Here is a 69,245-nt window from a genome sequence, read left to right on the forward strand (position 1 = left end):
TTTCATGTTTTGACGCGAGAGATTTTATTTTTTTACGACAATTACTAAAAACTAACACTTCCAACGAAAAAAGAAAACACAAAAATAAAATAGTTGATCGTGAGGTGGCGCGAAAGACCATGTTTCCGATGTAAAAGCGACCTCGTATTGCGACACTTTCACAAACCACTTGCCCATTTCTTTCGCTTCGCTTCAAAGGAATCTGTACCGCCATGCGCTTACATTTTAATTGTAAAATTCACTCGCGATTGCCGATTGCAGCAAAACAACAAGAGACTTGTTGCATGCATTTCATTGCATTGCAATTTGCAACTCTAAGAATTATTGTGTTGTCAGGGCCGTCGCTGCAGGGGGGCGTGTCTTCTCCCCTGACAACGACCTGTGCACACACATTTCAGGCACTGAAGAAGAACTGGTTTTAATTTTAGTATCATTACTAGGTGGCTAGTAAAAATATTACTTTTCATGATCTTTCCACTTGTGTGTTGATCCGAAATAAAATTTATCGGCGATTAATTATCGGCGATAATCAAATATTGCCCTTGGCGATAACGATAAACGATAACTGAAAAAATAATTAAGCGATAACGATAAGCGATAAAAATTTATCGCCGATAATTATCGCCGATAAATTATCGCCGATAATGCCCATCACTGCCTATAGGCCTACCATATTTTCATCGCCTAAAAAGAGAACACGTTTCGCCAGCAAGTAGAATTTTACGCTTGAAGAATCGTTTAGGCCTACATCATTTTAGATCATTACTAGGGCGACTTTTTTGTAACCTAAAAAATTAAAAAAGTGACTTTATTTTTGCGAAAAAGTAACCAAAAAGTATCTTTATTCAACGAAAACAAGAAAGCGAAAAAAAAGCATCAATCCAACATAAAAAACATTTAAAATAGCTTCAATTTGTGCTCAAATTATAGTTGCACATTCAAATTACACATACGAGTATGTAATGTTTTACATTTTCTGGCAGAGTTTCTGTCAATCAAACACTTTAGCTGTTGCAGGCAAGTGGTTAAATATAGTTAACACAATTTGTTTCATCAAAAAAATTACTATACAAGTTTTCGGGAATACACGCGATACGAACAAGATGGGCTCGTGCAAACCTAAAATCCGTACCATAGTAGAAGATATATTAAAAGTCTTGGCATTAGGCCTACCGCGTACATAGAATGTAAATTCATCTCTACAGTAGCAATAAAAGATAAATAAACAAGGGAATTAGGCAAAAAAGTATGCAAAATAAAGTGACCTAACAAATGAAAAGTAACCTAAAAACACAAAAAGTGACTTTTGGTGACGTTATAACTTCTTAAATATTGACCCCACAACCATAAAATTTTGGTTCTACATTTCTTTTGTTGATTGGTACAACTAAAAAAAAAGTAACTTTAGTAACAAAAAATCGCCCTAATCATTAGCCTACAGTATAATAGGCCTACGCAGCAAAAGTTACCGAAAAAAAAACAAGAAAACAGATTGGCTGAACGTTTAACCTATTTTTCTCATCTTTTGTGCTTCCTTAAGATTAAGAAAACAAACGATTTTATGCACGATCTCCAGGTAGCCAAGCTTTAGCTTTTTTCAACAAGGAATGGTCATTGGTCAGCCTTAACGAAATTGTTAAATTACTTGCAAGAAATATGATTAAAACAGTAGGCTGCACATAACCGTAAAAATGCTGAAAACGGCGTGAACTAAAAAGCTATTCCTTTCCTTGCAACGCTGTAGGCCTATCCATGCCACGATTTCTTTTGCTGTAGGTTAGGTGTTATACACATTCGTTTCGATCTGTTTCAAGTAACAAACGAACAAAACTGAGTTGGTAATCAACAATGTCTACAAGCGTTGTATCAATAGCTCAATTGGTTAGCGCGTCACTTCTGGAACGAAGAAACTTCAAGATCAAGCGGCGCTGGTTCGACTCTCGGGGTGTGCGCTTGAGCAACGCACGTTAAGGACTGCTCTCCATTCAGCGGCATCTAATGGATGGAATAGTTCCCCGGCAACAAGACTTCAACAATCGGAAACTTCACTCTGTCAATCTCGGTGACCGGGCCTGCGTCAGTGATTCAAAGCCTCTACAAGTATGCGAAACTGCCAGGATTAAGCTCTTCAAGAAGCTTTCCCAGTCCGAGGATAAAGATTCAATCAATCAATCAATCAATATAAAACGTAGGCTATGTAGATAAAAGAGTATTTTTTGTGAAAGTGTGAGCATGGCCTTGAAAATGTCGTTTAATATCTTCCAGTGAACCAGGCAATGAGCGTTCAACAACAGTTCCATAAAATGCACCAATTTCTTGTAGAATTTATAAATCAGCATGTTACATTGGTAGCCTATACAAAATGTTTAGAAAACAAATAGCCTACCACTCCTGTAAGCCGTCGCTGAGACGTCATCAAGCAATATAATCTCGTTGAAAATATAAGCAAGAAAACCCAAACTGTAAAACAAGAGGACATTTGAGCATTTTTTAGTGTCCTCGGAGGACAGTTCATTTTTCTTGAAAAAAGAGGACAAATCCTCTTAAAAGAGGACGTATGGTAGCCTTATTACTACCAGCATAGCCGAGTGGTAAAAGACCCGGAAGGGCACTCAAAAGAGTACCGTTCAACATCGCTCAAGAGCATGCGGCGGTGTCTTTGGCAAGACACTAAGACATGCCTGAAGGTGGACCCGAAGATTGGCTTCGTTGCCTTCCTGATCACTTAATCTAGATCTTCAACTATCGGGCGTACGCCAGAATACGACAAAAACTATCTTTTTTATTGCGTTTTAACTGTGTTATTTTGTTTATAGACTTCTTATTGTGTATTGCGGGCCTCGGGTTAATTTACAAGTGCTCATTTGGCCCTCAGAGTAATTTGAGATCCTTGTTATAAATAAACTTAATAGTTCAGCACAGGTTCCAGCAGTTATCTCGAGCGTTACTGACTGACATCCCAGGAATTTTACATCTACAAAACTAGGAACCAAACAGCACCAAATGTTTTGTACAGCCAAACTTACAGCAAATCTCCACATTTCACAGTTTCTTTTAAACTGTAGCCTGTGTTGTAACGTCAAATGTGATTGAAAGAATATACTGTACTGTAATTTTGAGGTCAAGCTTTGTTTTTATTTTTCTCTTCTTTTGATGAAAATAATGCTCACTGCTCAGTGCTATGAAGTTTATGGTTGAAAAGAGACATTACAATGATATTACCATTGTATTTCGTACAGTTGAAAGGGCAAGGTAAATTAAGTCATACAGTAGCCTATGCTGTTACGCAACTTATTTTTGTAATTATTTTCCGAAAAGTAACCGATTACCATTCTCATTATTTCAGGTAGTAGAGGAAAAATAAAACGTAAAAATTAAAAATACTGAATTGTATCAAAAACTATCATCAAAACAAACAAAAAAATCTCTACAATATTCTGTGGTTTATGCTGCAAAAAAGACAATATGTTTCGCAATGGCCTATCCTAACTGCAAATTTCTCAAGAATGCGATAACTTGGCCAAGGCACGAGCCAACGTAAAAACCTCAACAAAGCAAAATTGCACGACGAAAAATAAATACTAAAATAAACTTATTAAAAATAACTTTACAGTAAATTGAAATATTTTTTGATATAATTCAATATTATCGGCAGTAGAAAAAGTAATCAAAAGTATATTCATTCACACATCAATATAAGCTATTTGATTCTTGCAGATCCATCGATAGGAGTTTAACATGATAAAACCCAATAAAATCACGATTAGTTTTTCTTCAGTAAAAGTAGACTACCTTCTTGATTGTACGTACTGTATATTTTAAAGGTTAACGATAAATACTATAATAGAATAAAAAAAATTACATATCTTTTCTTATCTAATCGCTTGTAGCAGTTTTATGTAAATTTAGTTTTTCTTTTTGATGAGTTTTTAGATCTTTTTTTTCTTTGTCGGCCAACAGGGCGCACTGGAATAATTTCACTCACAGGGTCTATGACTTTTTTTGGCTTCACACGTTCCCAGGAATTAGCTAAATTTTGCATAGAACTGATGCCAGAAGCTCTGGATGCTCTGCACATCCGCAACTGATCCTCCATCAAATTGATGTCGCAATGAGACGGGTGGTAAACGTGAATCAAAGACGGGTCAGGAGCTCGGTGAACATAAATTCTGCTCTTTGTTGGAGGATCACTTTGAGTTTCTTCAGTTTTGTGCGGTTTGCGACCACTTTGTAGCCCAGTAGAAAATTTATTAACAAGATCAACGTCTTCCATGCCCCAACCTTGGATAGAAGTATCAAATCCTCCGGCTTCAACAAAGTCTTTGTTGTAAGTGCACAGCAAACCGTATCCAAAACTTCTCCAATAGCCCATTGAGCTTTTAATTTCAAAATGGTTTTCTCTTCCTTGAAACGTCTTTACAAAAGACGCGTTTTTCAGTTCCGGGATGTTGATTCCCAAGTCAGGAAATTGCTCCCGGGAAGACCACACACTCTTGAAGTTGGGATGAAATTGACTAAAAAGTATGGGGTAGTATACTTTTGATCCCAAAACGCTATTATCTCGACATTTTCTAGTGAAATGTTCATCAAAGACTACATCAATATCACAAAAAAACAATAGAGAATCGCTTGAGAAGTAAGATGCTCCAATTTCTAATCCTAGACCACGAGAAAAAGTCCCAGTTATGGAAACGACGCGTAAATCATAACTGGAATAGCGCTTAGCATAATCGTTTAACAGTGACGTAGTTTTCGACGATTCTTCCTCAAGCGCGGCATCATCAGACTTGAAAAGGATGATAAGGAGACTTATGCGATCACCTCTTGACAAACAAACTTTTTCAAGATTTTTCATAAAAGATTGAAAAGTTTCAAACCGTCCTTTGAGGGGAATGATGATATGAACGATTGACACGCCAGTCTGAGTTGTTTTGCTTGTAAATTGACTAAAATTGAAAAGAATTGACTTTTTAACCTTGTTCTCGACAATGTCAGCATTTGACGACGACAAATTATACGGACCGGTGTCACGTGCTTTCAATGTGGCACGAGAATCAGATTTTCCTTTCGAGTAGTTTCTGAAGACATTAAAAACAGTTGCTGACTCGTTAAAAATATAATTTAAAAGTGAAGATACGAAGCCTGGCTTAGCGCTGCTTAAACGAGTTTGAATTTTGTTTACATCCAGTGGAGACGGTTCATGCAGTAAAGTCTTAGCAAACGTTTGCTGAAGATAAGCATGTCTCCGCACAGGCACATTGACCCTTTTTCCTTTGAAGCGTTTGTACAACAGCAGCAAATCCAGGACGTACTCTGCACCGAACAAAGGGTTGATGCGCTGGTAGCCGTAAGTTACTTGATTGAATTCAATCGTCCTTCCACGTGCTTTGGCATCAGCATTCATTGTCTGCATGACCTGTGGAGTTAAAATCAAACAGATTTCAAAGCATGCTTGAAAAGTAGCCTAAGTGAATAGAAAGAAATAATTTAAAAAATATGATGGGTCCGGAAAAGTTGATTTTATTGGGATCTTTATCTTCAGAATTCTTCTAAACCTAAATTGTGACATCATATTTTACAGGCCACCACCGACGCAGGTCCGGTTACCGAGGTTTAACACTATGAAGTTTATTGACATATTTTGGGCTGTAGATTATTTCATTCACTAAGTGCCACTAAACGGAGACTTGTTGTTTGTTGCAGACGTTGAATCAATGTAAAAATGGTGGATTTCATGGGCTGATGAAGCTCACACCACAACGTTGAACCATTGTAGAGTGATACCTTAACTCAGTACTTTTCAACCGGGTATACTATATACCCAAGTGTATACCAGATCAAAACTAGGGTATACAGCTGGAGAAGGGTATATGAAGGGTATACAGCTTAGATCTGTGATAGTGGAAGTCACAACAGAGACAGCAATTGGCATATTTGTAAACTTTTAACCGGACCTACTGGTGTGCGGTTATTACTCGCCAACCTGCTTTGTGCTTTTGAAACAGATGCGCTCATTTTGGATGCGTGTGGTTCGCATTTGACATTGGGATTGTTGCGTCATTAATGCGCAAGTACGGGCGTGTGTCCGCCTATTGTCAGACATTTTTCTTTTTAAATTAAAAAAGAGGGGGGTTTGCGACACTTTTTAACCTTGAATGGGCGTAAAGTCCACAAGGGATCCAGGTAAAGCAAATACTTAAAGCATCCAAATATAGTGAAGATTTGAGTGAGTGATTTCACTAAACCGGTACTTAAAATTGTTTCAAATATTTTTTTCACCATTTTTCTTTTTACTTGGAAATATTGCTACGTATTTTCCTGAAGATAACGACCAATTTCTGGAAGCAAACTCGTGGATTATCCAACCATTTAATAAAGAACCAACTGAGGATGAGGAATTATTGGAACTACGGGGTGATTTAAATCAAAAATACTCATTCCGAGAAGTGGATTACACAGAATGTTGGGTTTCTCTTCTTGAATTTCCCGAATACAAAAATCTCGCGCAAAAAGCCATTGATTCGTACTATTAATCCAATTATATATTGTATCCAGTAAAACATCCCATGTGGGGGCACCTTGACTTAGATAACCGCATGGTTTTTTCGGTGCCTCCATGGTGTAGTTTCCATATAAAAAAAAGCGATTTGTTATATCTCTTGATGTGTACATTGAAAATGAATGTGGAGCTATGCCGAAATAAACTTGATTGATTGATGTCTTAGTGCAGATTCCTACCACTTATTTGTGTGAAGAAGGAATTTGCAGTCTTGTTGAGATCAAGTCAAACAAACGAAACTCGATACTTGACATTGATTCTTTATTAATGCGGGGAGGAATAAAAAAAGAGCTCACACCATGTTATGTCCAACTAGCCGAAACAATGCAACAACAAACTAGCCATTAAATCAACTTCAATTTTGACGTTTTTGCACTTTTGCATGCGTAGTTTTTTGTGCCCATTTCAAGGCTACTAATCACTTTAACAAACAATTAATTAATTACAGACATATACAACCAAGCAACCACACAGCATTTAACATAATCCATTAAAATTGAACATAAACTATAAGCTACAAACGTTTTCGGCCATACACACGTTAGCCCTTATCAAGTAACAAAAAAATAACTGCTTATCATATCTACACTGAAAATGAGTAACTGATCTAAACACTGAATTGAAAAAACGAAATGCAAAATGAAACGACATGTGATGTGCCTTTGTCCTATGCTATGCCGTTTCATTTTGCATTTCGTTTTTTCAATTTAGTGTTTAGATCAGTTATTCATTTTCAGTGTAGATATGATAAGTAGTTATTTTTTTGTTACTTGATAAGGGCTAACGTGTGTATGGCCGAAAACGTTTGTAGCTTATAGTTTATGTTCAATTTTAATGGATTATGTTAAATGCCGTGTGGTTGCTTGGTTGTATATGTCTGTGGTTGAAGAAAGTGACCTCTTTACCAAAATTGAATTAATTAATTATTAGTATTTTTTTACTTCCTGTGCACAATTAATAACATTGCTATTTGTGAGGTATACGAAGTTATTAAAAATTGAAAAAAGGTGTACCACGGACAAAAAGGTTGAAGAGCACTGCCTTAACTAAGAAATGAGACCGTGGCTCATTTATTAAGCTATGAGGCAGACTAAATGAAAGGTAAATTACATTAAGATATCAAAATAATACCCACATACAAAACAGCACTTTTTATTGCTATTTGCTTGTCTAAGGATATGGACCGTCGAGCTTGATTTGGTGGAAGAGCGTACCACAATTTTTCAGTCATAAAATCCCACGTTCTCACATCTTCCCGTTTACGTGGAGCCAAGCGATTCAAAGTAAGAGGAACCCCAAGCATGTAATCCTCTACGTCCGACTTTTTTCCCAGATACCGATCCGCAATCAACACATCCCTAGATTGCTTTTTGATCTGAGTAATCAAACTTAGCATCTTTTGAGTCCTCATAAATTTATGCAACTTCCTTTGAAACTGAGGATTCTTGTTCGGATGAAGAGTGAAGGCTGTATAAAGTTTGGGATTGCTGATGTTGATGTAAGGGTCAATGTAGCCTTTTCGCAAAGTGTAATGCTCGTAAAATAGCTCTTGCATCTGAAAAACAAAATAGGTTTTATGTTTTACATATAAAGCTGTGCATTGCAATTCACAACATTGTGTAAATGCGAACGTTGAATAAGTAAAACAAAGAATTTAATTGCAATTTTTTTCTAGACATTTTCGAGAAAAATTATTATGCGCACTGGAATGGAATTTGATTAAGTCAAAATGAAACTGATTTGGTTACATAAGGGTCGCTTCGAAATGAAATTATGACAAGAATTTTGCAGATATTTATTTTGAGCACGCGTTATAGTAACTTAACAACTAATCTAATCGTGATTGCCAGTCAAAAGTATAGAATAAAGTATCAGGAGCAGCTGTGTAGTATGAAAACACCTGATAATTATGCACCGCGTATGCCCACTGGTGGCAAAGTAAAGTCTGAAACAGTGTAAAATACAATGTGCTTTGTTTGCATTTAACAGCAGCTAAGTCGTCGTCGTCGCATGAGCCTCTGGGGCGGAGGGTCTAAGTGACCTTTAACTAACGTTGCTTTAACACCTTAAAGGCATAAAACTATAGACAATGGAATAACACACTTTTACCAATCAACAAGTCAGAAGATTTTATTACTTTTACATTATCACAGCATTACTATATTACTAATTGCAGTTTCATTATCGAAACGCAGGACCACTTTCATTTATTAGTAAATGTCTTGAAGAAGAGAGTAGTTATACAACTTAAGTATTGTGATAGAGCTAATAACGTACATAAAAGAGGCTTAGTGATCCTATTTTTGATACAATGCCGTGTTTTTATTACAACACATCAGCAAATAAGGGTCCAAGCAATGGGGTTGTTCGAAACAAAAATAATTCAAAATCTTTTTCAAAATGAATGTTATTTTATTTTGTTGTTAACTTCCTTTGCCATAGTTTCTTCTTTGTGTGACATAGATTTTTCAGTGAATTAAAACAAATCTTTTCAAGCATCCTCTGTTGTCTGGGCTTAATATAAATCTTCAACCACCAGGCATGTGCCCAGATGTGATAAAAAACTAATGTTCAAAGATTGTCTTTATCAAGATTTTGTGAAATTTGATTTCACCCTTTATCCATTATGGTTCTTACATGTGAGCGATGTTTCAAACAATAGCCGACTGTACGACTCTATTTTAGATGCTGATAACTCCATTAAGAGACCAAGTAAACGTATAAACAGGGTTGGAAGTAACGACTAGTTGTCACTATTCGATAGCGTTATTCGTTGCTTTCTGAATATTGAATGCCCATTCCCATTATTATTCTATTAAATGCCTCATACCCATTACTTTTAAAAATAAATATCGAATGCGCGTTAGTCACTGCTTTTTTATGCAAGTAACGAAATCATTATTCGTTTTTCACTAATCGATATTTAAGAGAACTGCTGAGTCATTTTTTGTTGTTCACTTACTTCGTCAAAACGAATTTACGAGATTTAGTTTTCGGATTACTATCCGACCTATAGTCCCCTTCCGGTTTTCGAACTTTAAAGGAAAGGAAAATTTTGCGGCAACACAGTTCAGAAAAACCATGCCAGTGAGAGTCGTTAACAATGTTGCCAACCTTGCGGTTTTTCGCAAGTTTGGGCTTATTTTTTTCGAGTTTGCGTTTTTTTTTTAAGTTTGTGGGTTGCTTGTTTTTGGACTTGTTTTTTGGCCAGTCAAACTTTTTTTAACTTATTTTTAGTGCTTGCTATTCATTGCTTTTTTTAAGTATCGATAGTGGAAAGTCATTGTTTTTTTTGGGGACTATCGAATAGTGAAATAGTCATTGCTTTTTGACTAACGACTTCGAACCCTGCGTAATCAATCTCTTTGTGGGCATTCAACTTTTACCGAGAGTGCTTGATTCTTTTAGTTCAGACAATTCAGAACAAAACATCCAAACAGTCAGTTACTCTTTCGTTGGAGGTTGGTCATGGTGTTTTCACAATTAATTGCTTTAATCCACAACGCAAAAATTGTCTGGACACCAACATGTCGTACTTTTTTTTATTTAGGGCTGTTCAGGAAAATAATACAAGACAACATTTTTTTGTTTATTTGTTAGATTCAGTATTTGTATATGTCTTTGGGGTCGCTGATGCCAAATTTGGTGTTAGTTTTTGTCTAGTGTCAATGGTTTGGAAGATATTTGCGAAAACGTTTTCACTGATATTTGAAAATTGATCAAAATATTGTGCATTAATTGAGAAAATAATTTTTCCTTAAAGTGCGGTTCGATATCACACAACTTGCTTCAATCATTTAATATTCCTTTTCATCACTAGCCAGATGATGGTGAAAAGCCATAAACTTGCAACGTGGAAATTTTCAACACCTGTTAGGTTAAAATTGTGGCTGTTTACATCTGGCCACATTTTTTGGTGTTGGGCTATGGGCTAAGTCTTGTTATTTATACCATAGTCAGCCCTTAAAGATATAAAGACGTTCGTGACTAGTGGAGTTTGCAGTGTGCATTTAATAGGGTTGGCATGTTTTTAGATAGTTTAATTTGGTAAGAAAAAGTAGAAAAGCAAATGAAGCCCCCTATCCCCCTCCAGTGATCCCAGCTATATGGTATGAGCTATTAAATTGCACATTTTGTTTAAATGCAAGATCGCAAATCTGTGTAAGTATTGCTGGACTTGACAGTTGACACAATACAAGAATCACAATTGGGACGTATGTGGAGATTTCTAAATGATTGCTTTCTTGTTGGGTTTGCAAAGCGGCTGTACCAAACATTCTGATTTTCTTTAATTGTAGAATAAAAGAGCAAATGAGCAGCACTACTTGATAAAAGTAAGCAAAGAACTCACCCCAGGCTTCCACAATGTCAAAAACCATACCTCTCATTGAATGGAGTGAAGAATTCCTTCTCCCTTCACATAAAAAACTTGGGCTTGCTAAACAGTTGTAAAAGAATTAGGTCCAGCAAGTTTGTGCCTTTGCTCAATATGCATTCGCTCAATGCTTTCAAACCTTTCTGAAGCTAAAGTATAAGGGTGGCATATTTGTTGGGTCCCAAACAAGGAAAATGTTGGCATCAAAAGAACTGAATGACTGCTTTGGAAAAAAGTGCATGGCAGGCTTTTCGAATGACATCGAAAGAATTTCTTGGTACCGGTAACTATAGAAGAGAAGACCGCATTATGGTTTTGTCAAAATTGATTGAAAGCTACCAAAAACTTGATTGCCACATGCCCTTGTTGCAGTATTTGCATTTACATTTAGAGTTTTTCCGTAACTTGGGTGACCTAAGCGAGGAGCATGGTGAACGGTTTGATCAAAACATTTTAGTTTGGAAAAACGTTATCAAGAGAGATGGGACAAAGTCATGATGGAAAATTACATTTGGAGTTTGGTATGGGAGGTTGACACAACATACAAACGAATCACTGAGTCCAATGTAAGCTACATTTTAATTAGATGTCCGTACTGTTTGTCTTACTGTGTTTTTATTGTGTTTCATTAAATGTGATAAGCAATTTTTACGCCATGCAAGAGCTATTTCTAATAAGTTACATATTAACTAGAAATCATGATTTCATAAAATTATAATTTGTGACAGAACCATTGACATTACAAACATTTTAATGCCATTTTTGAAATCAGCGACCCAAAAAACATAAGAACACTCAAACATCATGATAAACAAAATATTTCCCAAAAATTATTGTCTATCTACTATACTTGTCTGCTACTTGGCCGAGTAGTAAGAACGTCTGCGCAAAGTTAGAAAGGACATGGGTTCGACACCGCTCCAGAGCACGCGGCTGTGACTCGGCAAAGGCACTGACAAGCCAAACTAAGGGGAGCAGCTGACTCGAAGACTAATTTAGTTCTTCGCTGCTTCCTGTCGTGTGTTGCATCGCATCTGTGATTGCAGTGTACTGCATGTGGTCGCAATGGGCGCAAAACAAAACACGATTATTATTATTAACTGCCGTTGTCGTCCAGCCAGCTTTATCGAACAAAGTCATACATTTATCATCTGTGTGTACAAATACAAAGCAAACCCAAAATCCTAAATGACTTTGAAAGACAAAAGAGTTTCTTTATACAAAGCCTTTGAATTTCAAAACTTACGGAGCCTGACGAAGTTTTTGTTGTCTTCAAATGAAGCGTTTGTTCAATGCGGTGATTTCCTATGCATACAAAACTATTGTAAAGCATTCCTTGACTAAAGCGCAACCGCATCAAAATCAGCGAAAAAGCAATGAACGATTTCAGTGAAGCATAGAAAAATAAAACCAAACAACCAGACGGCATTTAAAATAATAGGTAAAGGTGAGTCCCATACTTGAATCCGAGCATAGGGGGATAAGAAGATAATGTTCTCATTGTACAACAACCAGCACAATGTTCTCATTATACTACGCCCTCCGCACTAACAAGAGTAGAGTAGCCAGTTCCTTTCTCTCGGCCGCCTTTACTTCAGCAACTACACCCACCCAATTTATTACACCCTGGGTAGTTCCTTTCTCTGCGGTGTTTGTTAACAACCAGCATAAGCCGGGAGTACAACCAGGATTGCATGATTGGAAAGCGAACGACTTACCCGCTGCACCATCCCAATGAACATAATACAATAACGTAAGAAAAACTAAAAATTACGAATGTTTCCGTACATTGATGAGGGCTAACATGAGTATGGCCGAAAACGTACGTTCGTCATTTTTAGCTTTTTTTTCACGTTATTGTATTATGTTAAATGCAGTGGTTGTTAGGTTTTATTTGTCTGTGGTTCAAGAAAAATTACTTCTTTTCCAAAATTCAGTAAAGCAGCCGCGGAGAAATGCCATCCGACAGAGTAGATTCGTTGGCGTCCAACCCTCGTAATAAGGAGAACAAGAGATGTTCAATCGCAAAGATAGGTAGAGAAAACCGCGTTCACAAGGGAATAGTGAAATGTCATGTAATGCTTGAAATTCCTAGCGTAATAAACGTAGGCTAAAGTTGTGACCTTGTACCGTGGTTTTCAAAGGTTATTCATTTGGACTTACGCTTACAAGTTTTTGGATACTTCGTTTCCACTAAACGAAGTTCGATTTCAACAACGTTAGAGTAGAGCTTATGATAATGTATTCGGTGTAAGCCTATTGTGCTCATGCTTTCCGCATTACTTCGATGATATGGTAACAGCAATCTATCGCTAGAAACGTTATTTTTTGTCATGAAATCGTTCAATGAATTACGTAGCCAAGATTTGCAAACACATGTAATGAAAATGGAGGAGTCGAGAGTTAGTCAAGCAAAAAAATATTGAACTTGAATGTAACCAAATTTGGAAGAAAACCTGGCAGTTGATTGTAATGACGCTCTCAACGTCCTAGGAAGGCGCCCAAATTGCTCAGCAAACGAACAACAACGCAAATAACAAACTTTCTCCTTTTCTTTACATTCTGTTGGAAGTTTAGCGTTGGTCCTTAAAGGGGCATACAAGTCCATTTTCAAATGCAAATTGAGAGTTGAAATACACAAAGGGGATATTCAAAAACACGTTGCACTTGTTTTTATGAAAAAATACTCCTTTGTTCTCACGCAATCTTAAAACAAAGTTTTGGTTTTGCAATGCGAACACACACCGCATCAACTGTTGTCGAAATAAAAAAAATTCTCGGGTGACGTCATGAGAGTACTGCTGGGCAAATATTTTGCTTGTTTGAGGTGTGGCATGCGTTTGCAGCAGTGGATAAGATTATTCCAAGTTACAATTGAAGTTCATATTTAGTTTATTGTAGCCTTGGTGCTAGCTTACATCATTTTACAGGCTACACTAAACTTTTTATTGGACGTTTAACCTAAACATTTTGGGCTAGACCTTGCAGTGTTTGCATAGTTTTGATGGTATTTAACAGCAAGAGGTTCAGACAGTCAAGGGTTGCAGAGATTTGCATTTATTTTTTACTTCATGATTAGCCAGTGCTGTATGCACGATAGGAAACAGCAGGAAACAAACAAATGCCATTGTTTTCCCTCAGTGCCACAGTACCGTAGCCTATACTGTATAGTTTTGATGGTATTTAACAGCAAGAGGTTCAGACAGTCAAGGGTTGCAGAGATTTGCATTTATTTTTACTTCATGATTAGTCAGTGCTGCATCCTGTGCTGTGTGTATGACAGGCCTACCTACCAGTCTCAGTATTTACTCATGTATTTCAATTTGTGATTGTGTATTGGCTAGACAAGTAGGCCTATATCTCAATATGCATTCTTCCCCAGTGCTGTGTGAGTAAACTAAGCTAAACCTGTTACAATTTGGTACTCATCATGCCAAATTGGTGTGTTGTACCGTATATGACTGTTCATCTGGCAGTTCTTCTACTGATAAAATTTCTTTGTTCCATTTTTCAAAAAATCGTACCTTAAAAAAGAAATGGAACAAGTCTGTAAACACCACAAGAGTGTGGCCAGGATCAACAGAGTCCAGCACAATATGTCGACTCCATTTCAAGGAAACAGATTTTCAAAATCTTTTTCAATTTGACATGGGTCATGCCACACGTCTTAATTTAAACCTTAATGCATGCCCTTCAATTTTTCCAAACAAAAACATTTCAACAACTTTGCAACCGTTGGATTCAAAGTTCAGTGGAGAGACAACTCCACAACAACATTCCACTTTATCCATGTGACCGGCTGCTAGGAAGCGTCAAGTTCTTGAGGTAATTTTAAGCTAACAATTATATTACTACATGTTTGTTATAAAGTACCGTACATAAGTAGCGAAGTAGCATCCTTGAGAAATTGTTTTCCATATGTACAGTTTACAATATGTATGCTGCCTGCTGATATAGTGATTCCCAGCTACATGCAGCTTTAAAACGTCCCATGTATAATTCACCAAGTGCATTAACAAAAAAAGTCCTTCATACATTGTTGATTTCTTTTTCAGTTACTGGCTAGGGATGCACCCAAATTCGTAACCTGAAAAGATCCAGAGAAAAAATTAAAAAAAGCCGAAGTTGCTGATCGGAGTTTCCGCAAACAAACAAACAAAAACTCTTAGGATTAGAGATGTACCGATATATCGGTATCGGCATCGGTATCGGTGATATCGGCCATTTTTTGAGTATCGGTATCGGCATCGGTATCGGCAAAATTTGGCCGATACTGTGGCCGATACTAAACATGTAATAAAAAGGCGTTTGCTGCGAATTTTCTGCAGAAGCAAAGATATAGATTTTTTAAAGTAGTAACTAACGTCACATTGATGTAGAAAAATAAAAACCTGTTCAAATTTTTGATACCTCACACTCCCATGACTTCATGCGCACACCTTTTGGCATTGTTTGCTTACAGTGATTCTTTCACTCAAACAAAACGTTTTGTTTCAGAAGTTTTGCGTTGTTCGATTCTTAAGTTGTGAAGGAGACTCAATTTCTCCAATATTTATCATTTGTGTTTCTTTTTTACTCTCAACAGAGGATAAAACCAGGCCAGGACTGCCCAGGTGGCGGAAATGTGTATAATTTTGCATCGTTTTTGCGTTGCTGGACGTTTGGGGGACCCGTGTAACTTGGTTCTTTTTGGTGGGCTGGTTCTGTCGGTTTGTGATTTGGTTTCCGCATTTAGTTATGGTGGACTCGCCAAGCTTGGGCAATGTCGTGGCGGAGTGGGTGGGAGCGGTGAGACTGCGAGTCCTCGCTGGGCTGGTCAATAAGTGGTCTTGTTGCACCTGGGATGGCGGCCTCGTTGTGGGGGGAGCGTTTTTCTCGGCTGTCGGCGCGGTGCTGGGCACTCACTGGTTTGGCGGGCTGTTGCAATTCGCTGGCCATAGCGGTGTGGCTTCCACGCTAGCCATTTAGACCATCCAATCAACTATATGTTTCTCGGCAGCCGTTTTGCAGTAAGAATTGATATCGACAAGAACTGAAATGGCTAGTGTGGAAGCTGCACCGTTGTGGTTGGCGGGTCGCAGCTGCTCGCTGTGCTGGTGGGTGCTCGGCCTTGTGCTGGTGGCCGGGAGGGGCGCTCCTTTCTTCGCGGTGGGGTTGTCGTCTTGGGCGCGGCAGGATTGTTTTGATTGGTTTGGTGAGGATTCGTGGTCCCATTGCTTTCGTGTTGGGCCTGCTAGTTCTGCCGTGGAATTGTTTGGGCTTGGTGGGTATGTTGCAGCGAGGGGTGGAAGTTGGGTCGCGGACTGGTGGAGCCGGCTTGCTGGGGGCAGCCGGGTTGCATAGTTTTTTTGGACGTTTAGCAGCGTGGGGGCGATGCGGGATTGTGCATTTTTGCTGCCTGGGTGGTCTTGGCCTGGCAAAAGCTTTTCAACCAAACGACAAGCGCCCTTAGGTTGCATATTACTTGTCGAATAGTTTTTGTACGACTACACAAATCACTTGGTTTACATTTTACATCTTATTATCAATTATGATAGCCTATTTGGAGAGTTTGCGCAAACACTTTATTTAATTTTTCAGAAACCCCAATTATGATGTAATGTTTCTTCCCTTATACCCTAGTCCTCAATTATGGTGGCCTTTCATTACTAAAACCTACTATTATGACACAAAAATGCGGTTGAGATTGGATTCTTGAATCTTTAATAAATTATACCAATTGAAAGCTTTTTTTAATAGTTTTATGCAAATAAGGTAAAACTTAGCATTTGATATAATACCTTGCAAATACCAAAATTGCATCTTTTTGTAACACCAAAGTATCGGCCAAAATATCGGTATCAGTATCGGTATCGGCCTAAAAAAGTGATATCGGTATCGGGATCGGTATCGGCCACAATATTGGTATCGGTACATCTCTACTTAGGATCATTACTGGAAATTTTAAAATGTTTGCAGAAACCCCGATCAACCCTAACCCAACCCTAACCCTTTTAAAATGTTTGCGGAAACTGCGATCAGCGATTTCGGCAAACTCTTAGGATCATTACCGAAAATTTTAAAATGTCTGCGGAAAAACGGAAACTGCGATCAGCGACTTCGGCTTTGTTCTATTTTTTCTCTCGATCTTTTCAGTTTGTTTGTTTGCGGAAACTCCGATCAGCGACTTCGGCTTTTTTAATTTTTTCTCTCAATCTTTTCAGGGTACAAATGGTTCAGGGTACGAATTAGGTTGCACCCACTGGCCAGCACTAGTGTTGACAATGAAGAAGCTGAACACACTGAATTGCAGGAAGATGCAATGGTAATGTTTAATATATAAATGTGGTATTTGTTACTGTTGTTGTAATGTGCTATTGTGCGTTCTTCTGTTTATAGTTGTCCCGGTATTCTAATGTGTCATGCCAAACAGAAATGGTTACTTGTGATGCAGCAACACAATACGTGTTAGATTTTCGGGTTTGTTCATCAAAAGGATGCCAAGCTGCCTTGAAGCCAAGGAGTGCGGCGAAAGGTAAGACACTTTAACTCTATAATATGACATATTATGAAATAACAGTAGTGTACATTTTAAAAGCTTTGGAAAGAGAAGTGATGTCAAATAATACTGTAAAAGTTGCTTTGCTTGATTTGAAATATGTTTATTGCAGCAACTCAGGCGAATGCCCTGGTATCAACACAATCTGTAGGTGTGACCTGCAACTTGCAAGAAAGAAAACGAAGTCCACCAGATTACCTTACTTCCACTCCCAAAAAAGCAAGAATGGCTTTGCAAGACATATCTTTTGAAGATAATGAAATGCACGATCCAAATTTCTCAATAAATACATTTTCGGAGGTGTCTACCAATGCGGAATGGCCCGTTTCGGCGAGTCCGTTTCGGCGAGTCCGATTCGGCGAGTTCCCTATTCGGCGAGAGCCTTTTTGGGCGAGTTTTTGAAATTTTTAAAATAAAATTATCGGGCACCGTAGCCTAATTATAATTGCCGTTTTTACATCATTTTAACGTCGCTAAACCTGCAGAAAAAAATAAAAGTAAAATGTTTGAACTATTAAATTAAAGTTCGTCATGTCAGTTCAGTTGTTTTTATTTCTGACCATCATATCAAAAACAATGCGCGTCAACATAGCAAAGGTAGAAGTGACAAAACGCGAACATTAAAACGTGCTTGAATTCGTCCTGTCAGTAGAGTTGTTTTTATTTCTGATCATGATATCAAAAATAATACACGTCATCATAGCAAAGGTGTAGAAAAAGGTAGAAGCGACACAACGTGAAGGGAAAATAAAAAAAAAGAAAATGTAACAAACAAAATAAATAAATCATGTAGGCTAATGATTGATTAGTTTGGATCAACAAATGTGTGGCCTACAGCTTGGATTGAAAGGAAATTATCGGGTACCGTAGCCTAGTTATCCCAACCAGCAAAAATTTGTTCCAAGAACCCAGTTCGCCTAACAGTTCAATTTTACATTGTACTAACATTAGGCTAACTGGGTTCTTGGAACAAATCGAAGGGCTTCTGTGAATGTTTCTCAGTTTCAAAGTATCCTAATCAGCAAAAGCTCCCTTTTCTACACGATTTCAACGTTTAGCAACGTAAAAACGATAAGCCACACATTTGGTTAGCCTTTTCATTCTGTTATAACAATGTAAAAATGAACTGTTAGGCTAACTGGGTTCTTGGAACAAATGTTTGCTGGTCGGGATGACTAGGCCAGGGTACCCAGTAATTTCCTTTCAATCCAAGCTGTAGGCCACACATTTGTTGATCCAAACTAATCATTTTAACTATTCAAAAGTAGTATCATATAGACATAAACATGATTTATTTATTTTGTTTGTAACATTTTATTTTTTTTATTTTTCCTTCATATCTTAAATTTTTCTGAAGGTGTTGCGACCGTGCCAAATTTCTTTCAACTCAATAACTTACTTCGGTCACAAGCACGCTATAACGTTCGCGTTTTGTCGCTTCTACCTGTGCTATGTTGACGTGTATTGTTTTGATATGATGGCCAGAAATAAAAACAACTGAACTGACATGACGAATTTTAATTTAGTAGTTCAAACATTTTACTTTTATTTCTTTCTGCACGATTTCAAGGTTTAGCGACGTTAAAACGATATAAAAACGGCAATTATAATTAGGCTACGGTGCCCGATAATTTTATTTAAAAAATTTCAAAAACTCGCCGAATAGGGCACTCGCCGAAAAAGGCTCTCGCCGAATAGGGAACTCGCCGAATAGTAGCAGACCCCTACCAATGAACGTAGTGATTAGTGAAAAGCTGGGGTAAGTTTGTAAACAATGATACTGTTATCTGTTATAGATATTTTATGAATGCTTACTGATACACACACATACTGTAAGCGGAAGGGCTCAATCTGTTCTTTAAAATAATGTCATTGATAAGAAGTTTTTGTGCAGTGAGCTAATTGCTTGCTGTCACCAATACGGTACCCGGTCATTTGGTCGACAGTCATTTGGTCGACAGACATTTGGTCGACAGGACGTTCGGTCGACAAGACATTTGGTTGACAGAAAGATTAATTTTAGGGTTAGAGTTAGGGTTAACTAACCCTAACTGTAACCCTAACCCTAACCCAAATGTCCTGTCGACCAAATGTCTGTCGACCAAACGTCCTGTCGACCAAATGTCTGTCGACCAAATGACTGTCGACCAAACGACCGGCCATGCACCAATACATTGGTGTTGCTCTAAAATAATCTAAAACAGTTCACTTGCACTGTTTAGATCTTCCAGTTCCTCATCAAACACTTCTCCAATTGACGAGAAGAAGTACATTGTATTTGCTACACAGTTGATAGAATTGTTCAAGATTTGTCCAGTCTGCCAAACTGCTACAAATGCAACTGTTGCTGGTTGTGGGACATGCATAACCATAGCAGAAGTTTGCTCTATGCCTGAGTGCAACTATTCCAGAGTCTGGTCAAGTCAGCCAATGATGGGACAGATCCCAGCAGGAAATTTATTACTTGTGGGTTCCATCTTTGCTAACGGCTTATTGTACGTCAAGACACTGATGATGCTTGCCACCTGAATGCTCAGAGTATTTCGACTACTACCTTCTATAACCTGTCTAAAAAACATGTCCAACCAACTATTTATCGCATGTGGCGAGAAGAGCAGAATACTGTACTTCAACAATTGGAAGGTGATGGTGGTGACCTCATGTTAGCGGGAGATGGAAGGGTAGATTCTCCTGGACATTGTGGGAAGTACGGCACCTACACGATCATGGACACAAGATTAAATAAAATAGTGGATTTGCAACTTCTTCAGGTATGGACTTCAGCCAGTACATTTTATACTTTAGCTAGCAAATCCAGCTTCTATTTACATGACTATTGAAAAACCAGTGTGTCTTGTAACAAATTTAGGTTTATTTTACGTATGTTTGTACGTTATGCCCAGACAACAAAATCTCTCATTTTTACATTGATTCAACGTCTGCAGACGTTGAATCAATGTGAAAATGAGAGATTTTCTTGCAGTGTTCAGTTAAAGAGACTTTTTGTTACCGTACTTTAAGTTCTGATCCTGTGAGATTGACTTACTTTGTTCGTTTTATATTATTGGCTTGTGTTTTGCATATGTAGCCTACTTCGTTTCTTAGTTCATTTAAACCTAATAAATGATCGTTTCAGTGTGAACATACTTTTCTCAAAACTGCTCGTAAACAGGCCAACTTCGCCCAGAAAGCAGCAACGTAATGATGATTTATTGATGCTAAGCTATTTCTGAAAGATTTCAACGGTTCGAGAAAAAGTTTTCTCTGCCTATAAAACGTTGTATCGTAGTTTTATAAAATATTTCTGGAATCTTCCTTGGTTTCGTATTATCTGAATTTCTGAAAGATAGCAGAACCTATAGGAAATTCACTGAAACGATACAAGTTGTATTTGGCTGTACAATGTACATGCTTTCCATTGCCAAGTCAAGAAAATTTTGCGGCCATAGCCAATAGCCATCTTCCATCGAATCGGCACATACAACACTCGCGGCCATAGCGTTTGCCGCTAAGAGTAGATAAAAACAGATTGTGCAAAACTGATATGTTTAATGTTGTTGCAGAGCAATGTATGTGGTTGCTGCAATGCGATGGAAAAGGCTGGGCTAGTTAAATGTATGGATTTCGTTAAGAGATGTGGCTTTGATGTGCGGGTGAAACTTTTCATTGCTGACCGCCATCCACAAATCATTGCATATATGCGGGATCACAAGCCAGAAGTTGAACATGTGTTTGATGTCTGGCATGTTGCGAAAGGTACAGTTAAAATTCACGATGAATGTGACTGCTACTTTATGCGGGTCTGCTACTATTCGGTGAGTCCGATTCGGTGAGTTCCTAACCTCTAACCCTAACCCCTAATCCTAAAACGGCAATGATAATAAGGTTACGGTACCCGATAATTTAAAAAAAAAATTGAAAAAATCCCCCGTTAAGGGATCGGACTCACCGAATCGGACTCACCGAAACGGGCCATTCCGCCTTTATGCAATACTGGTAGCTGACTGATGGTTTTTATTTTATTGGGATTTTGGAGATATAAGAGTAAATATAACCAAAAGTTGTTTTTACAGATGCTATAAGCACATTGCAATGACAGACAAAATTATAAAGATATGGGGAAGGCCTTCATCCTGCAGTGGAACAACAATGGCTGATAATGGTGATGATGATGATAAGCACATTTCCCACAGACAGTTTGTTCGGTGGATCTGGGGTTATCTTGGAAGATCAATCCGTGTGCCTCTGACTTCATGCGTCGTTTCGGCCATTAGATCGAAGTTTTCAAGTGACAAAAACGAATACGTTGGGTTTAAGTGCCCTGATTTGAAATAAAGTCACAATACAAAGTCTGCTTTGAGAAAAGCTTTTCCGTGTGCACAGAGAGAGAGTGAATTTTGTACATGTACAGTAAGCTATACTAGAGGTCTTGAGAGAACCTTCCTAGTTCTTTACAAACTAATATGGTACTTGTCGAAAGGTAGTTGCTTTCAGTGTTCATTTTATCAACTTCTGAGCCGCTTACAATCGACATAAATACTTCATTGTATTTGTTGGAAACGTCACTACAAACAACCGCTTACAGTGCATCTTACCGCGTTGATCTTACGCGAACACAAATCAGCTTGTACTCTTATGACGTCACACGTGATTATCGCACGGTTCAGTGCGCGCCGCCAACAACTATAGAGCAAACAAAAACGGCCCTACAAAGGAAACGCAATCAAATTTTGGGAAAATTTTAACGACAACCCTTTATAAATGTTAAAAATTTCATGGAAACAAAAGATCACTAACGATGAAGTACTCTCCAAATTCAATTCAAGCAAAATGCTCTTACAAACAGTCAAAAGAAGAAAATTGAAGTATTTCGGACACACAATAAGGCAAAATTCATTACAAAGATCATTAATAGAAGGGAAGATAAACGGTAAAAGAAGTAAAGGCAGACCAAGAATGATTTGGACAACAAACATCACAAAATGGACAAAATTAACTTATGAATGTGCAGTACGCACAGCTCATGGTCGAGAACAATGGCGCATTGTATCCAACCCTCCATACGAGGAAGGAACAAAATGATGATGATGAGAACACATACAAACAAAAAAATCGCAAAGTACAATTTGGACTTGCATGGCCCATGGCCACCTGGAGATGTGGCCTGATTTGTCACATTTTGCAGATTTTGATTACAGCTACTGCTAGTGTTTGACTGTTATTTTTTGAGATGTTGTTACTTCTTGCGGTTTCCTAATGACATAAAAAAATTTTGTTGCCTTGGGGAAGCAGTAGCAAATGAGAAAAAGTAAGTTGAAAAACGCAAAATCAGACTGTTATTGAAAATTAACAGTCTGACTAAAATCTTCGAAATCAAATTTTCTTTGTTTTTCAACATGTGAAGATGTTAAAACTTATTGTGTCATCTGGGGAAAAGAATAAAGAAAGCGTAAAAATCTAATTTTTAGAACAATTTATTTAAACGTTCGCCCAAAGTTAGAAAAACCAGGAAATTTCTGCAAAATGTGACAAATCAGGCCGTATCTTTAGGTGGCCATGCATGGCCCTTTAAGATTCTCAAATTGGACAATTTTGTCTAACATCCATTTTAATTTTGTTGTTTTTTTGTGTGAACTGAATAGGAAATAATTCATAGAAACGCACTTTGAAACAACCACTTTGTTATTGAGTTTAAACGAAATTTGATAGTTACTGGTTGTCACAATTGGCGTTTCATCAGTTTACTTTTCGATTAGTCTACTTCCGCTTAGACGGATATATCTAAATCCGAAGATTTACAACAACTTCAAACGTTGCTTGAAGCAACCACAAAGGTTAGAATTCTTTTTTGTGTCACAAAAACGTTTTGAAATGAGAAAAACAAGCAGTTTTTGTATTGCGTCACGCCGATTTGAAGATACAAGACACGCACTGAAATGTTCACACGTATTCGTTTTCAGGTGGCAATTGAAAGAATTTAGAAATTCTCCCCGCTATTATGTTGTTAGTTGGGTATTTGTCTTTGTTAGATATTTTATTTCACATCCGAGTCTAAAGATACAACAACCAAAATACGTTCAGTCTGCTGCAGCAGTACGTACGTTGAGCTATTTTTGCATTGATCTGATTCAATCGTTTGAACAATAATAAATATGGATAAATTGGTCTGCCATGGTTGACGTTTCAAAAGAAGACGCTTCTTGTTCACACAAAACTCACCAATGCAACTTTCTCCCAACAACCTGTTCAGCGTGCAAGCACTTGCACTGCAAGTACATTTGCAATTTCCTCGAACAAACTCACAAGTCTCTCAGGCTCTCACTAAAATAGAGCTATTAGCAACAAACTCCGTTTGGAGAAACCTACATTCTTTTGAAAAGACAATTTTTTTTCAATAATGTTCACTTTTAGTACGTAAAAAAACTTTCTTCAGTGATAGCCATTTTGTGCAGTGATAAACTGCAAAATTCGCAGTGATAAAATAAGTGTTTATAACCGAATAATAAATAGCGCATACAAAACACAAAGCAGATTTCTTTTTTGTCGTCAGTTTCGTTTTTTCTTTGGTGAATATAATATTTTAGCTGTTGTGCTTGGTCGCATTTAAAGTGCAACTGCACGATGACTTTGACAGCAATTTATCTGAAAGAGCATGTTTCAATCTATAAATATCAATCTCGACCTTATATTTATGCTTATAAATAAGGTCATATTTATCTCAATAAAAATTATCAAAACCCTGGTTTTTCTCGCTCTTGTATTTTTGGCCACGTTCCAGCAATGGCGGATTGTATTACGCAACACATCGGATTGTGACGTCACTTCTAGACAGACCTCGAAGGCTCGAAGCAACTATCGGTTTTGCAAGTCCTTTCGTTGTCTTCGTCCTAGAGGAAGGAGGTTTTTTTTGCTGCTTCGATCTTGTTGCACGTGCTTTTTATGTGAAGGCAAGTAGTATAGGCTCTTTGCAAGATCGAGCTTGAAAAAATAAGCCAGGTCTGTTGTCTTGTCCATCGAGATTGTTGGTTAAGGGACCGACCAAAGCTGAGGTACGGTACGTCGTAACCAATGTTATGTGACATTCTTGTAAGTTTCAAGTCTTTCGTTCAAATGTATCTCTTGAAAAAATGAACTTTTACAACAAAACATTTCTCTAGCAACTTCGTTTCTTAGATTATTGTAGTTCTGAGCATGCCCGGATTTAGGGGGGGGCAGAGGGTGCAGGTGCCCCGGGCCCCCTACGTGGAAAAAATGTGATTTTGTGATTATTATTTTTTCTTTCAGCCTTTGAAGTTTCTGCAAAATGTTGTGCAGTGCAGTACTGGATTAAAACTACTGTAGACGTAGAAGCGGCTTTTCGCGCCGTAGGCGCAAAAAATGTTTTTGCACGGGGGCCCCCATCTAAAAGTGCCCCGGGCCCCCATCAGCTAAATCCGACCCTGGTTCTGAGCCAAACATTTAAAACGTTGTGTTGGGTGCGGAGGAATGTGTTTGCTGCCATGACATCGGGCAGTGTGTAAGGGTGCTCAATGGCATGACGGAGAGCACCTCTTGCATCACTGTGTTGGACGACTACTTCCATGCACTGGTCAATGACCAAGTGGTCAATCCAGCAGTCCTACAAACCTTCTTCAGGGTTGATAGAAAGAATTGGGAAAAATATGACAAGCCCAGATGACGCAATGGAAAGTCGTCAAATGAGTGAGTAATCTTGTTTACTGTTCAACAGCCTTTCAAGAGCTAGTTGTGTAATTATTCCATTCATACTTAAACGAAGCTGTTATATCTCTCAGGCAATTATGGCTGGTCGCTTATAGGCACGTGCTCAAGTGGCTGTTGGATGGAGAAGTTCTGGGCAAGTCGAACAGAGTCGTGCTGCCATCATGCATTGTCTCTTTTATCCGCAGAAAATACCCTAGCGACGATGGAGATTATGCTGGGTTCAGAAAACAGCCACAATGAATCTTGAAGCGTTATCGGTTGAAGCGTTATCAGCTCATTATTGTACAATACAAAATCTTTTCGATATAACTAAGTTTGCCTGTTCCAATCTACAAAACTAGCCTTCGGTGATGGGCTTCGCAGACCACTCCTGGCCCACAAGCATTAACAACTAAATTTGTATAATATGCTGGCTGAAAGATGAGTCTTCATTAGCCTAAAGATGCCTTATAAATTTGCGTATTCACTAGCATCCAAGCCTATCTCGTCTAGTGTAGTCTACTAAGTTCGACTAGACGTGACGTCATATCACTAGGTGGCGTAGACGAGTTTGCCACTTCCAGGTAGCGTGAGAGAGAAGCGCTAGAGAGCGTAGAAAAAAGGTCTGTTTTTTGGCTGTGGGCCTCAATTGTAAGAAAGTGAGTTTTTCAACCCGTACCGGATGCCTTGGCAATGGATTCTAGCCAATGTTAATTCAATCGTGCAGTTGCACTTTAAGGCTACGTTTACATGACGTTTCAATGACCTTAGACCTGGTATTTTGAGGTGGATGGACGATAAAGATCGCAGAGTTTAAAAGACGCCAAAAGCAGACAAGCAAAAGTGGTTTGCAAACTTTTTCATGGTAATGACAAAGGTGAGATTTCAACAAAAACAACTCAAAGTTTGCAAATTTTGGGAAAGTTAATTTCTTCTTTCCTTCGGATATACAATACAATGTAGACCTACATTGACATGACATCGGTTTTGATAACTAACCTATAGTTGTCTTGCTGTAAACTTTTTTGTGTTTTTGAAAATTGATCTTGATGTAACATCACATTAAAAGAGGTTTCATTAAACCAATCAAGCGCTTTGACTGGCTCAAAAAATAATGTTTTAAGTACTTTTTAATGTTTTCTATCTGTTTTAGTTTTACTTATCAAAATGCAAGTTGATTGGTTATCGCCTCTCCACAATTTCAAAAAAAAAGGATTTTGCACAGTAGCCTAAATAAAACTGAGGTAACCGGAAAAGCTGTTTTTGCATAAGTTTGCAATTTCATAGTTTTTATGCTAACTTATATGGCATTAGGTAACTGTTTTCTCAGAAAATGTGCAAAGATAAAAACTTTCTTTAATGAAGCATGGGTTAAATTCTGAGTTAAGCCAAGTTAAACCGAAACGAAATTCTTTTCAAAAAAATAGTTTGAGACAAAATCAACACAAAGGAATTTTGCGTCGAAACGGATTGAAATATTTCAAAATATTTGTGAACATAGCCTACGAATGCGATACAACAATTTGTGAAAGCAACTCAATCGGATGGGACCTTAATAATTATTTACATTGAGTGTTCTTACGAAGAGCATGTCAGACACGGCGAAGAGTTTAAGGTCGGACTTTAGTTGCATCACAGCCTACGTAGCACATGTTCACTGCAGCCGACGATGAACGCTTAATTGTGGTGGCAAATGCTTGCATCTGTGAATTTTGTCACGATTAGCCTTCAATTCTAAAAATTTGGATACACACCTTTGCAACAACAAACTATACTGTGGTTCAGGCGCGGATGTAGGAGTTTTTTTTTTGGGGGGGGGGGGCAGAAAATTAGAAAATGAATTAAAAAGAAAGAAAAATATAAAACAGATATGAACAATCAGTGGCGTAGCCAGGAATTTGGGGGGTTTTGACGGCCAGCGGGCGACGCCCGACGGTGTGTTCGCCAAAGGCGACACCCAGCGGCGGGGGGTCTGGGGAGCTTCCTCCAGAAAACTTTGAAAAATTACTTTGAATTTGGTGCATTCTGAGAGCATTTTCAACAAAAATATGGGTATAAATATTTTTGTGAAATGGTGCTGTCCGGTGGCATAGCAAAAGGATAAGATCATGTTTTCTTCGGCAGTTTTTCGTTAATAAAGCTAAGTCTCTATGTTTTCTTGTTGCTAATTCCTGGCTGAGATGTTTGAATGTTTGGTATTGGCAAAACTCGCTCTTTTAATGCAGTTTCACTTAAAATTAGGCAAACTTTGTTTTAGAGACATAAAAACTGAAAGCATCATTCTCAATATCGTGACGTCACACGCGTACCAAAGGGGGGGGTTGTAACCCCCAACCCCCCTTGGCTACGCCATTGTGAACAATGATACTACGACATATACGATATGCTATAAAATAGACATTAAAACAGCCATGTTCATCAATCAATTTTGCTGGAATAAAAATTGCTAAGCATGCAAAGTAAACTTGAAATCTAGTTTAAAACCCTGTATGCAGTGTACATGACCAATTTGATATTCGTATGTTTGCAGACATATAGCCTACGGTAATGGATTGAAACTATGATGAAGACTAAAAACTATAAAACAATTCAGGTTTGAGATTGTTTCAACTGACGTCATTTGGCTCAGCGTTGGTTTCAGCTGAGCCAGCTCCAACAAATGTTCCTATTAAAATGTACAATCAATGGATAATTTCAACCTTAATAATAACAACAAATAATTCCCCTCCCCCGGGATAAGTTAAGTCCGCTGTGGGACTAATATCAGCTGTTTAGAAGCATATTAAACCATTCAACAATTCCTCACAAAATTTCGGGGGGTCCGGGCCCCTTGGCCTCCCCATAGATCCGCACCTGCTGCGGTTGGTGGTTGGTTTTTGAATCTTTATCCTTGGGCCGACAAAGCCTTGATTGGTTATTCTTGGTAGTTTCGCATACTAGTAGAGGCTCTTGACGCAGGGCCGGTTACCGAGATTGACAGAGTGAAGCTTTTCGATTGTTGAAATATTGTTGCCGGGAAATTATTCCATTCACTAGGTACTGTAATACAATACTAACTGGCCAAGGAATACCGCAAACGTTTTTCTTGATACAGTCGAGTTTGATCGATTCGATGCGCCAAAACGTTCGGTTGACTTTACTAGAATCTTATTCTAATACAGTGGTTCCCAACGCATGGGTCTCCTGATTATTTTTTGGGTCGCTTGTTTTTCAGGCATATTGTATCTTGGGCAAAAAATAACAATAAAAAAATTTAAAACGTGAAGAGATCGATCACAAAACTGGAAAATATAAACACAAGTCATGAAGCGTTTCTTGTCGAGACTCGAGACATCGGAAAGCTTTGTTGCATGTTCGTAGTGCAAGAATTTTTAACAGTTTTTGTTTTTATTTTTGTTATAATTATTATTATTTAAATGCAAACCTTAAGATGATTTTTTTACGGAGTATTCCATTCCTTGGGATAAATGTGCTGGTATTTTCACCTATGGTGCAGCAGGTTGTACTGGCATCGAGTCTAGTGTGGTAAAACGCATCAAAGACAATTAAAGCCCCAAGTGCTATATCGACTCATCGCTTTCTCCACAGAGAGGCCCTTGCTGCAAAAAAAAACTGTCTCAAGAGCTTCATGAAGTGTTGAATGATGTTGTGAAGTGTGTAAACTTCATCAAAGCAAGGCCACTAAATCGGCGTTTGTTTTGGTCTTTTTTACACTGACATGGATTGTGATTATCAAGCATTGCTGCTGCACACGGAAGCGCGATGGTTGTCATGAGGTCGTGTCCTGAAGGAGTTTGATTCAAAAAAGGATTCCATTTGCAAAAGCTTGGCTGTGAGACTGGATTTAGCGCCATGTGTGCATTAAAAACTAAACAGCGAAACCAGCTGGAAGTTGAGGCCGACAAGCAAAATAACGCCTCGATTTCAAAAATCACTGACAACAAGCGAGCACAGCTATCTCATTAGTGATTTGATGAACATATTATATTCGGAAAAAGTTACTGCTTTTGTAGTGGTGTTTGTTTGCAACGCAATCCTGTAGGCCATGGTGATTAAAATATTACGACAATTTGCTTGGGTCGCAAGATTTTACCGAATTGAATTTTTTTTAAATGGGTCGCCTTAAACACGTGTTGGGAACCACTGTTCTAATACGTGTAACATAAAATAATGTTAAACAATAGCTGTGGCAAATGAAGACAAAATGTAATACCTGATATGACCATGCACAATTGACCCCAGCAAATCGACGAATGCACCTACTCAGCTCAACATCTTCATGCCAGGAGTAGAGATGCTTCACACAATCCCGGATGTGAGGTCCTACCCGTCGAAGTACCTCCATGCTGAAAATCATACCTGGTCCTCCCATACAGTAATTATCACCATGCGGCAAGTTGAGTCGGCCACGCTCCTAAAAACAAAAACCGATCATTTATTTCAACTAAGTTATTGAGAAATTCATGATCGAAACAACGACTTGTTATTTATCTGCTTCGAAATGATTGGAATAGTGGAGTCGTGTGCAGAAAATGTTTTAACCAACCGCAGTTCAAGTGCGGAATTGCTTGATTAGACAAGTCTCACAGTCCGATATAAAGTTTCAGTACCGTATCTATTGATGTGATGTCACTCTATTTACTAATCTGTTACGTCAAACTATAATCACACCGCACTACGTTGAACTGCACGATGAGAACATTATTTTTCTGTATATATAAAGGTTAAAAACAGAAAATGAAAGTGCTTTTTTCACACCACTCTAACTTATTATTTTTCAGGTGTAGTTACCTAATTAAGATAAATCTCAAATTTATAGAGTTAAATGAAATATTTGTATGGCGACAAGAAGGTTTTTCATAGCTCGAAGCTGCAGTTCTTTGAGCTATGAAAAACCTTCTCGTCACATTCAAGTTTTGCATCACAAATTATTGCTGTATTTTTACTTTACAGTTCACGGAGAGTACCAATGTAATGCATAGCCTTTTACATCACCAGGTTCAAAAAGTTGCAAGACCAGATTGAAACTCTACAAAATACAAAAATTACCAAATGAATTGAATAAAGAGTTGCAATAAATATAAAAAATTAAACTGGTTTGTTAGTGTCGCTCTGCTGTGGTCCCATAATAGCATAAGGTATCAAGCTCGGCGTTACATTTTGTTCTATGAGCTACCAAGCACACCCGTCGATATATTAATTGCAGAAGTGACATCTGGCAACAGTAGGTGTTCTTACCTCAGCATTACCAAGTCCAGTTTGGCCAAGAAAAATTGGTTTACTGCTGTTTAATTTCCTGAGAAAAAGTTCCAGCTTTTCAGTATTAATGTACGCATCATCATCAGCACGCATAAACCATTGATACCTGGAAACAGTATGTATTTTCTAAACATTAACAAAATAAATATTACATAGCATTTAGTTTACCAAAAGTTAAAAATCACGCATAGCAGTCAGGGCCGTTAAGAGGATGTTGGGCCCGGTACTAATGAGATCTTCGGGCCTCCAGTCATAAGTCTACAAAAAATGCAGTGTATCCAAAGAATACACGTGGTTTCTTTATGTTTTCGAATCCCTTGGAAAGATTATGGGCCCCTAAAATCATTCCGGCCTGAATTCAAAAGTATCCACTGGACTCCCCCTGGTCAAACGTTACTGATAGCAGTTATAACAAAAAAGAGTTATTGATATTACTCACCCTGAATTTAAATAAGCTTTGTGCATACGTTTCAGCATAAGAAATGCTTTTTTTTGGGGAGGATAAGAATTATCATTGACAGTTGGTAGTTTCACAAGAGGAAGGGGATCTTTCCCATCTTCAACATTCCGCACCCCTTCGCCGACGTAAAACTCAACTTTTCCAGGCACGTTCTTAGCCCATGTATCCATTATAGCCCGACCGCGTGTGCCCAAGTATTTTTGAGCAGTTAGAACTCCAATGTAAATAAAGTGACTTCTACCTTTAGTGTGCAACACATGTTCACTATGCTTAGAGGTTTTCAGATTGTTTTCGTCATGTGAAAATGCAGCGCTTCGGTGATTCGGAGCTAAGGATGCTTCATCACCATAATCAACATATTTTGGAGCATTTGCAGGAAATTGAAAATCTTCGAGACGTTCAGAGTTTTTTGAAATTTCTTCACTTTCTTCGGTATCAAAATCACTTTCATAAAACACTTCTAATTCTTTCTGCCGTTTTATACGCTCAGCTTCAATGTCAAAATCATTAGAAAAATAAAGATTGCCTTCCTTTGAATTCCTTTTGTCTTCATTGCTAAACTTTTCTTCTTGATTCTCTTGGTTTCTTTTAAGTTTCGACTCTTCTATGCGATGTTTTTGACTGTTCCAATTTCTATTTCCGTTATCACTGTAATCCACTACATTATGATCACAATCTTTACCAGCTTTGATGATCTTAAGTTCTTTGTCTCTTTTCACACGAGCGACTTCCACTCGCAGCTGTGGGAAAACGCTGCCATGACGTTTATTGTTGTCACCCGCAATCACTTCAATTTCAATGTCAGTGCGACTCGGCGTCGGGACGACAAACCAAGTAGCAAGATTGAAACCGAGAACCATCCCGATGATAACACCCGCAACTGAACGCCTGCTAAACATTCGGCGGTGGGAACCGATCCGGGGACCAACATTGCGGTTGTAAGTCATGACTTCTATTCCATATCTAGCGCAACTTGTTTCTCCACGAGGTCTGTTCCGTTTGTGACCAAAACGGACAGTGTTTGAAGATCTCGTTAAATTTAGAAAATCAAAGCATTGTTTTTATGGAATTGCACTAACATGGCGTGCAATTAGAAAGCCCTGCGACGATAGGAATTGAGAATTGATTAGTTTACGATGCTGAGATCAGATTATACGATCAATTAAGCTTATAAACCACGTCACAGCGTGAAGTTCCAATGAAGCCGGATGAGATTATTTAATTGAACGAGCATTTTCAAATAGATTAATTTTCTTTCCTGACCTGTATAACATTGCTTTAGATTGCACAGTATTAAACTGCCACAAGAAGATGCAAATTGACATTATTTTATAATTGCCATGTTTTGTCCTTTAACTACGATATTAACCCTTGTATGAAATTTAAGATGTTTTCAAAAATGAATTATTACCTTTTTTAGCCTGTAGAGCGGTGGTTCTAGACCTTTTACTGTAAAGATTTAATCGGTAACTTTCTAAAAAACAGTAAACGTTTACAGCAAAAACAGTTTTATTGAAAACAAGAGAAGCCATAAAGTAACGGTGGTTTTATTCATCAGTTTCGGTTTTTTTGTTTTGTATGGTCTGACTAAATCCAATCCGAACAATAAAGTTGTTTGCGGGGTTAAAGCAATCATGAGAACAAATCATGTAACGAAATGTTTGATTTGCACATCATCTCGTCGCATTGGCTGGAGTGTCAGAAAAGGCAACATCGGAAAATGTCAGGATAAAATATTAAACTTTTTCATAAATTGATGAAAAAAATTTCCATACTTGATTAGCTTGTACATCGCAGCGTTATGCACAAATTTTGAGGCTCCTTCTTTTCATTTCAAATTTTGGATAACGTAGACTACTCAAATTTCAGTAATAAAGCCGTTTATCGTTGAATGAGCCAAGTTGCTGATTCATCGATTCAGAATTGCGTCAGAGCAGCTAACTGTGCAGTGTGCAATAATACCCTTAAAAAACGTTTATGATGGATCTACAATAATATGCAACTTCATCGTTGAACATTAACAACCAATCAGAAAAGCAGAGTGTTCTGCGCTGTTTTGCAAAACTGTTGCACTTCTGGAGCAACGCACTTTCAGGTCAAATGAGTTTTAGGCTATAGGAATTAATTTCCAAGCTGCGTTTGCACAGTAGCCAATGCAGAAGCTCACAAAAACATACCTTTATCCTTAATTACAAAGTCTGTAAGGCATAAAACAGCCAACCTAGTCTAATTTTGAACTTACTGATCACAAATAATAACATAAATGATGGAAAACCAACCAAACTTTGTTGCAGTGTAACCGAAAGATGATAAAGATGTCAAAAACATTGGAGCAAAATGGTTGGAACGTTTAGTTAATCTAATCAAAAAATAAAGAGCCCAAAACGTAAATACTAATTCAGCAAAAGTTTCAAAAATTAATTATTTTTGTATACGTTTTAAACGAAAGTATCTAACATTTACAGTGTTTGTTGATACAATACTATGTTACTTGAACACAGGCGGAAGTACACCGCCGTTAAAGCGGATTAACAAATTGAAATAATTTGTTTTCTCTTTTAAAAGATGAGCTACTTGCAGTTGTTGCACTGGTGTATGAGAGGGGTTAGCATTTAGCAAGAGCAATAACTGAAATGACATAGGCTACTTATCACTTTATTTGGCAGATGGAGCTTGCTATTGTGCAAGAAGCTATATCAAGAAATTGTTTTACCGAGATACCGGATAGGCCTAGGTACTATGTTTCTCCCTTTTTGTGGTTCTACATTAGTGGTTCTCAAACTTTTCAAACCATAACCAATTGTTCAGTTTCCTAATAATGAGTTTGAACGAGCACTTCATTGACGGTCTAATGATGCCTGAAAGCATTTTATTATTCCAATTGAGTTTAGATACGAAGCGGAATCAATGTGTGCAGCGCCCTTGGAAAGTTGAAACGACACACCAAGGCGTTGGGACGCACTTAGAACCCCTGTTCTGGATGTACAACTTTTTTCCGGCAAATGTAGATGTCCAATACATAATTTGTGGCATCAAAGCCTGACAAGTATGGTCAAAAACAGGTCCATGCTAGCATCATCTCCCTTCTCCCACAATCCACAAGCGGGCCCCTATTTTTAGTGATGGTGCGTAAAATTTTTCTCAAAGCATGGGTCCGTTTAAAAACTGTGCAAGGAAGCATTTCGTTAAGGCCGCAAACATCTATGATATTAGTTTGCAAATAGGCCAAATTAGAAAGGTGAAAATGGCCAGGTGTAGTTACAAACGAAATTATTTGTAACGTTTTGAACTTTGCAGACTAAAAATTGCCTAAGGCTAAATTGTCATGTCAAATTAAACATTTGTGCTTTTGGAGAGCTCTTCACTCAAATGATTCACGCTACGCCACAGACTGCACTGCGAAGCCAATGGTTACCATTAAATTAAAAGTAGCCTACCAAAATGATCCCCGCAAGTTTGCAACAACAGAGTCTGGATATCTTAGGTTTGTTCATACTTTTATTTGGCAAATCATTAGCACTCTTAAGATATATTTGTCTACCCGCTGAGTTTATCACTAAGCCGTCATTGTTGAAACAGCGATTTTGTGTTTGCTTGAGAAACTTGTACAAGATGATTAATATAACCTACATTTTGCGTTGGCGTTCATTTTCAGTTTCGGAAAGTGAAGTTATGTAATATGTTAGAAGAAAGGACGTAATCTTAGCAAAATCTACCCCAACAAGCATTCACAACCTATGAACCTTCGAGTGACACGTTGTTTTTCAGGTCGTTGGCAATCTCAATATTTTCTTTTTAGACAGTAGTTCGTTTAAACCTATTCCTGGTTAGATCTTGAGTGACTGGATTAAAGAGCAAGTATAAAAACCAAGAAAACCCATAATTTTTCTACTATTGTAGCATACTTTGTATACTTTGTCAGCAAACAAATCAGTCCTTTTCAAGTTTAAAAATGGGCCTGATTGTCTGACTGGGTTGTAGCCAATTTTTGAGAAATATTACTCGAGTTAGGTCGCCTAAAGGTTTAAAAAAATACAATCGTTTGTTTGACTCTGCAAATGACTCAAAATTGTCAGAATATTAATGAACATATATACTCTCCCTAACAGCGAGATGCAATATGCGAACAGTGTTTTTAAATACCCAATCACTTTCTTTTGATTACCATCAAAACTCCCAGTAGAATATTAGGCTACTTAACATTTACTCGCTCATGCTTGTCAAAGAATTTACAAACGCAAAATCACAACGCTTGCGTCACCCAGAGGCTTCAAATTATTCATAATCTTCAATTATCCCGGTTAAATGAAGGCTGTCGCTTTTGCAGCAATTTATATTAGGTCAATTTCATTGTCTCGCACTTGTCGTCGCTCTGGCTTCCTGCTACCCTTCTGACCAAGTATTTTATCTTATCAACGACCTGTAAAAGTATACGCTTTACAGACAACTCATGCTGTTTTAACCCTTTCTTTCCCAGCGTTGCCGTTCGGCAACACTAAATAAAATAAACAAACAAAAAAATTTTTTTTCATTTTTTTTTTTTTTAAGTTTTTACTACCCCCATGAGAGCTTTAGAAAATTTTTCCCTCCACGGGAAAATAATTCGGGAAAGAAAGGGTTAAAACATCTTGTGTCACTTCAAGTGGGTATTTCGAGAGTTTGAAGAAAAAAGAAAGGTTGTGCAGTCAACCGCAAAATGCTAACTGGGATTTTACAAGTGATACAGTACTTCTTCTCTCGTGGATGTTATTGAGCATACGATGATCTTTCATTTGTCTGAATGGAAGCTTCGAAAAGTGAAAGAGTTGCATCACGTTGTCCAAGGCTTGTTGATGAAAGAAGAAGAACAACTCAACAAATTTGCAATAGTCCGAGTTGCAAAGCAAATTGTTAAATTTATACTTAGGGGCAGCACATTTAGGGGGGCAGGCATCACTAACAGTTTTATGCGGTGGTTTGATAGCATTCTTTGCAAATGTTGTGACAAAACAAAAGATATTTACAATGCCTCCAGCCAGGGCCGGATTAAGGTTTTGATGGACCTGGGGCTATATGGTAGTCTGAGGCCTATATTAGGCTATATTTCATTCCCCTTATTGTACCAATCACAATTAAAAAGAAATAGCAAAAATTATACCCGAACTGCAGTATTTACTTATTGAACACATTCAAATGACATATTTTCTGGATTTCAACCAAGCAAAGCTGGTAATAACATCATGGGTGTTTATTTTTTTCCAAAATTTTGTTTTCAATGCAGAGTAGAGCTAAGGAATGCAACCTTTTCTGGTCCATGGATGAACACAGTTGATTCTTAATCTTTATTCTTTTCATCCTATCCTTTTTCCAGCAGAGAGCACTGAAAATGAGCGCTCACCTGAACAATTAGAAATCATCAGACAAAGATACATTCTTAGTAGGCTACAACAGATACGTTAGGAAATGCATACATAAACTCATTTTCAAAAACAATGAAAATTATTAATATTACAACAAGTGCTCAATGCTAGGCAAAAAGACAAAGCAGAGCGAATTAAATCAAATATAGTTATTACTCTCTGAAGCCTCATTAAATTCATTTTCATTGATAAATCTAAACATTTGAGTTTCTTTCCTGCATTCGCTGTTAAAATGGTGTTGTTTTAGCAGTGAAGAAAAATGAATCATCTCTTCAGGCAGTGATTCTTCTAGTCTAGATCATCTGGATAATAGTGAAGCAATGTTTTAGCACTCTCTTCAATGTTTCAGTTAGACATGGTGTTTAATTCCGCCAGAAACGAAAATCTTATTTGAAGACGATCGTATGCTGCAATACGGGATTTCATACACAAAATAATTTGGGCAATGTTTGGCAAATATGAGTTAACTTTGAATCTGCTCGATGGATCAAGCGATGTGTTTTCAGATCCACCTCCGCTATCCAAGCATACTTTTCTTCTCTCTTTTCTTGAAATTTCTTCAATAAAATGATGACAGCCACTTAATACCTTACCCTTTTCTTCGAATTCTTGAAATTGGGATCTTGATGTTAGAACAAAGTCATGGAGATCAAGAAGAAAATTTGTTGCCTTATTCAAAGTAGTTTTGCCATCCTGCAGTGCCCGACTAGTTTTATGAAACCGTTCCATTATGCACGATCATAACTCAATTAAATTAACGGTTAGGTCTCGCACCTCCCTTGGAAATTAGCTGAAGCCCCCTGGGGAGGCATGCCCCCTGGTTAAGAACCATTGGTTTACACAGTTAGCATTCGTTCTATGATTCTCGTCCTTTATTCTTTAGATCATGACAATAAGCATGTCAGTTGCTTTTAGTAAGTTGTTATCGGTGGGCCTATTTTTTTGGTGGGCCTGGGGCTGCAGCCCCATCAGCCCCCGCCTTAATCCGGCCCTGCCTCCAGCAAAACATCAAGCAAACGTAAGTCAGAAGCCAATTACGCTTTCATTTGTGTGAAGCGTCCACGCGTAAAGAATTAAAATCGAAAACAAAAAATTGGCCTGTCACACTCAACTAGAAGGTAATTGGGAGCCATTTCTCAAGTCAAACAAAACAATACCACTAACAATCAAATATTTGATTTTTGATGTGTTTTTGAATAAATTGCAAAAAGGTTTTCGATGTCGCGTTGTCAAATAAGTTATTTGCACCATGTGAAAATTTGATTGATCTATCTTGCGTAGTTTTTGAGCCATAATTTAGCCTACGAGCTTAATGCTAGTGTCGAACCGAACCCCCACTCCATCCGCAGGTTAACTTGCCAAAAAACGTCACAGAAAATAGGCTTTTTATCCCAATTCTGTAGGAAAAGCGGATTTCCAAAACTTGTCACTAGCCTATAAGCAGCCTATAAGCAGCCTATAAGCAGCCTATAAGCAGCCTATAAGCAGAACTAGCCTATAACCCATGGCACATCAAAAATGGAAGGTCACTTGAGTGGTGCAGCCTACAAATCAATCAATCAATGTTTTATTTGTCAGTAACAGGAACATAGGTACTTGTTTGAAATATGCAAATAATATACACAATGCAAAAGTTACACAAGTTTCCATACCGACAGGGAGACAACGAGACGACCATACGTTCTACTAGTCAATTGCCGCCCTACGGAAATGACGATTTTGCCATAATAAGCTTACAACAGAAAAAATAAATAAAACGTTAAAACGTTCCCGCGCTTCAACATACGCACAAAAAAAAAGAAGAAAAAAAAGCGTATTTAAGATAACATAGACCTAAACACAAATGACAAGTTGGTTTCCATTACATATCACTTACGATGCACTGTGTTATGCTCATGAATGAATGAAGCAGTTGTAAATAAATCACATTACGTAGACAGATACTGATTCATATGAACTTTGTCATATGTTTTTTATTTCAATGTTATGTATGTCTTTTAGTTTCAAGATGTTCATTTTGAAAAATAAAAAATTAGTGTGAGCATAGTAACTTTGTTTCAAAATTATTCTTATAACCTTTTTTTGTAATTTTATTAATGGATCCAGTACACTGTCACAGGCCTTTCCCCAACTTGATATACAATATTGCAAATGACAGTAAATCAAAGCGTGATACACATCTTTTAAAGTGTCTGTGTTGACATAATTCCTGAGTTTTAGCAACGCCCATGAACCTTTTGCTACTTTTCCGCAAATTTTATCTATGTGATATTTCCAGATTAATTTGTTATGTATGTGTCACGATTTCTTTCTATCTCTTACCAGGAAAAAGACTTGGAAAGGTTCAATGACGTAGTTTAATGGGTCAAACCGAAAAGCAGTCAATTAAATGTCGAATAATTCTACTAGTGAAATGGTAATCTGACTTCTTGAAGAACTTTAACGAACGGCTTCTCAAATAACTCTAAATTCGAACACAATTTATATCAGCACCAATTCTCATCTACTTGTATTCAATTACTTCAAGTCTCAATCACCAATAATTTCTGCATCAACTACCAATCCACAACTCATAGCACAACTCTCATAATCGACTCATAATAATAATAATAATCATTACACAAACTACACCACTATTTATAGTTGGTTGTTCAGTCCAGTAACTTCGAGAAGGTTACGTAAGGTTACATCATAAAGAACCATTGTTCTATCAAGCAGCATTTAAATGTAAACAACAGAAGTCTCTAGAATGTCACGTAGGGAAAATGATTCCAGAAAACACATTTTACATAATACAGATTTCGTAATCAGAGGTTACTTCAAGTCATAACCGATAATAACACATCGCACCAGAATTCTACAACCAAAACAACACGCTCGTTGAAGATACAAAGCAAGCCATCGCGAGGCATTGCACCTTGATTGTGACAGTATGTAAACGCCAAGGTATTTTTATTTGATCTTTTTGTTGAATGCTTGTGTTACCAACGTTAATGTTAAAAACTTTTATGTGTTTTTTATTTGTTATTAGCATGTATTCAGTTTTTGAGAAATTTAACGATATAATCTATTAAGCTTCAACCAGTTGTAAACGTTTTGCATGTCGGCATTCACATTGTTCTGCAAATTTATTTCCCATTTGTCGCTCATCGTAAGATTTGTGTCGTCTGCAAATAGTTTAACATTCATGCTTGTTGAATTTGGTATGTTATTTACATAAAGTTGTAATATTGGAAACGTGCCTTTAAACTTTTAATTTATTTGAGAACTTGCTCTTTAAGTTTGTACCTTGTGTTTCACATTTTGCCTTACGCGTTTTCCATGATCTCTTGATTGGCCGCTGTTAAATACACTTTCCTGACAGCGATGCGGTATTCTCCAACTCGAGTACCAGCTCAGTGGCCGAGTGGTTTCGCCTTCGGCTCTGGTGCTGGTAGATCTGAGATCGATTCCAGGTCGGGTCAAACCGAAGACTTTAAAAACGGTACCGATTGTGTTCTATCCTGCATAGCGCAGTGAGAATGAGTCGGGTAATAATGTGATAACATCGTAAACCTGATATTAAATTGAAAATGAGCCCTGTCGCTAAAAGACCTTAGCTGTTGTAAAGCGACAATAAATAAAACCATAACATTATTATTATTATTCTCCAACTCGAGTTCAACTAGTTGTCAAAGTCAATCGTTTTAGTGCCGCAGCCATGTGGGCGTTTACGTTGCCAGTTTATGTTTGAGATTCAAATAAAGTTATCTGCTTGTCTGAGAGTTCGTCCGCAAAAGCCCGACGTAAAAGGATAACGCGAAACATTACAAAAGTAAGAAAAGAAGGGGTCCCAATGTCGATCCTTGGGGCACACCGCAGGTAACCTGTCGTGAGTTTGAAGAGATTCCATTGACGACCGTGTGCTGTAGACGTTTGCTGATATAGCTTTTTAACAATTGTAATGGAAGGCCCCAAAAACCATATGTTTGCAGTTTCTGTATGAGAATAGTGTGATCAACTGTGTCGAAGGCTTTAGCTAAATCAAGAAATACAAAGCAAGTTGTATTTTTATTATCTAGGTTAGTTAAAATGTTATCACAAACGTTTGACACAGCTAACGAAGTGGAATATTGTGGTCTAAATCCATACTGATGTGGTGTGATCAGGTCTTTTCTTGTTAGATAATTGTACAATTGATAATTGTACAAACATGCATTGGTAATCCAAGTCAGCGTTACCCGCAGCAGGGCCGGATTTAGATAAAGAAAGGCCCTATAAGCTTTTCTCCTTTTGAGGCCCCCAAGCCAAGGGCCCAAGCTCCACTCTAACAATCATTGAGACGAGTTTTTCAAATAACCACAGACGTCATAATGAATTATTCAGTGATAGAAAAATATCCACACAAGTATTAAAATTACGGTAACCATTTGAAGATAACCTAAGTTTGTGATTTATGCTAATTGTAAACATTTTTTGAAAAATTACTGTAAAATAAGAAATGTTTGTCAAACAAAATAATATTTTACTTTTTTATTATGTAAGTTAAGTTTGTGATTTATGCTAATTGTAAACATTTTTTGAAAAATTACTGTAAAATAAGAAATGTTAGTCAAACAAAATAATATTTTACTTTTTTATTATAACATTAACATTGTGTTCTTTTTAGAATCATTGCTTTTACAAATTTTATCACTTAATGCCTGTATGAAAAATGCAAATAACAAAATAATTATAGGGACCACAAATTGGAAAATCGCAACGCGGGATTTGTAGTTTCGTGGTCATACCCAGTCTACCTACTGCATCGATAAGGCTGTAGGCTGAGGCCGAAACAGTGTGTCACTGTCTGCAGTACATGTAGGCTACTTTACAATATTAATCACGTAAATGCATAGAATCATGATAAATTAATAGCCCACTGTAGATCCTACAATACCGCAGTGACGATCGGCGAGGAAAAGCAGTGCTTACCTGAGCGAAAACTATGCAAAATTTAATGACTGAATTCTAGGTTTAACTTCTTATTATTTTTATCACGTCCATTTTAACTTGAAAATTACTGTGTTCGTAACTAGAATTACTCGTAACGCTTGTGAGTAGTCTAAGTCCTCACCAAACCGCATGTCTTGCCTATAAATGTCAATTAACGCAAACGCTCCTGTCAGAAACAACCACTGACGCTCCAGGGAAATCAACTTGCAAAGTTGCTTTCTCCAGGTTCAAAAACGTCAAAAAACGCCTTCGTTTTATCCAATCCTCACCCGTTTTGCAAAACGTCACCAGCTGCTTAGCCAATCAGATGTGTTATGGTTAGAGTTGCTTTCCCAGTGACGTCAATGCGTACAATTGCTAGACTATCTCGTCATACGCACAGAATGGTCTCTCATCACGGTACACAGCACAGCACCAAAAAGGCGAAAAGATGGCGAGTAGGGGAAGGTGGCGTTAGTTGAGTCAGTGGGTTAGTTGAGTCACCATTGTTTTCTGACTAACCAAGCATGACTTCGTGAAGATTAATTGCTAGAAACAATAAGCATTATGGGTAACTGCGTCCATCTTGCTTTAGCAACTGTGCAAGTTATACAGGTTATACAGTCAGCTAAATGCCATTTTTTGGACTAAAAAGTAAATATTTTTAGCTCAAAGTTGATTGGGATGCTGAAGCTATGCTAGGCGTAAGCGAAAATAGCGTCAAAGTTTCATACAGTTTATAGCTATCTTAGGCATAGTACATTTGTGTAAGACCGATAAAGCTTTACGTATAGATAATGTATTCAATAATTGTCACGAGGAAGGGTTGGGGTTGGTTGAGTCAATAGCTGCAGGGCTAGTTGAGGCAGTGACTCAACTAACCCTACCTCAAGTTTCAGGCTGCTGAAATCTTACTTCTGAATTTGAATTGCTAAACGTGCATTATTAAATCAGTTACTTGGACAAAATGAGCTATTATTTGATTAAAATTATCCATTAGGCCTACTGTTCTGTTTACTTTTACACCCTCACACATCTCATTAATTACAGCCTTTGGACAGGGCTGTGTATGGCCCGTTTAAGGCGTACTACAACAGAGCATTGAGTTCATGGCAAATAAATAATCCTGGAAAGGTTTGTAGTATATGATGTGGCTGGCATTACAAACCAAGCCTATGAAAATGCTTTTTCCCACAAAAATATTGCTGCCGGTTTTGAGACAACAGGGATATATCCTGTGTACAGAAACATTTTCACTGACATAGATTTTGCTCCATCAGAAATGACCAACCGACCTTTAGAGTTACGTGTTGGGATTCAAGCTGAAAACTGTGCTTCAGAAATCAATGAACACACGGATCAGTTGTCCGCAACCTTCGAAACACCCAACATTAGTGCTGCACATCAAGCTTGTTCCAGTGTAACTTCTGCTCGGAATTCAGCTAGTTCAGAGATCACTTATGTGTCTCCAATGGAAATACTTCCAATTTTGCCAAATTTGGTTCGCGAAGCAATACAATGTGGTCGCGGAAATAGCATAAAAAGTATTCGATTTCACGTCACTAATTTCGATAGAATGTGTGAAATTTGGGTCTAGGCGGTATGAAGACTTTTTTTAGAGAAATGACATGAAGTAGGGAGAAATCGCGAGAAATTAGGGCCTGGTTGCGGTAAAGATATATTTTTATTTTCTTAGAGAAACGACATAAAGTCGGGTAAAATAACCGAGGAAAATTGGGTCTGGTTGCATTAAAGACTCTTTTTTCAGGGAAAGACTGTGGAAACGGGCGAACTTGGGGCCATGTGGCCCGCCTGGTATTGTTAATAATTTTTGTGGCCCACAGTACAAATTAGGTTATTACCCACTTCTGAATACAATAAACGCTCATTGATGGTATAGATCAGAGGTGCCAGATAGGGGCGGTGCCCAATATAGACCCAAAAAGTTATGCATCTCATTAATGCCATTGCGCCTCAACTAACCCCACCCACTGACTCAACTAACCCTGCCTGCGGGGTTGGTTGAGTCAAACGGTGCTCTATGTTTGAGGTAATAAAAATGGCAATTAAACATGAGATAGCATTTTGATAAATTGGTAGCCGCAAGCATACTTCATTACCTTTGTTTCACTTAGAGTTTCATAGGTGTATCTACAAAAGGTAAAAAAATATAAGGAAAAATTTGAAACATGACTCAACTAACCCCACCTTCCCCTACTGGGTAGCTCCAAACTTAGTCACATTGTAGCTTATTCGAGTTGGTGGAAAACAGCATAGCCCAAGTGTTAGTTTTTGTAGTGTAGGCCTAACTGAATACCTGAGAATGAACATTCATGACGAATTAAATATTTAGACAACTATTATTCCATGTCTAACAGTGGATTTTGGTCCTGCAACGTTAAAATTAAGATTGTTCATGACTTCTAAACATTAAATGAATGTATGATCACAACACAGGCGAAGCACAATTTGACAGATTTTTATTTTTGATTTGTTTTGGAAATGCTCTGAGCGCACCAAATTGGAAGTGTTTTTAAAAATTTTCTGGGGGAGGCCCTCCCGCTGAAAGTGTTGCCTTCGGGCTTTGCCCGACGGTTACGCCCTTCGTGCCTACTACCTTGCTGCAGCATATTTCCAAGTTGCTTTCCCAACGGTTTAAGCCACCGAACGTCACTGAAATACCGGTATATGTTCTCACTAAATAGTCTGGTTAAAAACACATAAAAATGAACTATTTTATCATCAAAAGTACGGTAGCCTATGTACTTAGATTGCCTTCAAAAAGTGTCGAGTCTTCCTCATCGCTTCATCTCTGATGTTAGCCCCCAACCAATCGGAAAACTTTTGCCTAAAAAGCCTGAGACTCATTGCTAGCACACCGGCGTCAAATTGGTTTGCTCCAATATGCACTAATGGAGGATGGCACCACCCGTGATCTGTCAGCGCGGCAAAAACAAATACCACAGACCACACCCTCTGCAACTGTGCTATCAGTCACCACCACCGCTCAAGAGTGGTAAAATGCAGAGCTACAAAGAGGTACCTCGAAAGTCGAAAGGTAACCGGTTACCACATAAGCCTCAATTAAGACGTCCCTTGTAATTCTGGTGTTTTTTGCAGATTAAATTAAGGTTATAATATTTAATGTATTTCCAGGTATTACCGATTTATTGCTTTTGCATATTTTTCAGGACCTTCTAATGATTCTCCTTTTAGGTTGAAACAGGCTGTAGAGGTTTTAGAGAGTAATAACTACAGTATATTTGATGCAATCCATGTTTAAATAGAGGTGATGTAATGGGTGTAGGCCTATACTTTTAAACTTAAGAAAAGGAACACATCAAAAAAGATTAGATACCAGTCTCAGACCAATGTTTGCTGTTAAGCGAATGTGGCAGTGGACCAGTGGCGTAGCTAGGGAATGTGCCGCCCGGGGCGGATTCAGATTTTGCCGCCCCTTCAAGAAAAAGCATGTAAAAATGAGATTTTTTTAATTGACTTAAAGTGGGATTATTGTAAGTTTTGAACCAGTAGCGTAACCAGTAATTTTGAAAGAGGGGGTTTTAAGGGCCGGCGGACGAAGCCCGACGGCACTCTCGCCAAAGACGACACCCAGCGGCGGGGGGTCTAGGGGGCTTCCCCCAGAAAATTTTGAAAAATTACTTTGGATTTGGTGCATTCTGAGAGCATTTTCAACAAAAATGTGGGTATAAATCCCCTAGTATAAATATTCCTGTAAAATGGTGCTGTCCGGTGGCATAGCAAAAGGATAAGATCATGTTTTCTTGGGAATTTTTCGGTAACTTAACAAAGCTAAGTCTCTATGTTTTCTTGTTGCTAATTCCTGGCTGAGATATTTGAATGTTTGGTATTGGCAAAACTCGCTCTTTTAATGGAGTTTCTTTTAAAATTAGGCAAACTTTGTTTTAGAGACATAGAGACTGAAAGCATCATTCTCAATATCGTGACGTCACATGCGTGCCAAAGGGGGGTTGTAACCCCCAAACCTCTCCTCCCCTTGGCTACGCCACTGTTTTGAACGTTGCCATTCTGTTTGCTTTTATTTTCCGTGTACTTTTGCATTAACAAAAAAACAAAACGTCCTGTCTGAAAGTGCCGCCCCCCAGACGTGCCGCCCGGGGCGGTCCGCCCCCCCCCGCCCCCTAGCTACGCCACTGGTTGGGGCTTGTTACTAATTAGACGAAAGTGTGTTGGCGAGCATTCAGGTTTGTTCTGGCATCAAAATTCAGCATCACCAAACAGCTGATGCTAAACTAAGCGACTCGGGCGACCTTTAAGCACTTCACTACGGTGCACTCAAATTGAGCACTTGAAAAATGTCTCGCCAAATGTAGCATCTGCTCCGATGGCAAATGAACAGATTTTTTTTCTCTAAAATTGGCGAACACCTACTAGAGACAAAGATGCACAGATCATACTTGTTTTTTATGTTGTTGCAAGTTGTAGCTTACTCTGCTAACATGACCGGTTATGGCACATTGCTTATAAACAGTTAGGCTACGAATAAAGTTTTATGCAATACATTTTGAAGATTTCGTTTATTATTTATTGTATGTACTGTTTGTCCAACACACAAAATCGCACGTACGGCCGGTAAAATACTGTATAATCCCGTTTGCAGGTACGCGTTCAGTTTCATGTCACGTTTCTTACTCAGTCTTATCGTGACGTTGGTCTCAAGACAGCAGCCGGAAGTAACGCCAAAAAATGCAGCCAATTTGTGTTGATAAAAACCAGCGAAAAATCACAGATTTTTATATCGCAATATGCCTGAAAGCGCAGTCAACCATCAGTTATGGGGAACGAGACCGGGAGGAAGATCTTCTCGGAGAATAGGATGGAGAGCGCCGCTTTCTGCTGTTAGAACGAGACCTCGATCTTTTTGGGCTTCTGCTCTTTCTGTCTCCGTCACTTTTAACAGTGATGTAAGCCGTCTCGCCCTGTAAAAAAAATAAAACTTCTTATTGCAACCTTCTTCAAGCTTTAATTGCACAATGTGGAGTGTGGGTTTTTGACTTCCAAAGCAAGCTGATGTGAGGATACTCTTTTATCAGTAGTTATGGCAAGGGCCTTAATTACAGCTTTGAAAGCGACACCCAACAAGCGGATGCACCCCGAATTTAGATGGTAAAAGAAAAGTGAATTAACTTAAATAACACTGGTCAACACAACTTTTCTTGCATGAAGTTTTTCAATGGATTTAGGGTAATTTTGGGGTGCTGAATCCGAATCTGACCTCAGATTTATCCTATCACGTCAGGTTTGTGAGATATGATAACAGTAAATTGTTACTTTTGTCAAAAGTGGAAGATATGACGTTGCGTTTATTGCACATACACATTGTGCTATATTTAGAAATCCAGGCCATGTAGTACATAAGTAGTTGAAATACACCCACCAACTATAATTTTGATACCAATTTGTTTTCTGAGCAACATTATTAACCATGCAGTAGTAACAAGCTGAAAGGGAGGCTAAAAGTATACCTGACCCCCACCCCCGTCAATGTTTTGCATGAAACCACAAAAATTTAAACAGGCCTATGGCAATGCTTGTTCAGTAACCTTATTTAAGCTGTTTTGGCCTGTCTAACACTAACCTTTCGTTATAGCACTGCATATGTTGGTAGTAAACGCAACGCCAAATCTTTCACTTTTGACAAAAGTAGCAATTTGCTGTTATTATATCTCACAAACCTGACGTGATAGGATAAATCTGAGGTCAGATTCGGATTCAGCACCCCAAATTTACCCTAAATCAGTTCTCAAAGCCAATGCAAGAAAAAAAAATTTTTTTTTTGTTGACCAGTGTAATCGTTATTTAAATCCAACTTAACTATCTTATTGCTTTTTTCGTGTAAAAAAAAAAAATGCTTTTCACAGAATAAACATTACAAAAAACTATTTTCACCAGACTTCGGTTTTGTGACAACTTAAATTTTTTTCGCTTGGAAATGAAGTATCACATCATAAATCAATACATGACCTATCACAAAAAAACAATCTTTTTTACCTCATGAGATCTGAACTTGGAATCATCTAATCGCCTGATTGCTCTCTTCATGTCTTCACGAGTGGTGAATTCGACAACGCCACTGCCATCACGATAAACATCGGCGTAACAAACATCACCAGCTTCTCTCATGTGATCTTTTAAATCTTGCCAACTTCCAGTAGCAGGCAATCCTAAAAAACACTTGTGTAGCTATTCAGAAATAAAACGTTGAAAAATGTTGGTATTTAATCAAGCTAATTGTACAAATTATTGAGCACAAGAGGTTACTGTAGTTGTAATCACCAGCTTTGGACCAATGGACCAACTATACTTATTGGTTGCGACTGGAAACCGGGGTGACCTTGTTATTATTTAAAACAACATGCAATTTACCATACAAATATTCTGGAACCGCACTAAAGTGGCTGAAAACGAGATGGTCGTCACCTGGAGTTCCACTGCATAATGTGCTTTAAGACACTTACAATGTTCTTATTTTTGCATCACATTAAATAAACTAGAACTAATGTTCAAAATAAGTACTTAGACGGCATGTTTGCATAAAAACAATGTGAAGTTCAGTCAGTAGTGGACTGTAGAGCAAAGTCAGGATTTTAAATTTTAACTGATGCGACTTTGTTGCAAGCTAAATAAAAGTGCCATTTGCAATATTGTCCGCTTACCTTCTATTATAACTCTGTAGTTGGAACGCTGGGAAGGAGGGCCCGGTCTCCCTTGTACATAGCTTCCTCCTCGACCTGAAGATACACCAGCTGACTGACGAGGTCTTTCAACTTTCAATCGATATCCATCAAAACTGTAATCATGTCTCCCATGTACTGCATCATCAGCATCTCTAAAAGACGTAGTACAAAATATTAAAAATTGCTAAGTCTAATTGCTAAAAATTGCTAAGGACCAGAGCAAGAAAAGCATTAGTTTTTTTTAAGGTGAAAATACAACAACACAGTCATCTATGTTATTATTGGGTAGACAACACAAAACATCTAAGATTCAGTTTAAATACTTTGGCTAATTTAACCATTAAGTTCCAACTATTCCATTAATCCAAATCCTTCCATAATCTCTGCCAAACCAAACTGAATCCATATCTAACTTTTCCCTTATCCTCCAAATCCATTCCATTCATTATCCGACTTTTAAAATACGATTGAAATAATTATTTTCAGTCCTTTGGCAGTTTAAATAACTGACAAAATCATAGCATTTTAAATGGCACAAGTAAACATCCAACAAACTATAAATATTAATGAAATCTCATGTCAAAGCAATTTATATTAAAATAGTTTCAAACAAAAAATCTTTAATGTGATTTAGCTGCAATATAATACTCAGCATTTGTACATGAAAGATTATCATTTCAAGCAGGCAAGATTGAGCTCATTTCTCTGTCCAAAAAGTTCAGTTAATCTATTTGTAAAACAAAAACTAAAAAAGCTTTAAATTGATTATAAAATCAATGTGCATACCAAATACATCTACAGTATAAGCTTTTATCATACTATGAAAGTTCAATTATTGATAGATGCATAATAGTGTTAACCAGGTACTTCCATACTAGACTACACAAAAAATCTAATTAATCACAAACATATACTCGCACCGCAGACTTCTAAAAATAAACCATAATAAATATACCTGTAATCTTCAAAATCTATAAAAGCATATGGCGATCCTCTTCCATGTTTTAAATCAATATGGCGAATACTGCCATACTTATAAAACAGATCATCAATTTCTTGAACTCTAATGTCAGGTGGAAGATTCCCAACATATATTCGGCAATCAGTTGAGCCAGATCGACTACCCATTACTATTATTGCAAAGATAACACGTCAAGTTGTTGAGTTTTAAAAACTAAACTAAAACATAAAAGAAATATATATAACTGATTAACTAATAGAGGCATAATGTATACAATACTTTTGGCATTTCCTGGTTGTTTTCTTTACCTTGCAAGAAATCGACTGACTGTTAAAGGCGGTGTTCAATAGTCTGTGGCATGAAAGGAATGGCGACGATGTATTCTCCTCATACATAAGGACACGAAATCATTTACACCGCCAGAAATAGCTTCATATGCAGCAAGCTGTTGAACTTCAGGTCGAGCGTGAATGACTGAATGTCGTCCCTGGTGAGCCCGAGCGTCTCAACGTGTGTGTGTGTCGTTCCCAGTGAGTAACACTGCCTAAAAGACTTAACGCTGCCTAAAAGACTTGACGCTGGAAATACACTTTTTTGCTGAAGCTGTGAGCTACAAAAGCAGAATTGCAAGAGTAGCCTATGACAATATTTATTGTGGTGTTTGTTACGTTATTCTTTCAGTCTGGTACAACTTGCGGAATGAGTTGACGAACAAAAAAACAATCAATTTGGTAGGCTAACCAGACCTTGAAACTGAAAGCGACCATCGCCGCGATTTACAAAAACCGACATTTTGTCCGTCAGGTCTCGCCCTTCGTCAGCCGCATTTGTCCGCCATGAAGTTCCAAGTACTTTGCCACTTATAATCACAAAAGATTAGAAAGCAGTCAAAGCACCCGATAAATCACAATACACACTGTCTATGCTTGAATTGTTATCATTAATTGACCAAGCAGCTGATGTCTGATGATCAGCAGGATGCAAATGACATCACAATACACTGATGCAATTGTCGAAGTTGCGATAGCTGCCATGTGCTTGTTATTGGCCACCGAACAGCTTGCATTAGTTTAGTCGGACACCTTTGGTCGCCGGAAAAATTTGTCGTGACCATTTTGAAAAGTCTCTGATCTTATTCGATTACATTTTAAAACTAAAATTCTAGATTAGTTGTTTTTTCAGGTATTTGCTAAAAAAAGAAAAGGTGGCAAAAATTTCGTTTCGACTTCACTGCACACGTGCTACTTGATGAGTCATGTTCTCCTCGATTCCCATTGTCAAGCCACGCAGGCTTGCATGCGTGCTTGAGGATGTGACCGTGTTTGCCGAACGACGCATTACATTTTTGCTCTCAACAAGTTAGTTTGGTGGTTGTAAAAAATGGATGCAACCTAGTTCATACCCTGAAAAGATCGAGAGAAAAAATTAAAAAAAGCCGAAGTCACTGATTGCAGTTTCCACAAACAAACAAAAACTCTCAGGATCATTACCGCAAATTTTAAAATGTTTGCGGAAACTCCAATCTCAACCCTAACCCTTTTAAAATGTTTGCGGAAACTGCGATCAGCGACTTCGGCAAACTCTTGGGATCATTACCGAAAATTTAAAAATGTTTGCGGAAAAACGAAAACTGCGATCAGCGACTTAGGCTTTGTTCTATTTTTCTCTCAATCTTTTCAGTTTGTTTGTTTGCGGAAACTCCGAACAGCAAATTCGGCTCTTTTGAATTTTTTCTCTCGATCTTTTCAGGGTACAAACTAGTATGCACCATTGCACCCGTAAAAAGTTACAATACTTCTTCAAAAAAAGTGGTTTCATCAATGTTCAGTTAACTTTTAGGCAGTGTTTTTTCACAGGCAATTTTAGTTCAAAATGAAATGCTTCTATGTAGTATCGAACTCATACGGTCCTTGAGGATACCAGTCCAAGAAACATCGTATAAGCCACTGACTCAATTGAACAAAACTATTGAATTTAGAAGTTATATAGGCACTTTTTTCTTCTCCTCTCGTCTTTGCTTTGAAAGAGAAAAAGAATACGTCATGACCGCTTAAATAATGTTTCAGATTAAAAGATTGGAGACGGTCAAATAGCCACTGCCTAAAGATAAGGTACAAGTTCGGGCGATCGTGTACAAGACTTCAAGAAACTTCATTAACCATTGATCATTAAAAAAGCACCATTATCTATTGAGGCGCTTTGACCTTGAATTAAGAGATGCAACCTAGTTTGTACCCTGAACAGTTTGTACCCTCAGTTCGTACCCTGAAAAGATCAAGAAAAAAATTTAAAAAAGCGGAAGTCGCCGATCGCAGTTTCCATAAACATTTTCCCTTTGAAAAGATCCAAAGAAAGATAGTCCAAAGCCGAAGTCACTGATCGCAGTTTCCGCTAACCCTAACCGTAATCCTTACCCTAACGCGGGTGCAACCTAGTTCGTACCTTGAACCATTCGTACAGTCAGTTCGTACCCTGAAAAGATTGAAAGAAAAAACTAAAAAAGCCGAAGTCGCTAATCGCAGTTTTAGCACAAAGCCGAAGTCGCGGATCGGAGTTTCTCCAAACAATTTGAAACAAACTCGAGGGTTAGGGTTAGCAAAAACTGCGAAACTGCGGAAAAATGTTTGCGAAAACTGCAATCAGCGAGGGTTAGAGCATAGATTACTTTATGGTTAGAATTAGGGTAAGCGGAAACTGCGGTTAGTGGAAACTGCGGAAAAATGTTTGCGGAAACTGCGATCAGCGAGGGTTAGAGCATAGATTACTCTATAGTTAGGGTAAAGGTTAGCGGAAACTGCGGAAAAATGTTTGTGGAAACTGCAATCAGCGGAAAAGACTAGAACATCACACGCCCAGGGCGAAAGAGAAAATTGAATTGAGTCCTGTCTTTGTCATGAGTTACCAAGGGGGGTGGGGGAACTTATATACCAGTCCCAGGTATAACCTGTCTCCCCCACCCCCCATGGTAACTCATGACAAAGACAGGACTCAATTCAATTTTGAGGCATTCCATTATAATTCAACAAATTTTAGAAAGAAATGTAACCACTAGGTTTCAAAAGGTGTTGGTTTTGATATATTTTGTTGTGTTCAAAATTTGAACTTGGGCAAAAAAAAAATTTTGAAAATCGGACAAGTGGTTTTTGAGATATTGTTGCTGTCACTATTGTTGCTGTCACAAATTTTGTTGCTGTCACTAGGTGGCGCTGTTGATGTTCCCAATGTTTTTTGATTTTAGGGTTATATTTGGGGTAGAAAGTTGGTTGAAGTGTCTATTCCACCATTTTTCATAATGCAGAATTCAAAAATGGTCTCAATTTTAGTCTAAAAGCATTAACTAAGGAGTTATGGGGCATTTAAAAAAATTTGGGGGACCAAATGCCAACCCTCAAATTGTCATGTGGGTAACGAGATATCCCGAAAAAAAATTCTGTTCTTGAAAGTTTCTTGCATATACCTACTTCATGATAGTATAATATTTTTTTATGAGACTTCTGTCCTTTTTGCACAATGCAACCTTATATCAAAGATCTATTAATGCAATATTTGAATGATGCTTGCTTATGACGTCACAATAACAAATTACAGATTTCCCCAAAAAACTTTTTTTTATTGTGAAAATTGCCCAGGAAAACAAAATTTGACCGCAATTTTGAAACAAGGGCTGGTTTTCCTGAGCAATTTTCACTATGAAAAAAGTGTTTTGGGAAAATCTGTAATTTGTTATTGTGACATCATAAGCACGCATCATTCAAATATTGGATTAATAGATCATATAACTTCTCATGCAAGTCTTTGATTAAAGGTTGCATTGTGCAAAAAGGACAAAAGTCTCATAAGGGTCATTCCACATCAAATCACCCAAAAAAAATGAAATTTTTAACACCACCATCTCCAATTTTCCTAAAATTTGGTTTGTGTGTGAGTTCCGGGTAAAAAAGCATGAATTTAAAATTTTATCAAAATCCGGCCGGTGGTTTTGGAGATATGGGCCTGTGAAATTTCGTATTTTGGGGGAAAATTGGGGTACCCAGCTTATTTCAAAATGCCATTTCTCAGCAACCACTGGGTGTATTTTAATGAAATTGGTGTCATTTTGCAGGAAATTGGTCAAGGATTTCATTTCTGTGGTTAATTTTCAAAAATAAGCATGTTTAGGGGTAATGACCTTTTGACCTTTGCTTTGACCTTGATTTTGACCCTGTGGATCACGTGATACAAAAAACTTGTCTACATGAAAAATATTCTTTGGCACTATCTCTATAGCATATCAAAAAATGGGAGAGGTATAATAATATTTCTATTTTAGCCATAGTTTTCACTCAAAGTTTGCATGTCTCATGATTTTTCAACAAATTTTCTTAAAATCACCTTCAAAAATAGTATATATGGTATGTACAAATGGAACGATATGCACATTGCATCATCAGAAAGAATGGGTCCAAAATGATGATGAGGGGTGTTTGTTTTTTTGTAAAATAAGCTTATAACATTGGGAAATGATGGCAAATGGGGGAAGGGGTAAAATATCTCAAATTCTGATGATGTAATACATAAACGCTCCCAATTAATACTGCATAAAAATGAGTTAAATGACACAGTTTAGTCAAGACACAACAGACAAAATGTTAGGTTCTGAAAGTTTTCCATAGACAGCAATCACTGAGCTGACCAGTTTTTACACAACCTGTGAAGTTTAATTGTATCGTTTTTGGAAATAGTGTAACGACATCTGCCAGATGCAATCATGGAAGGAGTTTCAATGATACAAACAATGTTATTAATATCGATCCAGCATTTATCAGCAGAGGTAGGCCAGTATAAGATTCTGGCTGGACCATGAGGATGCATAAAGTTTACATGATAGTCTCTAAACTCATCAGAAATGTCTTTCACCAAACCTATCCTATCCATGGTTCATAATCATATATACAGCAGTCAGCACACATATGTCTGTTTTGCGATGTTGATAGGTTCATTCAATGCTTCAAGTGCAAGGTCTTCATCTCACTGACACTATTTCAGGCAGATTTTTTTGAGCACTGAGTTTGTACGCGAATAACTTTGTTTCAGAAACCGGAACAAATCTATGGAATTTTAGTGTTTCTTTTATTGTCTTTGCCAACGAGAATCTTTTTGTCAATTTTTCTTTGCAAGCTTCAAAATCCGGTCAGGCTTGACATTGAAAAATTGAATTCCTTGTATGTTGGGCCCTACTAGACCTACTAATTAAGCGATTAGTTTTTGTCAATTGTTGCTATTGTTACATTCATGCAACGTCAAACAACGTTGATTCGCCGTTAAAGGAGCAAAAGTGTCCAGCCGCGCCGTTTGTCTCCATTCTGCTACTGGTAGCCCAGTGCTAGAAATCAAGTAAATTGCGCAAACCTGTGAGGAAGTTCATTTGCGGCAAAAGTCTGACCGCAATTTCCACTGCTTTTACATCGTTTTAACATCGCCAGATGTTAAATCGGTGTAAAAACTGTAGCATTGTTCTTCAAAGGAGTAATTTTCTCCCAAACAACGTTATCAATTAACTCTGCTGCCAAAATGCTCTAAATTTGTCGTCTCAATCATCACAGTTACGTTTGTTACTTCACTGATATTAAACTCGCAAGTTTCGTCCCGCAGCCCGCACATACCAATCACAAAAAATATGCGGAACTGAATTACCAGGACCAGACGTTGTTGCGTACCAATTATATTTATTACTTGTTTCCAAATCGTGTTAGAGGAGACATAGACTTAAATGTAAAACTAGGCTAGCCCAACAACCTAGCAAAATCGCCCTTTTGTAAAACGCACAAAATAACCTTAATGACGTGACAGTATGTGTTCGCCCGCCCAGCTATTTTGAAAACTCGGCGCCTATGGATAACGATATACCTTATCAGACTGACCATGCTATAACAGTATGGCGAAATCAATTTCTCATATTAAAAATGAAGCTGGTACACTGTTGTTGCAAGAGCAGCAAGAATTATTCTACAATATAAGGTTTAAGCTAACCGGATTTTATGAAAATTTCACAGATATCGTCCTCTTTGAATGAAAACTATGGCTAAACTAAAAATATTACCTCTCCCATTTTTTCATATGTTATAGAGATGGTATCAAGGAATATTTTTCATGTAGACAAGTTTTTTGTATCACGTGATCCACGAGTCAATCACGAGTCAAAGCAAAGGTCAAAAGGTCATTACCCCTAAACATGCTTATTTTTGAAAATTAACCACAGAAATGAAATTCTTGACCAATTTCCTGCAAAATACACCCAGTGGTTGCTGAGAAATGGCATTTTGAAATAAGCCGGGTACCCCAATTTTCCCCCAAAATACGAAATTTCACAGGGCCATATCTCCAAAACCACTGGCCGGATTTTGATAAAATTTAAAATTTATGCGTTTTTGCCCAAAACCTAACCACAAACCAAATTTGATGTAAATCGGTGATGGTGGTGTTAACAGCACTGGGTGAATTGAGCTGGAATGACCCATAAATAAACAGTATATTATCATGAAGTACGGTATACGCAAGAAACTTTAAAGAACAAAAAAAATTTTGGGATATCTTGTTACCCACATGACAATTTGGGGGTTGGCATTTGGTCCCACAATTTTTTTTAAATGCCACACAACTCCTTAGCTAATTCTTGTAGACTAAAATTGACATCATTTTTGAATTCTGCCTTAAGAAAAATGGTGGAATAGACACTTCAACCGACTTTCTACCTCAAATATTATATAACCCTAAAATCAAAAAACATTGGGAACATCAACAGTGCCACCTAGTGACAGCCACAAAACTTCAGAACGCGATATCTCAAAACCGCTTGTCCGATTTTCAAAATTTTTTTTTTGCCGAGATGCATTTTTTGCATACTATGACATATGCTTTAGTCATCAAAATTGAAGACTTAGTGGTTATTTGGATTTGCTGAATTATAATGGAATGCCTCTTTTCTCTTTCGCCCTGGGCGTGTGATGTTCTAGGCGTTACCGCGATCAGCGAGGGTTAGAGCATAGATTACACTATGGTTAGAATTAGGGTTAGCGGAAACTGCGGAAAAATGTTTGCGGAAACTGCAATCAGCGGACTTCGGTTTTGAGCTATTTTTTCTCTCGATCTTTTTAGGGGGAAAATTTTAAAATGATTGCGGAAACTGCAATCGGCGACGTCGGCTTTTTTTAATTTTTTTCTCTTGATCTTTTCAAGGTACGAACTGACGGTACGAACTGTTCATGGTACGAACTAGGTTGCATCCGTTAGCGGAAACTGTGGAAAAATGTTTGCGGAAACTGCAATCAGCGGACTTCGGTTTTGAGCTAACATTTTTTCGCAGTTTCTGCTAACCGCAGTTTCCGCTAACTGTTACCCTAACCCTAGAGTAATCTATGCTCCAACCCTAACCCTCGTTGATCGCAGTTTCCGAAAACATTTTTCCACAGTTTCGCAGTTTCTGCTAACCGCAGTTTCTGCTTACCCTAACCATCGAGTAATCTATGCTCTCTAACCCTAACCCTCACTGATCGCAGTTTCCCAAAATATTTTCCGCAGTTTCCGCTGACCCTAACCCTCGAGTTTGTTTGCGGAAACTCCGACCAGCAACTTTGGCTTTGTGCTATTAAACTGCGATCAGCGACTTTGACTTTTTTTTATTTATTTTCATTGATCTTTTCAGGGTACAAACTGTTCAGGGTACGAACTAGGTTGCACCCAAATTAAGTTTTTAAAAGGAGCTTTCAAGCTGTGTCAAACTCACATTGTTTGTGCAATTGCAGACACAACGCAGGAGCTACCAAGGCTACTGTGTACACCACAAAAAATTCTATAAGCAGCTTTTCTTCATTCTTCTCTCTTTTTTTTTCTACCACTGCATATAAATTAACATAAAATATTTGCAAAGTAATGGTCAATAACAATAAAGCACAGCACTAGTGTAAAATATTGTTTGTAACAGAAAAATCACTAAATAACCATATTTGAGTCAACTGACACACCCTGCCAATCACTTGCACAATTTAAAAACCATTTGAAACTTTCCGCAATAAACTAATGAAGATGGTGTAAGTAAATTATCTACTAACATTTACAATTATAAAAACTATACACTAAAAACAAATATGGGTATTTTCGCTGCACTTACAAAGCAAAGACACGCGTTAATGAGATAAAATAAAAAGAATGAACAAGACAAGTTGTTCAAGATGGCGTCGATCGGACATTCGTTCGTTGTCAGAAAGAAGGAATGACGCAACAAAAAGGAAATCACGTGATGCAAGACTCGTGGAATTTTTAAAACATTTATAAAGGGCGCAGTTCATTTGCATCAAGGAAGAGAGAGAAACCTTTTATTTTGTCTGCTGCGAAAAATAGTATATGGTACAAATATAAATCGGTACAAATATATTCAACAACAGACAGGAAGCAGCGAAAGACTATATTAGTCATCGAGTCTGCTGCTTCTCGTGTTTTTAATGTGACAAATGTAAAGCATCAGCATTACGTTGCAAACAAGATAAGCTTAAGCTCCGCAAAAATGTAAACAAAAAAGTGGATTCCTGTGGTTTCATTGTAACATCAAAAAATATTATGTCCTACAAAAGTAAGTTAGTATGAGAAGAAAAAAAACACCTATGCAAAAACAACAACTGTTAACTGCTAGCATTAAAGGACGAAGCAAAAACACTAATAGTAGGCCTACCTTTACAAATTCATGCTTTAACGAAATCAGTCAGTTTATAAACCGACTTGAGTACAGTTAATAAGATTACAGTCGTTAATAAGTAGTACGTAGCACAAGTTCGTGAGTAGTTAGCCTACGTATAGTATTAGTAGGCTACTAACAATGTTCAATCCGAAACAATCGTCAATGTTCCCGCGCTTTTCAAAGCAAGCAGCAAAAATTTCTCTCTCCAGGCCCAAATCAAAAAATGGACTCATAAAAATAATTAAGGCCTGGAGAAAAGCTAATTCTAGAAAAACCAAGAAGAAAATTTGATTGTAGTCATATCAACACCAAAACTATCAAAATCAATCAGGAAGTTGCAGAGATAATTAAACTTGAAAAGACCTTCAGTTAGGCTAGCCAAGGGCTAGCTAACAAGTCAGCAGTCATTGTTTGTTTGTTTTTTTGCATTTACGAAGATAATCACAGCTGCCAGTAAAATCCTCAAGTTTAGAAGACAAAGTAAGTTAAAAGGACTCATTTTTGACTTTCTTACATTTTCTAAACCCAGCCATTATTTTTCACCCAACCGTTACTAATAACCTTCAACCCAACCAAGACCAATTTCAGCACAACCTCAACCATCAACACCAAAGAGGTTAATTTATTGGAAACAAATCAAATTTCAGAAGAAAAAAAGATCAAATCTGGACAGTTTATTGTACGCTACCACTCCATTTTTTGTTTAATTTTAGTTTGTTATTCTATTGATTTGTAGTTCTACACAATTTTGAAGTACAGTAATAAGATTCAGCTAGGTCAAGACTGACTAATATTTTTCCCCTAAGTTTCATCCTTTGTGACGTAATAATAATATTTTTGAAATCTTCACCTTCCGAACTCGTATTTTTCTTTTTTTTTTCTCGTACTGTATTTTACAATTCGTATTCCGACATTGATCGATATCATAAACCGACTAACTTAGGCTACGTCTACGTAAGTATATCCATTATCCTCGCCAGTCTTAATTCTTTTTTTAAGCTGCATATTTTAATCAGGTCATTTTAACACAATTCATTTGATTCTATATCACTGCTTGACGGAATTTTGCCCTGAGTTACCTCTCATCAACTAAAGCAGGGGTCCGCAAATACTTTTTGGTGCGACCCAAAAAGCAATCGTGCGATGTCTTCGCGACCCAAAAGTTTCGGAAGCATATAATTTTGCGCAAAACACTTTGCAAATTAATATCAATTTCAATACGGTCGTCCCCACTTATTAAGGCCACATCGGAACCGGACGAGTTTGGCTGCGGGAGACAATTTTCTACCACTCCTATACCTTCAGTAATTCCGGAATGGACCAAATTGGGCTTAATAAGCGGGTGGACCTATTAACCGTGCGCTTCATCGTCGTGCAAGCCTCTGGGGCCGAGGGTCTACTCTATCCTTTTACCAACTCAGACTCAAGATGTTCCCGGACTACACTGGAAGGCTATTAGAGAGCAGCCAGTCTTTAGTTTCATCATCCATGACACGCAGACCTTCCACTCCGTTAGGTGGCTTGAAGATGGTACAGTTATTGATGATGTGGTCTGCAGTCTGTTCCTCGGCACCACATTCACAGGAGAAGGAAGAGGCCAATTCTGCAATGGCGCATGGTTGACTGGAAAAGCCCGACGCCCGTATGAAGACGGTTGAGGCGCACCCATGCTTGTCTTTGTAGTGTCAGGCCGATGGGGCATGTGTCGGCGTTGGGATGAACGAATGAAGTCCGGTGTTACTTGACTTCCTTTCAGAATTCCATTTATAGTCCGCCCAAGTAGCCGCAGAGATAAAGTTCATCTGCTGCGTTGATCAGAAGTTGAGCGGCTGGCACGAATGGTTGTCTTGACTTCAGTCGACTGGGGTGCTGGTTTGGGTAAGCAGAGATCTTGTGGTGGAGAAAATAGTGAGGCTTTAGTGCCTGTCGGCTAAGAAAGTTGGATGCCAGCGAGAATGGCAAAATTATCCAATGGTGTGGGACGCATGCATCCGGTAACTGTGCGCAGGGCGCTGTTTATGGCAGTGCCGATGTGATGGCAGTGTGCACTGCAGCACCAAACAGGTGCACAGTACTCTGTTGAAGAGTAGACAAGGGCTAAGGGTGCTATACGCAAAGTGTCAGCCCTCGCCCCCCAGCTGTGGCCTGCCTGCCAGCGTGAGATGTCATTTTCTTGCGCAGTGACACCAAATGGTGGCGGTATGTGTACGATCTGTCTAGTGTCACCCCAAGATATTCTGGTTCGGGGCAGAAGGTCAGAGGTTTTCCATTGTTCTGAACATGTAGCTCACGATCAACTTCCCGACTGTAGGCTATAGGTGGAAAGCTGCCGCCAAAGTTTTGTTTTCGCTAAGTTTCAGTCGCCAGTTCTGGAGATAAGCTGAGAGAGTTTTCATGCCCTGGCTCAAGCTGTCTTCCAGGCTATATATATAACCGTGGGCTTATAACTACTGTACTACAATCGAAAGTATAAATTTTCTTGTAGCCTACCAAATTGTACGAAATTCAGCACATCAAAGACTATATGATTGTATTTATTTTTGCCATACAAGTTATATTTATGGTAATTTTAAACCGTTTTGCGACCCACTGTGAATGATCTCGCGACCCAAATTTGGGTCGCGACCCACTATTTGCGGACCCCTGAACTAAAGTACCGTAATTTAATTTAGTTCTTAGTTTCAAATTAAAATTATTACTTAGTCAATTTCCAAAATCCTTGCTAAATTAAATATTTCATAACGCAATAATAGTGTTTGTTTATTTTCTAAAGTGTTTCTTACACCACTTAAACCAGACTTGTTATTTGTTCTTTTTCGGTGCTTGTTGGTCACCGTCCTATTTCGTCACGTCACACATAAGTGAATTCTTTGATTATCCTGACTACAAGTTATAAATGCAGGTGTTGGTGATTTTGCTTTTAATCTGTTTTGTTGCAAAGTCATTTTGTAATCTTTCGTGTCCTGCGTTATTGGTTTTGTATTCATCTGTTGGTCATACTTTGTTTGTGGCAATGTCTGCGGATTGTAAAAATTTTTATTCAAAAAACTCCTTCTCTTTAACTAACAATATTAATAGGAACCAGCTATCGATTTTACATGTAAACATGAGAAGCCTAGTTGGCAACTTTGAAAAATTAGAATCACTGCTTGTCGAAATGCAAGAAGCACCGGACCTTATTGCTGTGTCAGAAACCTGGCTGAATGAAAATCGACTGCATTTTGTTAGTTTGCAAGGCTATAATTTTGTCCACTTTAATAACAAACAAACTGATGCTAAAATACAAGCAGGTGGTGTCGGGCTATACGTAAGCAGTTCAATAAAGTATAATCAAATTAATAATTTAAGTCTAAACTTACAGGAATGTGAAAATCTCTGGGTGGATATTACTTTATCAAACAATAGACAGTGCACAGTTGGTGTAGTATACAGGCATCCCAAAAATAAGTTAATTGAGTTTCAAACCAAATTCTGTGAGTGCATTGATTCGTTAAATAATTTCAAAAAACCATATTACATTTGTGGTGATTTTAATATTGATATGTTAGCAAAGACAAAAAATTCTGCTGTAAAAAATTACTGTGATGCGTTTCTCTCTTTAGGCTGCAATCAATTAGTACAATCCCCAACCCGTGTAACTTCCACAAGTTCAACTTTAATCGATCATGTATACAGCAACGACCAATCAAATAAAATTCAATGCCATGTTCTTATTCACGATGTTTCTGACCACTTTCCTATTGTAGTTGTGATAAACTCTGTAAAACCAAAACAAGAAAAATATACACAAAAAGTAAGGAACATGAAAAGCTTTGTTGCTGATGAATTCGTTTGTGATCTGGAAAATAGCTTGACCAACCAATACACAGAAAGGAATGATTCAGTTCATAGCAAATTTAATCATTTCATCGACACTTTTAATGACACTTTAAACAAGCATGCACCTTTACGATTGTTGTCTCGAAGAGAAAGAAAACTCAAGACCAAACCATGGCTAACAAAAGGAATTTTGAACTCCATCAAAACTAAAAACAGACTATTTCACTTAAAAATAAAAAACCCAACAAACACTTCTGCACAAGCAATATACAAAAAGTACAGAAATGTACTTACTCATACCAAAGAGCAAGCAAAAAAAATGCATTACAGTTTTCTTATTATGCAAAGCAAGCACAACACTGGAAAAATATGGAAAACCATCAATGACATCATCAAGTACAAACATAAGCACACAGCTCACATACCAGAAGAAATAATTAGCACTGACAATGAAAAAATATCTGACCCTGCACAAATAAGTAACTGTTTTAATGATTATTTCACAGAAATTGGTCCTTCCATGGCATCTAAAATCCCTCTACCGTCTCCTGGCTCATTATTGAAATTGCAAAGTGTCCCATTCTCCTTTTTCCTAAAACCCGTCAATCAAGAAGAAGTATTAAAACATCTTAATAATCTTTCTGTCTCTAAAAGTACAGGACATGATGGAATACCTATAAGATTTGTCAAACTATCCTCACCAATAATCGCCCCTTTCCTCACCAACTTATTCAATGAGTGTATCGATAAAGGTGTATATCCTGATGTACTAAAGGTCGCTCAAGTTACCCCAATCTTCAAAAGTGGCTCCAGGAAAAATTGTTCCAACTATAGGCCCATATCACTATTGTCCCCCTTCACCAAAATATTCGAAAAATGCCTGTATGAACAAATGTACAATTATCTAACAAAAAAAGACCTGATCACACCACATCAGTATGGATTTAGACCACAATATTCCACTTCGTTAGCTGTGTCAAACGTTTGTGATAACATCTTAACTAACCTAGATAATAAAGATACAACTTGCTCTGTATTTCTTGATTTAGCTAAAGCCTTCGACACAGTTGATCACACTATTCTCATACAGAAACTGCAAACATACGGTTTTCGGGGCCTTCCATTACAATTGTTAAAAAGCTATATCAGCAATCGTCTACAGCACACGGTCGTCAATGGAATCTCTTCAAACTCAAGACAGGTTACCTGCGGTGTGCCCCAAGGATCGACATTGGGACCCCTTCTTTTCTTACTGTATATAAATGACTTACCAAATTCAACAAACATGAATGTTAAACTATTTACTGACGACACCAATCTTACGATGAGCGACAAATGTGAAATAAATTTGCAGAACAATGTGAATGCCGAAATGCAAAAAGTTTACAACTGGTTGAAGCTTAATAGATTATCATTAAATTTCTCAAAAACTGAATACATGCTAATAACAAATAAAAAACACATAAAAAATGTTAACATTAACATTGGTAACACAAGCATTCAACGAAAAGATCAAATAAAATACCTTGGCGTTTACATAGATAACAAATTAACATGGAAATATCACATAGATAAAATTTGCGGAAAAGTAGCAAAAGGTTCATGGGCGTTGCTTAAACTCAGAAATTATGTCAACACAGACACTTTAAAAGATGTGTATCACGCTTTGATTTACTGTCATTTGCAATATTGTATTTCAAGCTGGGGAAAGGCCTGTGACAGTGCACTGGATCCATTAATAAAATTACAAAAAAAGGTTATAAGAATAATTACGAAACAAAATTACTATGCTCACACTAATTTTTTATTTTTCAAAATGAACATCTTGAAACTAAAAGACATACATAACATTGAAATAAAAAAACATATGTACAAAGTTCATATGAATGAGTATCCGTCTACGTAATGTGATTTATTTACAAATGCTTCATCTATTCATCAGCATAACACAAGATATCAAACAGGCAACAATTATTTTATAAACAGATCAAACACAGAATTTGGCAAGAAGTCCATGCAGGTATTGGGACCAATGCTCTGGTCAGAGGTTCCAAGTAGGCTAAAAAACTTATCATTTCATTGTTTCAAAAAAGAGATCAAAACGTTAATTTTACAAAGCTACAGTGCATCGTAAGTGATATGTTATGGAAACCAACTTGTCAGTTGCTTCGGAAACTTTAATATTCTCTGCTTGCTTCATGGAATTTTGTGTTTTGGCCTACGTTATCATCAATATGTTTTTTTTTTTTTTTTTTTGTGCGTATGCTGTTGTTGAAGCGCGGGAACGTTTCAATTATTATTTTTCTCTTGTAAGCTTATTTTAAATGGCAAAATCGTAATTTCCGTAGGGTGGCAATTGACTAGTAGACCGTATGGTCGTCTCGTTGTCTCCCTGTCAGTATGGGAACTTGTGTAACTTTTGTACTGTGTATATTGCATATTTCAAACATGTACCTATGTTCCTGTTACTGACAAATAAAACATTGATTGATTGATTGATTAATGTTGTGACAATAAAAACAGTCACGGACCAAGTTCATTCATATGATAAATTTTTAGTTTTTTCGTGAAAGTTTTAATACTCGTAGCCCCAACTATTTCTGAAGGTAAATCATTCCATATTTTTGGGCCTATGAATTTCAAACTGCCTTGACCTTTTCTTGAGCTGACACTACGTAGACTAAGTGAAAGTTATTTTTTTGAGAAGCTCTCGTGCCATGGCAAATGCACCTCAGTAATTTTTTGAAAGTAAGGTCCAAGTAGCCAGGTAATAGCATATTTTTAAATTTACGTTTTAACGTTCGCGTTTTGTCGCTTCTACCTTTTTCTTGACCTTTGCCATGTTGATGTGTATTGTTTTGATATGATGGTCAGAAATAAAAAAACAACTGAACTGAACTGAACTTAAAGACAAATTTAGAAATTTCTTGTTTATGCAAACTAGCCTACTGATATGTGTCGAGATCTTGGTACAGTCTTGGTATGTCGAGATCTTGGTACAGTGGTGAAAGTTTTGCTCTTCTGTTGCTAAAGGACACTGACACTACCAAGACAGGCATGGGTGCGCCTCAACCGTCTCCGTACGGGCGTCGGGCTTTTCCGCTCAACCATGCACCAATGGGGAATGGCCTCTTCTTCCTCCTGTGAATGTGGTGCCGAGGAACAGACCGCAGACCACATCATCAATGACTGTTCCATCTTCAAGCCACCTAACGGAGTGGAAGGTCTGCGTGTCATGGATGATGAAACCAAAGACTGGCTGCTCTCTAGTAGCCTTCCAGTGTAGTCCGGGAACATCGTGAATCTGGGGTGGTAAAAGGATAGACCCTCGGCCCCAGACGCTCACACGACGACGACGATGGTGCGAATGATTTGATTTTGCATTGTTAAAGTTTTCTTGAGCAGTTTTTGTGTGCTTGAACTCCAACATAAAATGCCATATTGTATTATTGAGCGTGCAAGAGCATAGTACAGCGTTAACATGCTTTGTTTGTTTGTGTAGTTTCTAATTTTATAAAATATTCCAGATATTTTCGCCAATCTCCCAGATAGATCTTCAATCAGGGATGGAGGAACCACGTGGGCCTCCAGGGCCTACCTACTTTATTTTCTGGGTGGGCCTGGCCCACCCACTTCTGAAAGCCAAATTTCTTTGAAAAGGTAGCGAAAGCGGCAAATCAGAGAGGGAGTTCCAAAAAAAGGTCTTCACTCGTTTGATACACAGTAGTTTGATTATCTTTGATAGCTCAATGATAAAATTCAATCGTTAAACTTTTCTGTTGAGTCCATTATTGATATGCAGCACGTGTGGGTGTGGTTGCGTGTGACTGGTGGAGCAATCTGTCAATCAATATAATTATTCTCTATGCTCTCATGGTTAGAACAGTGATATCATTACATATGCAGTTATGCACGTACTGTGTAATGCTGCATATTATTACTCCCAGGTGGTATTATAACTGTGTGTGTATTGTTGCCTTTTTATTTGTGTTTAGGCTACATCGCCACATTTTGTACAGCGCTATAGAGCAATTCAACAATTTTGTAAATTTTTTTAACCAAATCCGGCCCCAAATGGAAAATTTTGCCGTTGTCACGAAAGGCAATTACGAAAACGCAATGTGTAAACCAGGGGTCGACAACCTTTTTCTAACAGCGAGCCAAAGCCAAACTTTACATGGTCTTGGCGGGCCGTAGCCTATTAATACCAGTTTTGATAGATTCAGAGGCATGATTTCAAGGCGTTGACGTAGCCTAATGCCTTCAAAGTATCGGCTAGTAATATCCTTGACGGGAATCAGCTGAACAAATTCTTAAACATCAAACTTTTTGTTTACTGCACGCACAAATACTGCCAGCTCAGCTGTAGGCTTATCTGTCGTGTCTGTGCTTTCATCTATTGCCATTGCGAAGAACTGTAGAGTGTAAACCTATACAATAACTTTTTGCTAGATGTTACGTTCTCCGATATCTCTTCTTTTCGTCGAGGTACGGTTTTTGTTGAAAAACTTAGGCCTATATCTGAAAAGTAGTTTTTTTTTTTCTCTGGACATATGTTTTCAATAACATCCATCTTACACCTTTTCCTAAATTCTCCATCACTGTACGATTTCTTGTCTTTTGCTATTGATTGTGCTACCTTGTAGCTAGCAACAGAATTTTCTGATTCATTGGTTTTCCTTTTCTTTGTAACAGAGAAATTTGCTGATTTAAGGCTATTTTGAGTAGATTAATTTTGCCGTTCCTTGTTTGACCGATTAACTTGGAAAAAATAATATGTTTTGTATCATAATGGCGCTTTATGTTGAGTTCTTTGTTTATACAAACAGAAACGCTGCAAATCAAAGACGTGGGCCCACTAAAATGATTAATGAAAAGTACTTGTTCTTCCATTCGATTATACCCTAATAAACCACTGGCTTGGCCACATGTTAGGCCTATTATAATTTGGGAGCGGCGAGCCGGATGATTTTTCTTGGCGCGCCGCAGGTTACCGACTCCTGGCGTAAACGATTTCAAATATTAGGAATGCAATAAAGTTGTGGGGGGTCGCCTCTGGGCCCACTTACTTTTAAAATGGTTCCTCCATCCCTGTCTTCAATGTGATAATTTCAACTTAGTTTGTCATCAAAAAATATGCCAAGATATTTGATGTTGTTTGTTTTTTGAATTTTTATATTGTTTAAGACTACATTTAGTTTAGAAGTGGATCTCCTTTAAAACGTCTTGGAGTAGTTGATGCATAATTTAATTGCATTAACAGGAAGCTTTTTCATATTCCAAGCAATAAGCATCAACACTTTCCTTTATTTCATAGTATTTTTCAGGAACAACAAAAAGCAAAATAACGAAAACCCAAACGACTGTGTTTCAAATATAGTCGGCAATCCAGTGGCTTAATATCTCAAATTCCAAACCATAGCCCATTTGTCTCAGCCTGAGCCTATCTTGTGCGTTGTCCAAATATATTTTGGCAACCGCTTGCTATCAGTAGCACTGACAGTGGTGGCTAGCAGAAGCGTTGACAGAGGGGTCTAAGTGATACTTTTGGAGCCGGGCCCGGAATATTTAAAGGGCCCGGGTTTAAAAAATTCCTCGCGACTTCAAACATTATCAAGATCTTAATATAGGCCTATAATCAGATCTGAAGGAATTGCCATCAGAGGTTAAAACAGCCATATCAGCCGTCAGATGTTAAAGTACCGGGCTCCCTCTGGGTACCAAGCCCACTTCAGCTTTCTGGTGGTAAAATAGCTACTTCAGCCACCAAACAGTAAAATAAGAATTTAGTCTAGTATAGTGATTTCTCTAATTACGAATATTAGCCTACCCGAAACACGAATTTCAAAATAAACAGGGTAGGCTAATATTTGTTCAAACACAAAAACTAAAATGGCACAGGTAAGAAGATTGCTATCCCTATTTCTGCACTAAAAATTAAACCAAAACCGCTTTTCAGATAGCAGCAATTAGCAAATGTTAGACCAAGGCCCATAAACACCTTTCCCAAATCAAAATGGGCAGCCCATATTAGATTTATGGGTTACATATGGGCAGACCATATTAGATTTATGGGTGACATATGGGCAGCCCACATTAATATGTGGGTTGAATGTGAACAACCCACATGAAACCCATAAATAAATATGGGCAGCCCGTGCTGGCTCAATGTGATGCCCGCGGACACAATGTGTATGGGCCCCGTATGGGCAGCTCACATGGGCTCATACACTAGCCCATATGGGTCCCCATGTGGGGCCGATATGTGCTTGCTGGCCTTGGCCAGCAAGTATGTGGTATGGGAGTGCATGTGGTATGGGAGTGTTAAATGACCATGCTTAAACAACACCAATAAAAGTTTGTACACAATCTTTATATTCATAACATTGTCGATGAAGGAGGCCCGAAAAAAAATTGGTACCGGGCCCGAGAACTTCTGTCAACGGCCCTGGTCCTGGTGGGTGGTGCGGACGGGTGCAGCCGGGCCGCGTTTTCGCATCACCCACCAGGACAAGAAACAATAACTTAAACTGGATCTCAAACCTCAGTCATCGTAAGCCACTGTGTGACGTGCAGTCTGACCATAAAAAGAGCTCAACAATTCAATTTATTTTTCTTTGTCGGAAAACAACAGCAATGATAAAGTTACCAACAGTTTACGGGAATAAAACCAACAAAACCAAAGAAGTTTAAAACATGCGTGCGAAGTAAATTTAAGCACGGCCACCAAACCTAACAGTTTAAAATAGGTAAATTAGTTGAAAAAATCAGTTGCATCTACATACCTAAAGCAACTGGAGGTCTGACAGTTAATTAAGCCATGCGGGGACGACTGAACCTAACAACCAAGACAAAAAAAAGTAAAATCAAAAGTCAAAAACACGAGCATTTAAGAATAAACGTACGGTGAGCTTAAACAAAAAACTATGTATAGCCTACAGTGCTTCGCTTCTAAATAAAATGAAGTGAAGTGTTCGCAGCAACGACAGTGGTGCAGTTTTAATGGGAATCGATAACTGATGTGTTCAGGAATATAGGCCACACTAAGTTAATTATTGTTTGACCGTAATATTAAAGTGATGATCATAAATGATGAAAAATGTAGTGAAGAAGATATGAAAATGGTCTTGATGGCATGCGGGTGACTTCGGTATCGGAGAGGGATGGTGTTTCTTGGCGTTTTTCAAATGAATTTCCAACCCAACTGCTGGAGAGTGATGCAGCTTCATTGTTGAAATACCGTGCTCTTGACAAACAAATCTACACAATAAAGTAACAGAGAGTCAAAAGGTTCTTTGAACAAGTACAATATACGTAGTTCGGCTAATTAAGGGCGTATTGCGTTGGTAACATATTAAATCGTTGTAACATATTAGCATCTAGTAGCAGCCTATTGAAATTGAATGATTTTAAGCGTTGGTTGCACTGGCAGACGCACGACAGTGACTACTGAAATAAGCTAAGCAGATAGCCTACTTGGTGCCAAACAGTAGTAGCCTACTTGAAAGATTAAATATACAAAAGTTGACGCATGCTAATCAGCTTGAATTTCAGTTCGCAGATGGGTTTTCAGTTTGCTGCAGAATAATGAAAATGTTTCGATTTCAGTAATGTTTTGGGTGAGCTCGTTCCAGACTTTAACTCCACTGAATTGGATGGATTGTTGGGTTAACGTTTTGGAGTAATAGGAAAAAAAATCGATTGCTGTTTCTTGTAGATATGTGACGCAAGTTGCTGTTAAGTTGAAATACCTGCTCTCTTGGGCCGCATCGAAACGGGCTTTTGCCTGAGG

The 69,245-nt window shown here is 37.9% G+C and overlaps 3 protein-coding genes across 3 annotated transcripts; 1 reads left to right on the forward strand and 2 right to left on the reverse strand.

Moving 5' to 3' along the window:
* Positions 1 to 3,219: 3,219 nt before the first annotated feature.
* On the reverse strand, positions 3,220 to 31,871 carry LOC145772277 (chondroitin sulfate synthase 1-like). Its single transcript, XM_082584143.1, has 5 exons — positions 30,872 to 31,871; positions 30,412 to 30,538; positions 29,387 to 29,587; positions 7,695 to 8,114; positions 3,220 to 5,416 (listed from the first exon to the last, which is right to left on the reverse strand). The coding sequence occupies exons 1-5, from the start codon at positions 31,837 to 31,839 to the stop codon at positions 3,896 to 3,898; spliced, it is 3,237 nt and encodes a 1,078-aa protein (XP_082440269.1). The 5' UTR covers positions 31,840 to 31,871; the 3' UTR covers positions 3,220 to 3,895.
* On the forward strand, positions 20,073 to 21,684 carry LOC145771699 (uncharacterized). The gene is made up of 3 exons (XM_082583430.1): positions 20,073 to 20,243; positions 21,036 to 21,228; positions 21,546 to 21,684. The coding sequence occupies exons 1-3, from the start codon at positions 20,073 to 20,075 to the stop codon at positions 21,566 to 21,568; spliced, it is 387 nt and encodes a 128-aa protein (XP_082439556.1). The 3' UTR covers positions 21,569 to 21,684.
* Positions 31,872 to 45,784: 13,913 nt separating the features above from the next.
* LOC145772159 (serine/arginine-rich splicing factor 1-like) lies at positions 45,785 to 49,138 on the reverse strand. Its single transcript, XM_082584002.1, has 4 exons — positions 48,919 to 49,138; positions 47,943 to 48,115; positions 47,278 to 47,450; positions 45,785 to 46,205 (listed from the first exon to the last, which is right to left on the reverse strand). Exons 1-4 carry the CDS (start codon positions 49,089 to 49,091, stop codon positions 46,059 to 46,061), a joined length of 666 nt encoding a protein of 221 aa, XP_082440128.1. The 5' UTR covers positions 49,092 to 49,138; the 3' UTR covers positions 45,785 to 46,058.
* Between the last annotated feature and the right edge of the window lie 20,107 nt (positions 49,139 to 69,245).

This window comes from Aplidium turbinatum, chromosome 6 (genome assembly GCF_918807975.1).
Source record: "Aplidium turbinatum chromosome 6, kaAplTurb1.1, whole genome shotgun sequence".
NCBI lineage: Eukaryota > Metazoa > Chordata > Ascidiacea > Aplousobranchia > Polyclinidae > Aplidium > Aplidium turbinatum.

Bases quoted from the DNA above. Each gene is read 5' to 3' on its own strand.
- LOC145771699 (XM_082583430.1), top strand. From the start codon at position 20,073: ATGTGGCGAGAAGAGCAGAATACTGTACTTCAACAATTGGAAGGTGAT. The intron at 20,244-21,035 runs GTATGGACTTCA...ATGTTGTTGCAG, and splicing joins TGGATTTGCAACTTCTTCAG to AGCAATGTATGTGGTTGCTG. The intron at 21,229-21,545 runs GTACAGTTAAAA...TTGTTTTTACAG, and splicing joins TGTCTGGCATGTTGCGAAAG to ATGCTATAAGCACATTGCAA.
- LOC145772277 (XM_082584143.1), bottom strand. From the start codon at position 31,839: ATGACTTACAACCGCAATGTTGGTCCCCGGATCGGTTCCCACCGCCGA. The intron at 30,539-30,871 runs GTGAGTAATATC...TACTGTTTCCAG, and splicing joins AAAGCTTATTTAAATTCAGG to GTATCAATGGTTTATGCGTG. The intron at 5,417-7,694 runs GTGGGTATTATT...TTAACTCCACAG, and splicing joins TAAAAAGTGCTGTTTTGTAT to GTCATGCAGACAATGAATGC.
- LOC145772159 (XM_082584002.1), bottom strand. From the start codon at position 49,091: ATGGGTAGTCGATCTGGCTCAACTGATTGCCGAATATATGTTGGGAAT. The intron at 48,116-48,918 runs GTATATTTATTA...TACGTCTTTTAG, and splicing joins ATAGATTTTGAAGATTACAG to AGATGCTGATGATGCAGTAC. The intron at 47,451-47,942 runs GTAAGCGGACAA...AGTGTTTTTTAG, and splicing joins CTACAGAGTTATAATAGAAG to GATTGCCTGCTACTGGAAGT.